General features: G+C 36.5%; 2 protein-coding genes across 3 annotated transcripts in view; one reads left to right on the top strand and one right to left on the bottom strand.

Moving 5' to 3' along the window:
• The window catches only part of LOC128990538 (uncharacterized), a 9,812-nt gene extending 6,711 nt beyond the window's left edge, over positions 1–3,101 (bottom strand). For both annotated transcript variants that reach the window (XM_054412943.1, XM_054412944.1), the window contains exon 1: positions 2,983–3,101. In XM_054412943.1, coding sequence (XP_054268918.1) covers positions 2,983–3,000 — 18 coding nt within the window. In that variant the 5' untranslated portion in view covers positions 3,001–3,101. The remainder of the gene's footprint in view (positions 1–2,982) is intronic.
• Positions 3,102–31,761: 28,660 nt separating this feature from the next.
• LOC128990140 (uncharacterized) lies at positions 31,762–68,594 on the top strand. The gene is made up of 2 exons (XM_054412403.1): positions 31,762–31,870; positions 65,716–68,594. Exons 1-2 carry the CDS (start codon positions 31,847–31,849, stop codon positions 67,525–67,527), a joined length of 1,836 nt encoding a protein of 611 aa, XP_054268378.1. The 5' UTR covers positions 31,762–31,846; the 3' UTR covers positions 67,528–68,594.
• The last annotated feature ends 3,495 nt before the right edge of the window (positions 68,595–72,089 follow it).

Here is a 72,089-nt window from a genome sequence, read left to right as displayed (position 1 = left end):
AATTTTACTAATTCTAAATAGGCATACTGCATGTGAAATATAATATACAATTAAGCAACATGGAAAACGTGATTCTAAAATGATTACGACAAAAATCAACACGACATAAATTAAAACATAGATAGAGCACAGTGTGAAACATTTATTGACATTTTATTCACAGCAAGTCACTCCTTTGGTATAAACAAAAAAAGTACAAAAAATCAATTTAATCTATTTATATACGAGAACTTTGTATGAGCTATTATGGACACTTATGCACTTTTATAAATTATAAAAACTTAAAACTCTCTCCTGTAAAAAGTTGATCTTTTACTTGTGTCGTTTTTTTCTGCATTATAACAAAATAATAACGAAATATGAACAGAAAAAAAAACTAGTTTGGCGGCACAAATGGTCAAAATTGGCCGATTTACATCAAATTTACTATCAAAAAGATCGACATTTTACAACAAAACATTATATGATAATCAATATTAATATTTTTTGTAAATAAATTAACTTAAGTTTATGGTATTGGGTATCTAGTTGTTGTTTTCGTTGAGCGCAGCCAAGCGACATTAATTAGGGTCGGTTGGTCGGGCGACTCTACAATAGCCGAGGCAGGTAGGTCTCCTTTTCCTGGTCCGGAGTTACCCTGTCCACAACTATAACACTAATTTGTTTTCAATGATTGTGCGTTGTTTTAGCTCTTAACATATCAGAGCTTGCAATGGATGGGGATTTATTAATGTTTAACTATTATTTAGAAGGTAAAATAACTTTAGAAAAAGACTAATTTACGGATATTTGTGTAATTAAAGACACAATTACGAAGTTTCAGTTCAGCCAGTGCAAGGTTAGGGTCTTGGTGAATATTTGACAGTTTATTTCAACTCAATAAACACTTTAATAATGCCACGAGGTTTTTTTTGTAGGACCATTTTTACGTGGTAACCAGCCGGCGGGTGGAACACTCTTTAATCACAGAAGAAAGCCGTTAGACAAAGGAATAGCAAACTAATGAATTTTACCAAGCGATAATGATCTCCTCGACTGCAGGCGATTTTTCACTCTTTGGATATAATGTCTATTAAAGCTCCGTGACACAAGTATTGAACTAATCCGTTTTCGCTGGAAGATACGATTTGAACGATTTAGTTATCACAAAAAAAGAAAATAATGCTATCGTCAAAAAGTGTTAAACTTTCTTTTCAATCCGTGCAGATTGGCAGTTTGATGCCAACTTTACATAACGTAACTACCTCTTGCTGTTTATCCAATAGCTTACGTGATGCATAACCGATTATAGCTCACCTGATCATAATGATAACTAAGGAGCTAAGGAGAGTAAGGAGAGAGAGGGTTGGGTAAGAACGAGATGGAAAGTAGGAACATGATCTATAATTACTCACACGCAACTGACGGTATTGTGTCCAAATTACCAAATAATACCTGCGTCTAGCTCCAGTATCCCATGGTGGGTCGGAAAGTTGCATAATGTATAGTTTACAATACAATCTTTATATCAATTATAACTACTTTTAGTTAATTATATCAAATATTTAAAATGGGGACACCACTATGTGCATATTTTAACCCAAATATGAGTGAAGAAACAGTGAAGGATGAGTGGTGCGATCTTGTAGTCTTGTTAGTGACTTAGGCCATAGACAAAAAAAGGCCGACATGTTTCCTGGACACAGCGTTAATTAATAGACCATACGGTCAATGGTAACTAAGGGATCTACAGTTCATAGTGGAATTTAAACCACATTTTCCTTGTTATTAACGCATTGGTCTAATTATCAGGATAGTACTCCGGATAGTTGTCGTACTCACTAGTGCGGACGTTAATCCACACCAGTGAGCATCGCATTGTGTATGCTATAAATATACACAATTCGTGACCTCCAGCTGGATTACAGACTTTTACTTTTACAATCGAGTTTACACGGTTGCAGACTACATTGTAAATAAAACTTCAAAAGTGAACAAAATGGAGTACAAATTTTAAGTTTTTTGAATTTGTCTTTTCTGTAATTTTTTGCTAAACTGACTGTTTAAAGGACAAATTATTAGCATTAAAAAAATGAGGATTATATTTGGCAAAATAATATGAGGTAAATAGTTTAAATTAATATTGAACTTTAAAAAAAAAAAAAACTTGAATGTTATTGCGTATTGTACAATTAACTAACATTCGTAAAGCAAAAACCTATACTGTACAAAATAATAATAGAATAAAGTTATTTACATCACCTTAAAGTTATTTTAAGTTTACATAGTTCAATTCTTTAGGCTAGATTTTTGATTAAAGTAAAGGCGATCGAATATTACTTTTATTATTATTACTTAAGAAAGTAATAAAACTTTCAGAAGAGACTTTAACGTGCGGTTCACATGAAGTGAGATTAAACTGCATTTAAATACATACAGAAGAATCCCATAAAGACATCATAGTTTTTAGATTAGATTAAAAAACTTAAAAATTAATAAATTAAAAAATGAACTCTAAAAAGTATTTAATGTAAATTTGACATTGTTTTTATTTTTAGGAACCAAAACAAAAGTTATTAATGTCCTAATAGAAATAAAAAATTTTAGTTGTTTTAACTTACCATAAATTATTTAAAACCAAATGTGGTGTTATATTCTATATTAACGAGACTAATAAAAAAAATCATATTTATACTATTAGATAAACAAAAGTAAAATATAAATAAAAGTCATTACTTCTAAAAATAAAAGACAAACATGTAGTTATAATTAAAATGTATTTAATAAATCCAAAAAATAATCGCATAAGCTAAACTGCTGTCCAGGAAAAAATATATCAAACTTATCGTTATTAAACGTGAATGTAAATACAATAATTATTGAACAAAAACTAACATCTTTTGGACATCTTTAAAACATTATAAATGATATTGTTATTATATTTTTTTATGAGCGTAGTTTATTTTGTAAACAAACAGTTGATGTCTAAGAGGAGGTACTCACCAGTCGTGTTGCGGTCATGATGTGTGTGGAGAAACAGAGAGAGGCTAGCTTATATAGCCTCCCCCCTCCACCATCTGATAACAGGCCTTATCACTCTTTATATCAGTGATAAGATATAAGTTATACCCCCGCCACAGCCACCTGCAGACTAAGCGAATTTCCATTTACCTGGCTGGATTTATAATATAATATTCCCTTAAAAAAAGCCAGATTTATTTCCTATTTAAATAACATTAATTTTAATGAGTAGGTTTGCTGCAAAAGGGAATGTATTGAGGTGTGTTTTTTATTGAAATGTTGATAGCTTAGTATGAAATAAATATAATGGCAAACTTCATTAAATAGATCCATTAACAAGTAAACTACAACAGTTGATTTATTCTCCATGAGAATAACGTGGGAATTTTAATTTAATTTTTTTTTACCATCTCCTTAACCGTAAGGCATACAACAACGCTCCAATGTACAATATTATTTCTTTTTTAAGCTCTACAGATTGGTTTGAAAGGAAATAGTGAAATTTTGTGTTTTTAGGGTAAAAAAAATGAGAAAACCAATTTTTGCCCTATAAAACCCCCCAAAACCCCTGTCCCATAGTCCAATCATTCTGGTTCGCGAACTCGTTTGAATAAACGTAGGTTTACATGTTTGTACCAAATTTTATCAAAATCGGATCATTTTGCTCGAGCTATCGCGCTAACGGACTCATATAAATAAATATATATAATTATTTGAACAGAGGGTGTTTTTGGCCTATGGGGACCTCAAAATGAAAAAGCAAAGCGGTCTCGGGTCTAGGTCTTACCATGAGACCTACGGTAATAGCTTATTTCCTTTATGGGAAATTAGCTAAAAACCTATAGCAATCTTACTAGAGTAGTCCTCAGGTGCTTTAAAGAAGAAATTAGAAGGTTTACGTGCGTTGGTTAGTCAGTGTGTGGGATAGATTCAAAGAAGCACAATTGAATGAAAAATTGGATTTGTAAAGTTTATAAGTCTTTGTGTAGCTCTGTTTTTGTACACAATCCAAAGATTCTTTGATGAAGTATAAGTAGCATGTTAAGTGGTGATAACATCAGGTTGTATTGAAACATATATATATATATATATAGCAAAAGATGTAATTCTTTTAATGCACTTTGATTATAAAAGATTTAAAATTTTGAAAATTGTCTTTAAAGTAATTAGCCTTATGGGTTTTAAACTTTTACTGTTATAACAACTAAGTTACGGCAATTAAATTAAATTAAAAAATACATTGATCTTAATACTCCATCGAGGAATATTTACCGTATTTACTTAATTAACACCGTATATACATCATGACACAATTGAATTATTAGATCCTTGTTTTTATATTAGAGTATGTTTTTTGTCTTGCACTTTATCCAACGACCACTTTTCCAAATTATGGTGAATTAAGGTAATCGAAAGGATTAAAAAAAAATTACAATACCAAAGCAATGCTTAGGCGTTAGTTTTAAAATGGTGTAGATGGTTTCTAATTGCACTTACTTTAAGAGAAGTATTTGTATGTTTTTGTTTCTAAACATTCCATCTTATAATTCCCCCAAACTGTTTTTAATATGGGATGAAATCATTTTGTTTTTAAATTGGCAATGTTATCATACTACTCATGTGCTAATAATTTAAAGTACATCTGAATGAATATGCCATTTAATGAGTGATTGTAGGCGTATTCCTCCACATCAATGAATATTATAAAATATTTAGGAATAAATTAGGTTTAAGATAAAAATTTAAAAAATATGCAAGTCGTAGGATTGTTAAATAATCGCACCACAAAAAACCACAGACTAAAGAATTTCAATTTGCCTGATTGGATTTTTCCAATAACCCAAATATTTCCATGAAGAAGTCATATTTACTACCCATTTAGGAAACTGTTTTCGTTTACTTAGGTGGGACCGTGTATATGAACGGTTATCATATGTTGTGATGTTTAAATCTTTGCCCATTGTTGCACCACGCCACGGTGCGTTGGTGAGATATGGCGCGGCGGACTGTACCATACAAAAAAAATATTTTATTCATTTATTCATTTTTTTATATCTTGGTTGTTTATTAACCATTCTTTACAACCTATGTACCGTTGGATTAGTCATTAAATTTCTAAAAATGCTTATCCCTGATATTTTTTGTATACACTTATTTTTAAGGTATTTAAGATAGAAGATTTGAAATTTCTTAACATACTGTTTACTACTTACGTACCAAGTTTCAAGTAAATTGCTTAAGGAATTGGAGAGTTATGGATTCATTTTTGAAAATCACACATAGACAGAAAACCAGACATTTTAGGCCCATGTTTATTTGATGTTTTTGCATTGTTTTGATATAAGAAATAAATTTACAAAAGGGTTCCGGAGAGTTCTCGGACACCTGTATACGGACATTATGTGATTGTAAAACAAATGGTTTTGACATGCTAAAGATCTGAGCATGAATTCAATCCTTACCATAATTGAACCAGTAATTTGGTAATAATAAATATTGTATGATTGTTCTTGTTTGTTTTTGTTTTTTATGGTTAATTCAGACTATTATTTATGAAATTTAAATTAGTCTGAAACACATATTTTCACAAAATTACATTTTCTTTGAATTTTCAATATTTCTATCTTTGTTCAACATATCGAAATTATTCAACTATTGTATTCAGTCAAAACCCTGTTGTTGACTAAAATTGTATTAGGAGTATTTACAGTCATAAACAATATTAGTAGGCTAATTTGATAATTTTATAATTTGTGTACACAGACAAAAATCTTCATTTAAAGTGTTATGACACTGACGTTTTCGCTTGAAGTATTAGGGCTTGAGCTAGTTTATCACAAAACTGATTTTTTAAGGCATAATCAATATTTATATAGAGATTGTTGCACTTCCTCAGTATCAGCCGCGGCCCACGAACGACCTTGTCAAGGTCACCGAGCCGACTTTATAGAGCCATCGTCCTTGATATCTTCAAGATTGGCGATTAGAAAATGAAGAGCAATGACGTCAACGGGCTGCGAATTCAGATGCAAAACCACGTCTTCCCTTCGTCACTATTTTAACACAGTTTGTCCTTTTTATGAAGTTTTATAAGCAAACAGATGGTTTGGCAATGGGAAGCCCACTTTCGACAATTTTATCAGAAGTATTTTTACAACATCGCAAAAAAGGAATGTTAAAAAAGCTTAAACTCAGTCATGATGTTATATCAGCTTTATGTTAGATATGTAGAAGGTATTATTGTTATTTTCAGGCAAACCCAGGAGAAAGAGATACAATGATGCAGATATTCAACAGCCAACACCCGAACCTCATGTTTACCAACAAATTCGCATTGTTATTGTCAATATTAATGTTATTTTTAAATTAATGTGCGGTCGATGTAACAGAATAGGTATTTAAAACTTGGTAACAATGTGCGAACACAACACATCAATCTACAGATAGATGGATCAATGCTACCATAAAACGCTTTAAAATAAATGATAAAATAACAAATAAATTAAATAGTAAAAAGCAAAACGTTCTCTACAAACACCGGAGAATAAACATGTCTATAAACTGTTTTAGACTGAGCCTATACGGGTTATAAATATACATAGGAGTATTGATTAATAAATTCAATACAGAAAAACATCCAAATTGTTGTATCGTACTCTACTTTTGAGGCAGCAATGTATCCAAAAACTATTCTAATCTTAACATGAATGCAAAGTGTAGAATTGCGTGGACGATCTATGATGCTTTCTTACTGACTTCAATAAGCCGAATGAGCCGATGTCATTATGATAATATTGTTCAATGAGCAAGGGCTGTCTAGTTTAGAAATGTTAAAAAACCACCTACTTTTTTGGGATGGGACTGGAGACCGGTGACCTTGGGCAAGTATTAATTGCGCCAACTGGCCTGAGTCAGGTTGTTAGGGTAATCCTGAATTGCGCCAACTACTCTAGGGAGCCACCCGATACGTTCCTTAACCAAGTGGCGGCCCTCTGAATGTATAATTGAGTAGGTTAGGTTAGGATAGGTTAGGTAAGTAAAGTTAGGTTAGGATAGGATAGGTTTGGTAAGTTGAGTTAGGTTAGGATAGGTTAGGTTAGATTAGGATGATAGGAAATCCAGGACATTCCTTCTGCCGGCAACTCACCCCTACATTAAAGGGACTTTTTGGGGCCCTTTGAGGGCTTGGCCCAATTAAGGAACTCTTTGGCGCAATTAATGCACGACGAAACACTGAGCTACATACTAGATGAACATTCTACAGTAGCAGTTACATAAGACATTCTCTAGACAGAAGGCACAGGAGGTTGTGTGTTCAGCACATCTCAGCATCAGCAGATCCAGTTTCTAAGGACTATGCAGATCCACAGTTTCCTGGTGGCGGAGGTCGACCTTGCTCTTATACTTCCGTCGCCTCCTCCACCTCCACAAGACAAACATGACCACAACGGTGGCGTCATTATCATCTAATTATGGTGCAAATTGATCTGTTTCAATCAGGAAATCAAATTTCCTGCTTTCGTGTTTGGAACATAAAGGTTTTGTGAGTGAATGACATGTTTATTTAACAGTTAGGGAGTTCTACTATGACTACTTTATTAGTTTCTGTTTACTAATGGTTTCCCTAAAGACTCACCACTGTTTAAATAACAAATAAAATAGATATTTTTCGCTTAGCCGTCACCAATTTTGTGGGGTAGACCGGGATTACGCCAGTTATGTGAGGGTTAAAAAGGTCAGCCTGGAACGCACCGGGATTGCGCCAACGCTACCACAGGTAGCCGGGTAATCGAGCGGAAGATGGAATGTAACCTAACCTAACCTTACCTAGCCTAATCTAACTTAACCAAACCTAACCTAACCTAACCTTACCCGATAATGAAGAGAGAAACTAAAGTTGAACTTTAAGTATTTTCTAAACTTGAAGAAATGCCGCATTGGCGCAATGACAGTGCGTTTGTTTTTTTTTTTTTTTGGGGGGGGGGGGTAGATTTGGCAGTGGCGCTTTGCCGGTGTCTACCTGGCCCTAGTGGCGCAATCCCGGTGGACTGACTTTTGGAAGTAGAAGAAGTATGAATTTATTATGAGTTTACAACGATTACAGATAATTTTTAGATAAAAAACACGAAATAAAAAAATATTCCTCAGAAATTTTAATTAATTTTACTCAGACATTACAAAGGACATTGTGTTTAATTTATAGTTTGTTTTGGCATATTTTAAGTTTTTGTGTCAGGGATAGTTCAATGCCAGGTTTTTTCTATATAATATCCGTCCCTTATTAACAACCATCATTAAGTAATATGTTGTAGTCGGTAATATTCTAATGCTGCAAATACATCATCGATCAATAAACCAAGTGCAACGGAATTCGAAAGCCAGTGCCATTTCTTCTCAGCTAACTAGACAATATTGAAGGGAGTTTGAGATACATTACCAGAAGGTTTGTTTTAAAAAGAATTTCACTGTGAAAATCTGCTGCATCGTTAAACTATAAAAAAAAAAAACAGGTGTTTTGCCATTCAAGAAGTGTTAATATAGGAAGCAAAAGCGCACATTTTCCAAGTCTTCCCAGCGTAAGGTAGGCTACACTATTCCAACGTTTTGTTGGGAAAGGAGGTGATGTTTTTCGCTTGGCTGAAGCTAAAGTTCAAAGACCAAACATGAGGATTAACTTAATTGAGCTAAAAATATTTCATTGTTGTGAATGGCCGAGGTGGTTCCATTCACCCGCGATGAACTTGAGAAATTACCCAATCGTTAGAAAGTGTTTTACACAAAGTAGCCTCGGTTGCAATTGCCAATCATTTCATGAAGGATTTTATTTTCGATGAGCGTTTTCTAATACCAAAATGCACTTCTATGACCAATATTTCTCTACTAGGATTTCTTTCGTAGCAATGAAAGCCAGTTGAGTGGAGCGATTACTTTGTCTCAGAACTATCAATATAACAAGTTTTATAAGTAAAGATGTGGACATTACATACATATCCTTTGTATCGGAATTTTTTCTATGTTTGCTTGGTAATGTCATTTGGAGAACCAAAAGTTCTGGTTAAACGCAACCAATCGTCATTTTGTCATTCTTGGTCAGATTTTGCAATCCAGGAATAAATAATCCTTCATGGATCCATGATTAGCAGATGTATTTTGTTTTAAGATTTGCCTGCTGTAAAACGAATTCTTACGAATAGTTTAAACCATCTTAAATTTTGTACATTTAATACTCTACTATACACTATTTGTACTGTGTTTAGGTGGTATTTTGGCTAGATTTTAAACATCTGCTTTGTGCTAAGATTCTTTGTTTTGTTTTACATTTACGTCGTTAGCTTGTAACCATCATGGACACCCATAAGGCCAATGTTAAACTTTAAAACTTTTAGTAAATTTTAAAAATTATTGCTTTCTGAACCTTTCAAACATTTGTCGAAACAACCTTGGTAATTTGGCTAAACTATGTTCAGTCGTTATTGAGTGATAGTGCTAGAAAGTTTGCATTGAAGTCGATCTTAATGAAAATCTCTTCTCTCCGCTCAATTACAGAGGTGCCCATCCCCCCTAAACCCAGAGGCGCAATCCCCCCCCCAAGCCAAAGGAGTAGTCCCCCCAATTTATGTTGTCGTCTATTTAAACCTACCCTCCCCCCACCAATTTATCTGACAATTTCCCTTTACCTCATAAAACGAGTATTTAAAGTATTTAGTAAACTTGAGGTACAAAAAACAAACTTGCTGATTGAGAATCAAAATTAAATGTTTAATAGGAAACGTCATTTAACAATACATATCTAAGTAATGGTTGAATTAGAAGTTTTTCAATTTACAAAATTCCGAATTTGTATTGTCAGCCAACATGTGCTCAGTATTGCTATAGACAACGTCTTCAACACGTTTAACAATAGGCCTATACTCGGTGAATTACTCTACTCCAACACAGTACTGTAACTGTACAATATATTAGGTGGATTTAATGTTTAGAGGGTATTAAGAATTCAAACAGCTTTAAGTGTATTAATAATACTTTGGCAAAAAGTATCTTAATTGTTTCAAAGTCTTTTGTTGGCAGAGTCACAAAATAAGTCAGACTTGATGCTCGCCACTTCCAGGCTGCCTTCTACAAAAACCGCCGGGCAAAATACTATGTTACCAGAACAAAAGGGTTTTGTGACGAAGTAATCTTATAATTCATTTTGATAGCCCCAGGATTGCCTTTTATGACTAAAATGGTAGGAACGTATTTTGTCAGACAATCCGTTTGTACACAAAACACGAAACGATAACAGATAGGCCTATCAATCCACGCGTGTATATTGCCGCGGGAAGGACTGGAAGTAAACTGAATCAGGTTATGACGGAAAGACGTGGTCTCTGGATTGTCGTCTGCTTTATCAAAAGCTGATATTGGACTAATTGTAGTGACGGAGTATGTTGAAAATATAACGGGATTCATAATTGAGTTTTCCATTCAAAACTATTGACAATAATAACCAATTTATATGCTGGATATAAATGATGGTCTCGAAATTCTATAGTACTGCACGAAAGGAAATTTTTAAATACTTTGAGGAGTTTGAAATATATGAATACATAAAATTGGGGACAGCACAACATTTTTGAGTGAAAACACTCAATTAATTATGAAAGCCATTATATTTTCAATACTCTTCTCAGTCACTATAACAATAGTCCAATATCAGCTGTTGAAAACGCAGACGACAATTCAGAGACCACGTCGGTCCGTCATAACCTGAACCCGATTCAGTTTACTTCCAGTCTTGCCGACGGCAATGTACGCGCGTGAATTGATAAGCCTATCTGTAATCGTTTCGTGTTTTGTGTTAAATGTTTGTAACGTATACTGACGACACCTCCAGAAGGGGATCTTTTGTAAATCCTGACTATGGTGGAGTTAAAGAACCAACAAAACATATGTAGCATGTAAAATTCTACACTGGTATGTTAAGGGTTGTCTGACAAGGTGCTTTACCATTCTTAGAAGCAATCTTAATTACGAACGGCAAAATGTTGGTGTTGATAGTGAGCTACTTTTAGTGAGAAACACTTTTTCGGACTGCTTGTACAAAATTATACAGCCATTATGACAGCTAGCAAAAATTAAATATCCCCCCCCCAAAATCCCTTAAAAATAGTCCCCCCCAAAAATTCCTGTGGCGCAAACGCGCCACAGTACCCCCCTCTGGGCACCCCTGCTCAATTAAGCAGAACCAATTCTTTCAAATTCCTTGCTCTACAGTTGGATCACTTCACAAGATGGGTTATTCCAAACATATTTCCATAAGTGATGTATATTTTTATTTCAGCTGAAATCGATGGAACGTGGTAGAAAAGTTGCTACCTTACTGGATAAGATTAACATTACATTAGGACTGTACAAAAAAAATCATTCTATATCACATTTTTTGATATTTGGTGTCTATCATGTGGTTATAAATAATTTATAGACAATATATTTCGTGTGCTTGGTGTGTATATTCTATAATCAATATTTTTTTCTATTCCCCCCCCCTCTAACTTATAAACTATCTATTCTATTTATAATTCAGTTTTAAAAATCTTTGTACAACTAAATCTAGAGTTCTACTGGATCGATTTTATTAATTAATGGGTCGTTGGAAAGCTTAGATTTGCAAATAATTGTGAAAGTTTGTTTTTGTTATGATTTATGGTGAAAAATAAAAAAAAACATGTTTTCCATAAAAAATACATTGAAAACTGTGTTTTTCACTTTTTTTCTTTGGGTGCGACTGTTGGCTACCTTTTTGAGTATTTCCAAGAAGTGCATGGTATCAATTTGTAGGAAATTTTATTCTCTTTCAGAATATCACCATCCACTTTGGTCGATTTCCTCACCATTTAAAAGTTATTTGCAAAAAAGCTAAGCAACCTCCGAATGTATAGTAATGAGAAAATATTGAGTTTGGGATATTTTTGTTAAACTTTGTACAACTAAATCTAGACTTCTACTGGACCGATTTTGTTAATTAATGGGTCATTGGAAAGCCTAAGTCATGTAGATTTGCAAATAATTATAAAATTGTGATTTTATTAAATATTTGTGGCGAAAAAGTAAAAATAAGAAAAATACATCAAAAACTGCTTTTTCAAGTATCTGTTCTTATGATTCTATCTGTAGGCAACTTTTGGCTGCCTTTATTAAGTATTTGCAAGAAATACATAGTAGTTATTTGTAGTAAATTTTATTCTCTTTCAGAATATCATATTCAGTTTGGTCGATTTCCCCTCCATTTAAATGATATTGGCAATAAACTATGTGATCTCCAAATTTATAGTGGTGAGAAAATACTAAATTAGATATATTTTTGTTAAACTTTGTACAACTAAATCTAGACTTCTACCGGACCGATTTTGTTACTTAGTGGGTCGTTGGAAAGCTTAATTTGTGTAGATTTGCAAATAATTATGAAAGTTTGATTTTTATTAGATAATTGAGGTGAAAAAATAAAAATAAACAATAAGTCATTTAAAACTATTTTTTTCCAAGTTTATATTTCCAAATTTAAATTTGTAGCCAACTTTAGGCTGCCTTTATTGAGTATTTTCAAGAAATGCTTAAATGTAATTTGTAGGAAATTTTATTCTTTATCAGAATATCGCCTTCCACTTTGGTCGATTTCCTCACCGTTTTAGAGTTATTTGCAAAAACGTTAGCAACCTCCCAATTTATAGTGGTGAGAAAATACTGAATTGACGTTGTTGTTAAACTTTGTACAATTAAATCTACAGTTCTACTGAACCGATTTTATTAATTAATAGGTCATTGAAAACCTCATTTGTGTATATTTGCGAATCTATAATATTAAAACGAAACAGTGTTTTTTTTATTTCACGATTCTAAATCAACCACTCGACGGATTTTCATGATTTTTGTGTTGAAATAAAGATAATTTTGAGAACTAGGGAATGTCGAAGCCATAATTTTAGTTTAGGGTCCCAGTTTTTTAGAAATTAAGTTTTAATTTTTAAAAAGTCTAGCAGCCGACGCTAAGATTCTAAACTAGCTTTTGGTATAAAATAATTTGCTTAACATAACAGCTGTAAACATTCAGCTTTTTGTCACAAATTCAGCATTTGGATAAAAATGTAAAGACATATAGGGTTGACTTATTTATAATATGTGTAATGCCAATCATTGATACGTTCAATTCTTCTGTAAGAGGATGACAGATTAATTAAATATACATAGTAAAATACTAGGATGTTCAAATTATTTTTTAAAGCAATCTTTGTAATCTTCGATTTGTCTTAGAGCAATATAATTTGTTTTAACTAACAGCTGGTTAAATATAAACTATGGAACTATGAGGTTATTTTATTTACTCTTATTTTGTCATTGATTATAGGAAATAAGTAAGATTAGTAGAGATAATTGGACCACAGTTTAAAATAGTTTAGACCAAAATTAATTAAACCACAGTACAAATCGAGGCTCTGTACACGAGTCTTACTCTTAATAAAAAAAGATAAATGCAAATTATTTTACTGCTCCACTTTTCAAGGAAAGAATAGAAAAATAACAATGTTTACATGTTTTAATTCTTCATGGTAGCTTTTTGTTTACAATTAATGTTTGTCTGCTTTAACTTTGTTTGGATTAGGCCCGGAAATATTGATGTCATAAACAGAAGATCAAGAATAATCAGGAATCACGATTTTAAATTACCACCACAACCTCAGCCGGCTTTTATACACAGATAAATAGATGGATGATATAGATTGAACACAACGTCAACATTGACCTAGGATACTGCAATTAGACAAACCATCCTTTTATGAAATCGTGTTCTTTTATGGTTACGTTTGGGGGTGCCTATATCAGCGCCCCAAACGTGAAAATATCACTTTTATTTCAACTATGAATATATTGTAGTTTAAATTAACTAATATGGGAAATTACGATGTACATTTATTAAATGAGGGTGGGTAATTATCAAGGATAGAACTGATAACGGTATGGATAATAAACATTGACAATTACGTCATTAGCTTTACTAGCGTGTTTACTTTTTATATTCCTGCTACATGTGACCAGTTTTTTTTTCAAATGAATGTTATTTGAACCAAACAGCTGTTTCAAAACAAACTGTTATTGTTTTTACTTTTCTTTGTTTACACTTATTTATTTAGCAATTAATGCAGTGAAATTGATATAAAGGATAGGTGTGACGATTAGTTTTGATGTTAGAACACCAAAGTTAAATTATGTGTACTGTGAATTTTATTGGATATTATCGTTTTATTTTAGGTCGTTTCTATTCAGAAATTGTGTATAGTAGTTGTATTGTGGTGATAATAATAATGGAAGAAGCAGGTATGCTATGGAAGGTGGAATCGTTGACTAAGTCTATACACTTCTCAATTGACTATTACTATCTCTACTGTAGGCTACTTATAATCAGTGTGCGTATGTGCGAATCGACTGCAAATCTCACTTCAATGCTTTTCACATCGTAAAAATTGCAGAATTGCTGTTTTATTGTAAAATTATTGGATTTAAAATGCATATCGTATAGGCCTATGATGGAATAAAAACATATTTGTTCACACAACATTTGTTTACAAGATGATTTTTTCACATTAAAACTGCAAGAAACTTTGTCTTTATATGTGTAAACTATAGCTGATCTGAATTGTACACGGTTTTAAATTCCCGTACGTAGGACGGGCTAACACCTCGTAATTATTAAAGTTTATTTTTTTTTATTTACCAGGCGAAACCCGTCAAAATTGACAGTTACTGTTGAGGTTGCAAGCAAGATCGTTTGACTATAAATCGATGATAAATAACTCCATTTTTTGAACAATTTGTGTTGTTCGTGATTTAGCTTAGTGCTTTAGGTACGTCCGATTAGAATTAAGTAAATCTATCTAAAACTAAATTCCATATCAAAGATAAAATCAAATTTATATTTTCTGTTTGAGCGATACAGTATCTTGAACTTTACTGGTTAAACTATCAATATCTCAAGTGAAAGCCTTTGAAGTATTTTAAGACCAAGACACATGAAATAACTTAAATAAAAATAGTGTTACGTATAATTGATTGCAGATAAGTAGCTAAATAAAACGATTGTAATTATTGTTGATTCGTGATTCAGCAGTGTGCTAAAATAAATATTAGGTAGTCCCATCTTAACAATCAATAGCTCAAATTTTGGAAACCTGGTATTTTCCTAAAGGTGTTTAGACCAAAACATACAGGGTAATGTAATTAGAACTGCAGGAATACATCTTTAATTGAAGTGAAAAAATAAAATAAAATTTAAATCCTTTCGTCCTGTAATATATTAGATAAATTAATGATGATGCTTGAAGACACATATGTGCTTGCATAGCTTTATTTTAAAACCAAAATTATGAAAGTCGGGCGGGTAGAAGAGCCAAACGATCTAAAAAAAAACCAAATTTAACTCCCATAAGAAATGTACAGGGAGGCAGTTTGTGCATAACCCGAAATATACGTCAAAATGAATGCCGATACTTGATGGCAAATCTGTGGTCCCGTCTATACCTTTAGTTCCCAAAATTATGAAAATCGGTCGGGTAGAAGATCTGCCCCCACTCGGAAAAGAAAAACCAATAATTTTTATAGATGGCAATAATTGGTTTACCAGTATGCATAATCTAATCATACGAAACATGTGTTAATAATTCAACAGCTTATTGTTATATTGTTATCTAATTAGTTTTTTCTTTAAATAAATGTTGTCTTTAACAATTTGCTTTTGTTTAAAGTGTGTTCCTTATGTTAAGTGTGTTATTCTAATGTTATGTGCTTAATCTGTACCATTATCATCAGTGAGTAAATTGGTGTATGGATTTCATAACCATTATTTTACTAGAGACCGTTGTATTTAACCACAACGGGCACTGTTGCTAGTTCAACATAATTTACTTTTCTTCAATTTGAGTTTCAATAGTTTTCCACATTCTAATAAAAGATCGTAAAATTGAAAATAACAAAAGTGAATAGTGATAGAAATCTCGTTTCAGGATAGTTAATAAGAATCTCCTAAAGGTATACGCTATTATTTTTTATACTTTAATACAGAGTCTGGCAATAAGCAATTCCTTTTAGTTTCAATTTACTTCAGGCTGCTATCAAGAAATAGACATTCTAGTGTAATTACAAACGGTTATACAATATTTGGGGTCCATGTAAAAAGGATAATGAAATGCTAAACTATAAAGAGCAGAGGGCCTAATTAAGACTAAGCTATCAACCAAATGAAGGAAAATAAAAACAATAAAAACAACATTTTAATAGACCAATGATTTTTCTAGTGAAGAAAATAATGTGTTTATTTTAAATCCGAGTAGGGGAACGGATTGATAAGGGAGGTAAACTTCTTGGGGATGCGGAATACTACACCCCGGAAAACCACCCCCAGGTGAAACGTGACGTCACGAAATCTGCCAACTAACCAATATGGGAGCCGTGTCCGCGACCGGAATACTACCCCCCTAGCAAAGTGTGATGCTATGTAATTGTAATTTTAATTCGAGTACAGTAATTCCGTTTGATAACAGAAAAGGCATGTGGGGATGGGGAATATACAGAATTTTGAAATGTTACAGCAAGTGTGGTTGGTTAGGTTAGTTTAGAACAGCGTGACAACGAAACTCGAGTGTCCATGACTGGAAAACTGCCCCCGATCTCTGACGTCAAAATGACGTAGGGGACTGCATGGGGAGGAGGGTAGTTGTCCGGGGGGGGGGCATTACTATTCTATTCTTATGGAGTGTAAAGTTTGCTTGTTTACGGATTTATTTTGATCAAACTGGCAAATTAACTTATTTTATACAAAGCTATTAATCTTAAAAAACCCCTATTTTATTACCCTCCTGAAGCAGCAAACCTAGGTACTTGTTGAACATGATGTTATTTCAATATATTTAATTGCAATCGGGCAAATGAAAATTCGCTTAGTCCGCAGGTTAGCTGCGGCGGGGCATCTTTCACTCGTCCTCCTTTACGTTTGTTCCTGTTATCAACGCACCAGGAAGCGACGGAAGTTAGATCAGCAGGTGAGAGATGTGCTACTTGAGCCAGAACTAATGCTGAGGAATCAGAGTGTGAGTGAGTATTGGCCAATAGTGTGGGTGAGATGGTTAAGCTAACTGGTGTATACTCACATACTCACACGACTGCAGTGTGAGCTCAGGTGTTACTATGCTTATGTACATACCGTCCATTCCATACTATCACTGATCACTCCATACCATCCATTTTATCCGCACCAGCGTGACCAGTCCAGTTGCTAGAACGGTCGGGCATTAATTGCGCCAACTGACCTGAATCAGATACTGTAGTCGGGTATTTCTGAATTGCGCCAACTAGTCTTGGGAGCCACCCAATACGTTCATAACCTGCACCAAGTGGCGGCCCTCTTTGACTGTATAATTGAGTAGGTTAGATTATGTTAGACTAGGTTAGGTTAGGTTAGGATAGGATAGGTTAGGATGACACGTAAACAAGGTTATTCCTTCCGCCAGCAACTCATCCCCTACCAGGCTTGGGCTTGGCGCAATTAAGGAACTCTTTGGCGCACCTAGCACGACCGTTAGAACAGGGGCCTTGAGAGCCTGGTTGGAATCCAATCAACCTTTTAAAAGCAGTTCTTTTTATGATTAACAAGCACCATTTTTAGTTAATAGTAGTTATTTTATTTTTTTATGTTAGCTAATTTTAAAGAACTATAAGGTGAAATTAGTAATCAGAAAGAATCTGTTTGGTAAAATAATATTGGTGTAAATTAACATAAATGCGATAAGTCAAGGGTAACCCAATACATCTAGTAAGGTGTAACTTTAAGTAAAACCAACTTTATATGTTAAACAATCGTTAACACCTTCGATTCTAATAAAGGACGCGGTTTTATAAATTAATGAGAAGAGCCATAGAATACTGCAGTCAGACCAAGAATAATATCATTTTATAACGGTTGACGTGTAAAAAGCCAGGGGTTTAAGGCAATAATTCTACCAAAAATTTGACAAAAGTCATTATACTTCAAGACTACTCGTTTGAAATTGGAAACAGACCTTTAATAAGGTGTTAATTTTCTGATGCATTATGCAATGAAAATGGCCTCTGCAACGTCATTACAAGTAAAGATTCCAGTTGCGTTTGTTACCCCCAGAGTGGTCCATTGCAGTGTTAGGTACATCTGCGTGCTGGGTACAGAAACGATGATTTTAGCAAACTGTATACTCAAAACAACCTTTTAATATCACCCGGTTTATACTTTTGTTTCGCTAATAAATAATTACACTTAATTGTTACAGATATTTCAATGTTGTTACGCTCAGTTACGGGATAAATAAAATACAATTTAAGTGTATTTAATGTCAATGTTTTCAACTTTATGAATGCAATACTAGTCAGATAATATGATAACAGGTATTGAAGTAAGCGCCTTCGCAAGACTACGCAGGCAACATCTGTATATAAATGTGTAGAAAGCAACGGCCTAGCAAAATGCAGGCTTTCAAGATGTTTTCCTTAGTCTCTCGCAAAATGTCTTGCCAATCAAAATTGTTCTCTTAATTTATTTTTAATAGATTTGACTCAGATTGTAATCTCTAATATTTTTCTTCAGACTTCGTTTATAAAGCTTAAATAAAATCATCATGCATTTACCAAGTAGTAACCCAAGAAGTTGATCTAGAAGTTTTGATTTAACTTGATTTTTGTAATAGTGCAGCAAAAACAGCTGTTTTCAATGCATGCATTGCGGGTCAAAAGTAGCACTTTTACTCTGTTGGGAGTAAAACGCGTTTTTAAGCCCTAGGGAGTAAAAATCAGCTGTTGTCAACGATTGTAAACAACCGCATGTATCGAAAGTATGTATCGTTTGCAATCGATTGTATCTTATTGATGCCTTATTGTGATTAGTTCGACATATCGATGAGTGGTTATCAAGTTAAAATAATGATGCAATTTGGCAATAGTTATTTGTGCAACTAGTGAGAAAAGTGAGCAATTGACTCACTGGAGAGAAATCCTTACTCACGAGCCGTAGGCGAGTGAGGAATGGTTTCTCGAGTGAGGCAATTGCACTTTGAACTCGAGTTGCACATTATACTTTTCCTACAGTTACCTAACAATGTACATGTTCTCTCACTGATTTGAGAAAGCAAAGTGGCCAATTCGCTCATCAGTGAGACAATGTTAACATTGTCTCACTCTAATTACTTTGTCTCACTCCAGATTTGCAACGTGAAGGCACGAAATAGTGAGCGCGTAACCTGCAGGCAACGTCGTATGCGCCCGAAATACGTTGGCAGCACTGGCTGTAAATCAGCTGGTCAGCTGTTGTACTGTTGTATTTGTCACTTCACATTAAATGTTATATTAAAAGTTCACTTTTGTGTAAAAATAGGTTATGTTTCTTCACAAATTTATTTGCTTTATGGTAACTGTAGGAAAAGTATAATGTGCAACTCGAGTTCAAAGTACAATTGCCTCACTCGAGAAACCATTCCTCACTCGCCTACGGCTCGTGAGTAAGGCAGGGTGCACACTGGAGAAACCCGTTTCAGGAAACTGGTTTCATTAAATTGGTTTCAAGGATACTATTTCTTTAACAAATGCACACAGAAGAAACGGGATTCCATCAGTTTCGTGATATGAATTCGGATGATGATTATGTGACTATATTGGTGGTGGCTAAAGGAAACTAAAAGAAGGAAGTATTGGGTTCACCTGTTGATTAGGGATGGTCAACACAGTACTTATATTGTAGCTCATTAATTATGCAGTGATCCTGTCAAATTTTTTGATATTTTAGAATGCCAAAGTCTCTTTTTGAACGTCTGGTGGAATTACTTAGCCCACTAATAACAAAGAAGGACACCAACCGGAGGTTAGCTCTGAGTGCTGAGGAAAAATAACAATACATTGAGGAAGTCAATAAAACCAATAGAAACGTGAAACTGAAGCCTATACGAAATCTGTTTTTTGGATTTCATGTATACCAGTTGCAAGAAACAAATGAAATTACAGTTTCATGCAACGCAATGTGCACTGCCCTGTGTTAAACTAATCTATCTGTTGCGAGCAACTAAAGTTTCTCATTTCATGAAATCGGTTTCCTGAAACGGGTTTCTCCAGTGTGCACCCTGCCTAAGGATTTCTCTCGAGTGAGTCAATTGCTCACTTTTCTCACTAGTTGCACAAATAACTATTTCCTACAGTTACCATAAAACATAAAACAAATAAATTGGTTAAAAAACATAACCGATTTTTACACAGAAGTAAACTTTTAATATAACATTTAAGAAGTGACAAATACAACAGTACAACAGCTGACCAGCTGATTTACAGCCAGTGCTGCCAACGTGAACGTATTTCGCGCGCATACGACGTTGCCTGCATGTTACGCGCTCACTATTTCGTGCCTTCACGTTGCAAATCTGGAGTGAGACAAAGTAATTAGAGTGAGACAATGTTAACATTGTCTCACTGATGAGTGAATTGGTCACTTTGCTTTCTCAAATCAGTGAGAGAACATGTGCATTGTTAGGTAACTGTAGGAAAATGATATAGTTCATCACATGGGCAAAGATTTTCTTTAAAACCCTTGTTCATTTTCCGACCACGGCTTATATCACGGCCTCCTATAACTGATGATGTAGTCATTAATTTATTCACATGTTTATTCGATTATTTGTTCATTCTTCAATTCACAAGTTCGCTCGTTAGTTAATTTATTTGATAGTTTCCTTGTGTCCAAAACAGCATCAGACTTTATGGTGTGATAATTTTTTTCTTGGAGTAGCATTTACCATCTAAATGTTTTACATTTCCCATAGCTAATTATTGTTGTAAGACAAAATTAGCTATATGAATCAACACGTTAACAACATTCTTCTCCAAAGATACCAACGTCGAATTACCTTATGTAAACTACAATTTACAACAAAGTCGGCAACTTATTTTATAATCTACTTGTAACACAGTAATTCGTAACCACTGATGGAATGTGGGGGCGACCTTGGCTATCTGACATGACAGGAGACCCCGTGAGGCTGTGGAGCCAGTGGGGCGGAGCGGGCAGCCCATGTCCTGCCAGGGGACATCAGTGTCAGTGGTCAAATGGAGGGTGAACGGCCAAGTTGTGTGCATGGGCTTTATAAAGATCAGAGTGAAGCCTAACAGGCTTAACAGAAACGAGGTTAGGAAAGAGTTGTGCTTTAGTTTTTCGTTTTTTTACCAGTATGTAGACTATTTATCTATATATTAATAGGCACGCATGTTTCTTAACGTTTATTCTCAGCTCGTGTGCATCGCAGAGAAAATCTTCACCTACTGTTAGAGAGATATTTTTCTGTAGATGTGTATAATCCCTTTATAAATTATAATAGGCTCAAAAATAAGCACAATAATTGACTTTGAAATAATAAAATAAAAATAAAAACATGGGCCTTATGGATTGCCATGCTGGTGACGAAATAGCAACGAAATATAAACAAATGGAAGAAATTCCAATCACATATTTTATTTACAGCATAAGATGAAAATAGAGAAGCCTGTACATTAGCCTACATATTTTGGTCAAGTTTTTGACCACTACCGTACCAAGTTTTTGACCTCTAGTTTTAATAATTCTACTCAAAACATATTATTAATGTGTTAATAAAACAAAATATTTGTGTTATTGCTGGTTTTAGGTACATCAGATATCTCAAAACGAAAACTTTTACCTATTGGAGAAATGTTGACGATTTTAGCCGTGCGTTAAATATTTTATTTTGATATTCTACAAAAGGATTTGTATTCGTTTTAGCTTACCCGATAACAGTAACGCAGTTTTTGCAATTTTGACAACCCTGAGTATCTTCGTGGAATTTTCACTTACACCATCAATCAGCCTGTCACTGTGAGAATGCTAGCCGCAGTGGTTATATGAAACCAAACTTAACTTCTAGTATTTGAAGGAGTTGTCGAAAACTGCGTTAATGTTCTCCATTGGTTGTTACTTTTTGGGGCTGACAGTAATATTTATAGCTGGGTCTTAAAATAGTCCTTTCAGTAAAAAAGACTGTAAAAAATAAAAGTGTAAAATTAAATAAAAAACTACGGCACCTCCGGACACCAAGAATTATATAGTACTCCCAAACTGGAAGAAAATATCTTAATGTGCATACATTGATTGTTTTGCATATTTGTCTGGTGCATTCCCCCAAATCTAAAACTTAATACATAAATTAATGAGAGTAATAATTGTCTACTTTAGTAAATATTTAAAACATTTATTATAGACCTACATTTGTTATACTATTCGCTATTAAAAATATCCAGGAGCCTTAAATATTAACTGTTTTCACTAATTGATTTTAAGCTACAATTTTATTGGATTACAATATTTCTGGAATATTTTACAATATTTTTGGATTACAATATTTGTAGAATTAATGCGATAAGATCGTGAATCATTGAACATATTCGAACTGGTTTTGAAGTATTTTTTTTGTATTTTATCTATTATACAGTGTTAGAAAAAGTGGAAGTCATTAATATTTATTAAGTAATCCAATTAAATATTCTACTTTTTAAAACAGTTGGGGATTAAAATATAATATTTGATATTATAAAAGAACAGAATAAAAATACCTGGCTAAAATGTTAGCGCTGAATTATGTCGTAATTATTAATATAAATATGAAATCAGTTTGAACTGTGTAAAAGAGTGGTTTTAACAGTCTTATTTGAGAAATAATATGTTCCAGTTGATTTGAACAAATGTGGAATGCCATTCAGTTTATTTGGAACGTGATCAGTACGAACGACATATATAAACTTGATTTGTTATTACTAGAAGTACTTAAATGATTCTTTGCCACTACTTAAGGAAACATCTAAAACATACTTTATCCAAAATAATATAATTAGAAGATGGGAGGAGTGAGATGTGTGTGGCTTTGGTTATTGACTAAGGCTAGGTTTTTTGCCAGGAACATTTATTAAGAATCAAGTACTGCTTAATCCGGTTTTTAACCCCAAAAAGCGACTGACTTTTCATCAGGATCGAAATGGCGAACTCCAGATTGTTAGATAGACATTTAAACTAACCTAATACCCAGATGTGTGTTATGGGGACAGAGCCAAAGCAATATTCATATTTAAATCATAATGTCTAAGTTAAGTCACTTACTAAATGAGTCTGCAGTAGACAAACATTTGACCAGCTTATAGTTCGACACTTGTGTGCGAGTTTCTGGCTGAGTCAGCACGACATACACTGGAGGAGGTAGTGCATTATTGCGCCAAAGGGTTCCTCAATTGCGCTTAAGCCCTCAAAGGGTCTCAACAAATGTTCCTTAGTTGCGCCAAGCCCAAGCCGGGTTGGGGTGAGTTGCCAACAGAAGGAATGTCCTTGTTTACGTGTCATCCTAACATAACCTAAACTAACCTAACCTAACCTTACCCAAACTGAACCTTACCTAACCTAACCTATTCAATTATACAGTCAAAGAGGACCACAACTTGGCGCAGTTAACGTGGCTCCACAGAACTACAACAAGTTTATAGTTCTATGGGTGGCTCCCTGGAGTAGTTGGCGCAATTCAGTAAACCCGACTACCTGACTCAGGTCAGTTGGAGCAATTTAATGTCCGCCCTTTGTGTTGTGTCTTGATGACGTAACTAAATATTTAACGACACAGTTCATTCTAATACTTATCCCTTTAATTGATACTTTCCGGGTACAGCCCCAGAGAACAGGTAACATCGAAAAAAAAATCGGCCAAGTGCATGTTCACTATATTCAAAACATTGCAAAAAAGTCAGAACCTTCCTCACGAATCTTTACCCAACAAAACCCCAAACTTGTGCGAAACAGGCAATCATCCGACCTTGAAATACAGGACGCGCAAATAATTTTATAGATCATTATAACAACAGAGATTAAGTAGCGAGATAATAATGCTGTGGGATGATTAACTAGCAGGCGTGTACCTCAGCCGCTCCGCTCAGCGTCACTGGCGCCAACAACAACTGGGTTTGAGGGACTGGACTGGACTGGTTTGACTTGCTGAAGCCACTTAATCAATTCAAGACGACTTTATTTAATTGCTACATCTATTTAATCAGCATTTGTCACGCGTCTAATTGGTTGGCTTCTGCACGCGATATGATTTGCTGATGAATTGAAAGTGTTAATATATGACTTTATACACTAGGATGGCTTCTTTAAATACTGGGCTTAACATTTGGGTTGAACAGTTGAAATTGGATGGATTTTTCATAAGTTGAATGCAAAAATATATTTACCTGCTTTGAAATTACACGGCTGCGTTTAACAAACTTTACGGACCAGGGTACATAAGACCTTGTGGTTAAATCTTGATATATTTAAAGAGCTGTAACTTCAAGTCAATTCAGTCAGCGACAGTGGATGAAGTAACTATACAAAAATTATAGGCCTACAAAATAAAAAAGTAAACTATTTAAACTATAATCGTCAACAAGAACAGAGTTATATTCAACTGTACAAAGTCGTTTGAACATCCTGTATTTATATTTACTGTATTCGTACTCTATCATGGCTTTACGGTAAAAGAAATTTCAAGAGAGGTGATTTACTTATTGCTAAAATAGCACAAGGGGTTTACAGTTAGTTGTTGCTAATGAAGAAATAAACTTGAAACCATAGTAGCCATTCGGAATTATTTCTTAGTTTAGCAACACAAATAAAAAATTACTAAAACTTTGTTCAAGACAATCGTATGAACGATTGTCATGCAAGAATTGATGGTCAATTTTGAAGCAGTTTCGTGTACAGTAACTAGATAGTCACGCTAATCATCACATTTCAATAGTACGTTTTTGTTAACTCAGACTGTGACACTTATTTAATCTATCTAGGATATAAAATCAATTATAGATTTTAAGGTGTATAATTAAAATAACATTCTTTGTTTGAAGTTCATTGTTGGTGATGGTGAGTTAATGTTGTTCAAAGGTTTATTGCGGACATTTTCCATCACGAAAGTAAAAAACAATACACAACGTTTCGGGATCTGGAATCTGATCCCGTCTTCAGGTGAAAAAACTTAACTAACACATTACAACTAACAATACACAAACGACCAACCTAAGTTGGAATACACTACCGAGGGTAGTACATATTTTTGAGGGGGGCATATTTTTTGACTACTACCCTCGGTAGTGTATTCCAACTTAGGTTGGTCGTTTGTGTATTGTTAGTTGTAATGTGTTAGTTAAGTTTTTTCACCTGAAGACGGGATCAGATTCCAGATCCCGAAACGTTGTGTATTGTTTTTTACTTTCGTGATAAAATAACATGTTGAATGGTTTGTATTATAAACGAAAATCACAATCACAAAATCACAATAGTTCCAAACCTGTTCGTAGCATATTTTTATAAGCATTTTTGTGAAATTATAATTAGGCTAATGGGAATTCGCTTGGTCTGCAGGTTTGCTGCGGCAGGGTTATTTTATTACTGTTTACACAATAATATATATAAAAAATAATTCTTTTAAAACTCAGGATAAGAGCCTAGGTTGATGCGGCAATGATTATAGAATGTTAATATTATTTCCTATATCCATGAATAATTGAACGGCGAAGCTCAATCTCGCTCGATTTCGCTTGATCTGAGCGAAGCTAAGCTCTTATACTACACTCCTGCTTTTGTTTTTCAAATACTCTCCTCCTGGTCGGCTGAAGCAATCCTCACGAAATTGAAATCAAAATTATGTCATTTGACAGTCTGCTTGTTTTTTTTTAAACTTTGTGAGATTGTACTTTGTTACCATGGAGACCAGTCAATATTATTACTTTAAAATCTCTCACCTCAGAATTTTGAAAGCGCCCGGGGCAGAGGCCTAGTTCAATACCAAAGGGGAAATAGTTCTATATGTATCCTCGGAGTGGTAGCTTTATTTTTGTCCAATTTCAGCCCAACCGGTTCAGTAGTTTTTGAGTTTATCCCTTACAAACACACAGACACACAGACAGACACCTATAGTATAGATAGATAGATAACGGTCGGGTTTATTGGATGACAACTAACGTCTCTACACGTTTTCTACTATGCATAAACTGCATAAATTCTCTGATTGAATAGTTTGGCACGAACCTTCACATACTTGCCTACAATATACACAGTGTGTGATTTGCGGTATGTAGTGAAGTCACGGCCAACGCATAAATATCAGCTGTGCAGATTGTTGCAATGTTCACTGAGGGATCTCATGCGTGAAAGCTGAACTATGCGTCGACTCGATAGAATGACCAACCTGGACCGCGGGAAAAATTCTCTTGGGTAGAAAAATTTTTTCCAAATTGACAAAACCTCGTCAAAAAGGTTCGCAAATTTGCAAGGAAAAATTATTAGAGTTGATAAGGGTTAAATAACTTGTTAGGAAAACTTACATGGTTAGAAGATGAAGATTAGATTATATAGATATCAATCTTATCATAATTATAGTTCATTAGCTATAATTATGATATGATTGATATCCATATAATTTAATTTTTATCTTCTAACCATGTAAGTTTTCCTAACGAGTTATTTAACCTTTATCAACTCCTCCTGTAAGTTTTCCTTGCAAATTTGACAAACCTTTGTAGATGAGGTTTTGTCAATTTGGAATGAGTTTTTCTACCCAAGAGAATTATTCCAGCGATCCTGGTGGGTTATTCTGCTGAGTGGTTATACCACTTGGTCGACGGTTCGATCCTGAGAAATGTTAGTAGATTTTTTTCGAAACTAAACCAACCTAATGTCCTTGATCATTGGGGTTTTAATCAATGGTCCTAGCGAAACAGCTGATCTAAGTCAACACAAGGGATCTCACTTCTTTCTACACTCATCCTTAATTCATATTTGGGTTGAAAACACACCTAATTGGTGTCACAACGTAATTGGCAATGGTAATATAATCAAATGCTCCCCAAAAATCTCTCCCATAATAACTAAACTAAAATGCAGACATATAAACGCGATTGCAGCTAGGACAGTTAAACTGCATTACCGAAACGTTACATTAGGGAAGTAGAACAGCAGAATCATGTAGTGGTGCAGTAGGGGGAGTTATCTGTGTCAGCTGATAGTGGTGATAGCAAGGTCACAGCTGTTAGCCAAGGTCACCTGTAGCAACCGAGAGAGCCGTGCATACCGCCTGGCCGGAACTACGCCACCCGCACCCTCCAACTACCGAAATACAGTGTAGGCTTCCTAAATGTCTTGATGTTGGATAATTGGCTGAACATTAACTGGACAACATTTGTGTTTAGAGCCCAAAAACTCTGTCAATCCCCGAGCACGAAGGCGACAACTTTCATCATTCACTGAAAGAAGAATCATGAAACTATATTTAGGAAATTAGGAATGTGTGTGGTTGTTATATTTTAGTCAAGTAAGGACAAATAAATGATGGGTTAATCGCGTAAATAATTAGCCCAGGGCCATAAATGGGGAGGTTAGTTGCGCCCGCGAATCTGGTGGACCCTTTCAGAAGGTAGGTTAGTTGCGCCCACGAATATGGTGGTCCCTTAAGAAGATAGGTTAGTTGCGCCCATACGTTATCAAAGGTGGGTACCCCTTCACAAGCGTAATGAGCCTCACTAACAGCTGGCCTAGAATGAATATTGAGCATATAGATATATCCAAAGACTGATTAATCTTGTATCATATATTTTTTTTTGTTTTAATGTCCCCTAAATAACACTGGTTTATTGTGTCAGTGTTGCATTAGCTTTGGTGCAAAAATAGATAAATCACTTTTCACCTTTAACTCATTCAGAAGCCCCATCTTTGTAAGGACTATTTCGTTGACTGGCTACTGGCTTTTCGAATACTTTATTGTTCTTTACCATTTTGAGAGATCCATTGTACAAGCCGTCTTGGCGCAACTAACCTACCGGATTACATCCCACCCTAAGGGATTAGTGCATGTCACATGGGCACAATTTCCCTACCCCCGAAAATATATTGAATCTTCCGACCCTAAAGTGGAAAAATAAAAAATATAGTAACGTCTGGGATGGAATGTATTATTCAACAAGAATGAACTGTATAGCTTTTATAATGTTGAGGAATGTTCAGTAAAGAGTTTATAAATCCTCAAGTACGCTGGAACCATTCTCAGTTTTAACCAAATTGGGACTCCATTCATAGTCCGACTCCAAAGGCTTGTCCTTCGCCAAGATTCCTAGTTTGAAGTTATTTCTGGCAATCTTTCAATACCTCAAGCATGAATTTCTCAAGCATACTACTTTGGAATAATGGAAACTTAAACCATTTCTTTGTATTAGTCTAATTCAGGAACGACAAGAAACAAACTCACTTGGCCAATCGAGTTCGTCACCGTGTCTGCATAGACACTCTACTAGATTAAATCAAGTACAGGATTCACCAGTAAATACTTTTCTGTCTTAAAAAAAAGGAAAATAAGAATTTCTTGTTAGTCAAGCTAAATTATGTCCACTTTGCTACCCTTAGAAGGAAATACCTCCCACAAATGCATTATGCAATCGGATTCAATATTCGGTCTATCCACTTTACTAAGCTTCATTTAGCAGAATCATATTTATTGGAACAGTCAAACAGTCTGTCTTGTGAGAAGTGGTTTGGTCTCGATTGAAATAAATAAGACCTCAACTATGCACAATTAGCATATCTATGTTTCACAATTCCTGAATGATGGGGTGAATTGATCTGGTTGTGTCAGTCAGAGAATGCTAAAGACATGCTGATGAGGTGATAATGTAACTTATGAGGGGAACTTATTGTTCCAGAAATGGGATTCCATGAAACTGGTTTCACAAAACTTTTTGTCATGGTAACCTTGCAAGGTGAGCAAAATAAATTTAAGGTGGACTAAATGACTTCAACCACCTACAGAATTTCAAATAGACATGCCAAGATTCTTTTTCATGAAAAGCAACAAAATATCAAAGAACACCTGATCGTACACAAGATCGTGAAACGTGGAAGAATTACATGTTATTTGTTGTAAAAGATGTTTTAAAATCATATTTAGTTGTGTGTAAATTATCCAGAAATGCATGAATTCTCATTGGAATTATCGTGTTCAATTTGGATTGATAAAGCTATGTGCATGTGTATTGTTGGTAGGGAAAATGTGAAACACTACATTTATGCACACATTTACAAAAGTTTCAATTATATCCAGGTAATCACTGAGTTCTTGGTCTTCCGTTGAGAGCCACGTCAAGTTGGTTTATAAACTATGTACAGCACCATTCATGGCTTACGAATGAAGATATCCATATTATGTGTAATCTTAATTTAGTAAAACGAGGGGAACCATACGTAATTACGCATTTTAATAAGGTTCGAAACTTAATTCCAAGAAATTTTAATATTATATTATGCATAACAACAAAAAATATGACAATTGCAGAGTCCAAAGACAATGGTAGTTCACAACACGAGGTCGTGCATTAATTGTGCCAAGCCCTCAAAGGATCCAAAAATGTTCCTTAGTTGCGCCATGTTCAAGCTAGGTAGGGGTGAGTTGCCGGCAGAAGGAATGTCCTTGTTTACGCATCATCCTAACCCAACCCATCCAACCTAATCTAACTAACCTAACCTAACCAAACCAAACCTACCTGTCACATGAATAAAGTAAGTTAGCTATGAACAAATAAAAGTGTAACATTACTTTGGGGGACACACGGTATGTATATAGAATATTTTATATTAAACACATCATATCTCATACGAAAGCACAACAAGGTAGCGTAGAGATTAGAAGTCTAGCGGCCACCGCGCGGAGTTGGACTAGACCCTTCGGGGGCCATAAAACTGTTCCTCGGCTTAAATTTGACCACCGCGCGGAGTTGGGCTATCCCCCAACTATCTGACTCAGGTTAGTTGGCGCAATTAATGCCCGCCCAAACACGATGCGCAGTACAGTACAGTGCACCCAACTGTACATTAACGGCGAGTAACGGCCGGGCTTTACCCATCAATGATTGTTTATGGGCCGTATATCGACCATTGTCCATCCTCCACTCATCTGTAGTACGTTGTAGTCGTTAATGTGAGAGTCATAAATGTATATGGCCATCACTAAACCCACGAATCAGCACTACTACGACTGTTTTGTTGTCTGTCTTATCTTTGCCTTTGCAGATGTCCTATGTTTAAGTAGTACCAATCCAGTTTTAGAGTGAAAATTTGTTTGACTTACCGACAGAGCATTCTGTTGACAATAAATTATACAATTAATTACTGACCAAGCCAAACTAAAAGGATAACTTACTGAAAATTATACAATATTTTAAACAACATTAGTTTCATGATATCGTAAACTAAACAATAAATTCGAATTTTACAAAAAGATTGAAGTTTTTTAAGTAGCTTTTATATTTGAATAAAGATTGGATATTGATAGACCATACAGATGATTATGTCAGCTTGTACTGTATATTCAAAGTCAATAGCCAGTTTCAGAAAAAGAATGAACATAGTAGAAAACCATAGACTAATAGAATTAAAAAAGACTGTTAAAGGAAGGTTCCGGCGCCCACCGCTAGGAGTGCCGTGTAGTTACGGCACACACCGCTGCAGAGCATACGGCTCCTGCGCTCCTCGCCTGCAGCGGAGTGTGCCGTAACTACACGGCACTCCTAGCGGTGGGCGCCGGTACCTTCCTTTGACAGTCTATACTTTTTCTAGAACCATAAGCAAAAGGCGATTACACCAAAAATAGTTCACAAATTTGTTTGCTTAATATGGTAATTATTTACCCAAAATGTTTCTTGAAAATCTAACTGTACATAATAATCTGGGTTTTAAAATTGATATAGGGAGCAACATTTTCTTGTAGACTGTAAATTTACTTTGTACCTGGCAAAAATAAACAAATATAAGCCAAATTATTTAAATATCAGTTTATATATATTATATATTAGTTATTCGTCTCATTTACATGTTAAACTTTTAGCTAGTTTACGATAAAAATAAACCTAATTAAATTATTGAGCTTCCAACTAATTATTGTACGACTATTACTATTACTGATTTCTGTTGTGTAAACGACATTTTTAACCAAGCAAAAATTGAGGACAACTTGATGCACTGTACTGTATACCATAGTAGGTGTTAAGTTTTTAACTTGTTTTAGTATTGTAAAATATGGAAGAAAATAAAACAATAGAAACCTTTGTGAAAAGTATATTCAACTTTTCTTTAGCTACTGCTGTTCCATAATACACGTTTACTTCATTATCCAATGTATTAGCTTTTGGAGTTGTATGCCCAAAAATAGGCCTATATCACACATCATATCCTATATACCAAATGATGCCATTAAAAATTATAAACATCTGTTGAATGAGCCCACAGAGCCTACCACTGTCTAAAATTATATCCCTCGAGAAATAAGTTTTACAACCATAGTACAACGATAAATTGTCTTTACAGGTTAGCTTTTTCAACCGGTTGCCGTTTTTTTTTACAGAAAACAGTGATTAACACACTTTGCAGGTGACCCAATTAAATTTCTTCATTTTCATTCTAAATATGGCTATAACTTTAAAATTGGTATGTAATGTGTCTACTTTGATAGTCAAAGCCACTAGTCAAAGAATTTAACAGTATTTTTTTGCAAAATCAAGTATTATTGCTCAGCTTTGCACCCCCGGGGTGGGTCAGGCTCGCGCGGGTTCCCCGGTAGTCCGTGACCTTGCGGGCGGTGGTGGCCAGCAGGGCGGAGTCCCCAGCCCAGGCCCAGTACACTGTGACCCGCGTTGTGCCGCGGTACTAAGTGCTCAGCATGAAGCCTAGCGAGTGATAGTCATGACTACGGTGGCCTGCACTTTGGTCAGTATTTGTTTATCTTACTTAGCCTTCACTTAAGGTGTTGAAGGAGGCATCCAATAAGGATCTGTCGCCAGTTTTTTTTTTTTACTCATAGATAGCTTAAAGAGCCTAAAGTCAAGTGCTACTGTGGAAGTTAATTCTATTTCAGTTTTTCAATATATAGTTGATGGGGATATACAAAGTGCTACAGACAACAATGAATTACACTTTTAGTTTGACAAGACAAAAAAATGTGTTTTATACGAAATAAAATGGACCTTTACAACCAATTTTCTGAGGTTTAATTGAAATAAGTAATTATTACTCTAAATTGGCTATAACTTTATAAAAGGTTAAGGTAATGTCTACTTCACTGTGTCAAAGGCTTTAGTAATTCAATCCTTTTAATTATTTATTTTTATTAATTTGTGAAGTGTTTTAAATTGGGGTCACGGTTGATTGTGTTTTCCTTTGTACTGCTGGTTAAATATATTTGGTTATGTCTTAGTGTTCTATGTATTGCTAAACAAACTAGGGAAATTTATTCCTGAGTTTTCATCGTGTTAATTGAAAGGAGGGCTCATTTCTGTAAGTCATCCAATTTAATGTTTCTGGCCACGATTTCAACCCCATCATTTCAGTATCATTGAATGCTATTTTAAGCTTTAAAATAAATACTGAAAACTGTAACATAAAATATTTGTAGGCCTACAACAAATAATTGTACGAAACAAATCTTCAATATTTCAAATACATGCACTATCTACGTCATTGAAATAACAAGTGAATCAGCTGTAGTTCAATCCAACATTCCCTTGAACCTTTGAACCTTTGTTCATTTTTATTTCAATTAATGCAATAATATTTTTAACAATGGCCTAATAGTTAAGTTATACATTATTTCTGATAATATTAAATGATTAGAGTTCAAACGCTTATAGTTATTTTAAACGTAATTAATCCACAAATGAAGTTAGCTTAAAGAAATAGAGTACCGTTATTCTACCTTAAATTTGTATTTTATCCACCATCTTAATGTTGTCATGCTGATAATTCAACTTAAAAGATCTTACCATACGATGAACTTTACATAACAGAAAACAATTAATGGCTTTCAAAATTAGCGTTTTCAAATAGTCACCACTGACAAAAAAAAACGTCGAGCGGAGCTTTTGGAAAAGACATAAACAAAATCAGTCCATTACACGTCATAAAGGTGGTGCCTAAACGATTTTCTATATTTATGAGCCCGGCCAGTATGTAAATGACAAGACTGTCCTCGTATGCCTGTCATAAAGCCATTCAATTAACTTAAGTTTGCTTCCTTGGTGCCGGCGTCACCTCGTCGCGTCACTGTAAACGTCAAATTATACAATTAACATGTCTCTTTAATGGCCAAAACAATCTGAACACTTTTTGTCTCCATTAGGGTGCGTTCACAAAGAAAGCTGGTTACAAGCGCTTGTTGGCAAGCGCTTACAAGCTCGAACCGGCGTGAGAAAAGTTAACATAGTATCAAGCGTGTGTGTTCACAGACAAAGCTTGTGCCGGCTAGCAAGCGCTTGTTACAAGCTCTGACAAGCACGCAAGAACGTTTCGTACTTGTTTTCCGGCGCTTATTGAGCGGACCAGTCAGTTAACAAACTACAGTGCAGTGTGGATGTCGATGAGTTGATAGCTCAAGTATTTAGAGCTTTCAATTTCCAAAAAAAATATTTCCCTCATATTGTGGGTTTTTCCTAGAATGTTCAATAACGTAACCAATAGGACAACTATAACATATATATATATAAGATAGTATACAAACATATTTAACTCAATATTAATTAAGTGTTGTGTTGGATTTTTTTTTTTATGAAACTTGTATACTTTTACTTTATTTACCTAGAAAATTAAAACATTTGAATATATCTCACAATATTATTTTTGCATCATAATTAATCAGCTACATAGGGTGTTTAAAACTCCCTTCAAGTATTTTTTAGGTTTTATTATTGGTCCAAAATTCGTTCTGGTGCATGGATAGGTAGCTCATGCCAATCCCCCCAAAATTTCACTAAAACACTTTCAATTTTCTTGAGGATGTAATTAAACGTGATTAACTTCCACGGTTAATTGCATGAACACCTTCCTAATTCTACACCCTTTTAATTCTACATTTTCAATAAAAAAATAACTCTTCATCACTTGAGGAAGATATTGTCTCAACCAGAGCTGAGACTACACTGAGCTTGAAATGCAAGCGTTTGTTGTGAACACACAACAGCATTCTCAAGCGCTTGGAACAAGCGCTGAAAGTAAGTTACTTGTAACCAGCTTTCTTTGTGAACGCACCCTTAGTTAGGCTTAAGCTTTAAAAGGCTTTTCTACGCGGCTTCCTTTGTACAATTAATAGCATTTACAATTTGTAATTTATTTTGAGTTTTTGTAATTCTTACATGCATAAACAACTTGGGAAATAGTTATTGTTATCTTTGTTCCTAAAATGCATTGTTTTCTTTTATTCTTTGTTGCCTTTTCAACAATTATTTGATTCTTCGTTTAACTTTGTTCAAATTCTTTGGGCCTCGAGCACAAATTTATTGATGAAAGTTTTTTCTTACGTTTCTTTTATTTTTATGTACAGTTTTCTACATTGTGTTAACAAAGCTATGAAAAGTCTTTCATATTAACTTACGAAATTTTGACAAATCTTTTAAACCTCTACTACTAGAAAAGCACATTAATTTTTATCAGTGTCTTGCAATAGTGCTAAAATTACACAAACCTTATACAAATAAATGACATGCTCTTCGACCATGAATATTTTTTTCGCCTAGCCCGGAACTGTTTTTCACGTTACTTCAGGCTAGACCTAGGGGTTGCGGCATCATCACTTAGAAGAAATCCACTGGTGATTTGGCGGGATTTGAACCCGGGACCTCAGAGACCGAAGGCCCGCGCTCTAACACACCAGCTCGCTACCGTCGACTATGAATATAATTACTTTCTGTCAAAGCGGATAAGGTCAATTTGTACTATGTTATACATTTTTTCCACCAAGTATGTAGGGGCATAGACAAAAATCATTAAATATATACTGTCAGCCGTGCTGTGGTTACCATAGGTTCTGGTGCACACCGCTGGGAGCACCATGTAGTTACGTAGTACGTGGGCCGTAAGTACATAGCGCTCCCAGCGGTGTGCGCCAGAACCTATGGTAACCATGGTAACCACAGCAAAGCTGACAGTCTATATTTAATTCTTCTTGTCTATACTTGAGGGAACTCTACCGAGAAATACTGCATACGATCACCACTTTTCTGTAGAAACAACATTCTTGCGGTTTTACTCCGATCTGCTCTAAATGTGAAGCGATCTTACGTAACCTTTCTTTCCATACTGACTATTTGCGCTACAGACAAAGCCCACGTAACACACTAATGTTACCTGAATGAACAATTCACATTGTAACTGTGACCTTGAAAGCAAGCCCTTGTTATCAGTAACTCCTTGGACTTCCCCAGCCAGAGCCAACCGCCGTCAGCTACGACCAAATTACCGTTCACGTGATCGGGATTTCGATCGGTCTATTTTTAGCGAACGTGTTTTCAGATTTGTTTATGGGTGTTGTTTCTACCACGCCCCCTGAATTGCTAAGGAACGCTGAATATCTTCATCTTATAGCGTGAATAAAAATGGAGAACACTACTACAACAGTGTATCCTATAATCATTTATTGAACCTATATCAAGTTTTAATATTGCGTTATGAAAGGAATCTGTTACAGCTTACGAGAATTGTTATGTAAAAACCTTTTTAATGAGTGGTCTAGAAAGAAGTTTTGCACATATAAATGCTAATATAAAATTATATGTTTTATACTTTTACTTTAGGATCGTAACTCTTGGTTGGCGTCAGTTTATTTAATATGCACCCACAACAATGTATTATTTAATAAATCATTTTTAAATATTATTCAACCTTAAAAAAGGTCAGATAATCTGTTTTGTTTAAAATTTGAAATGAAAACATACCAAGATAAAAGTGACACATAAGATCTGCATAAATACATTATCGATGTTTTATAGAATAAATCACACATTGTAGGCTATAACACATTTCGTAACACCATTCAATTAGCGATACAAGAAATAGTAGTACAAAAAATAAATTGCAAATATCTAACCCGTCGATTTTGTTACAAAAACTGTAACACTATTATAGAACCGGTTTTGTAGATTATCTTTTTCTGTTCCCTTGCTATAAATAAAGCGATTTTACAACAGCTACAAACACAAACTCTACTTTATCGTTGAACGCGGAGGCTGAAACCGTGATTATATCATAATGCCTTCGTTAGGAAAGGCCACTCGTTAGTTGAATATCATTCACGTAATCTTAAATATTTGACCGCGCTGAGGTTTTGACCTTGATAATTACTCTACATTAGGAATATAATGACCAATTTATAGAGACTGACTCATCTATTTCCTTTGGTGGTCTCGAATCTTATTCAGGGTGTCCATAAAAAACGTTTCAGGACTTTGGGAAATGAATCCTCATACTAAAAGGAAGAAAAAGGTTTATGTGAAGGAATGTCCGAAAATGCATATTTACTTATCCGCCAATTTTTGTGAAGTTTTTCATTCGATGATTATGAAATTTGGTACCCATGTTTACATACACAAGACCTATAATAGAAAAAATAATAAAGTTGTTCCAATAGTAAATTTCAAACGGCGGCAGTTTGGATTTTTATAGCTTAAATAACTCATTAACGGCTAGTTCAAAAAAATATTTCAGGGCTACTTTTTTAGCATTTTTAATTCCTTATCAAACGATACCAAGATCAAAAGGATCGGACAGAAGATAACTGAAATCTAACGTTTTTTGTGTACAAATAAGGCAAAGTTAGTCGGGGAGACCTTATTAATTTTGCCTGGTCTTACAGCTAAAAAACGTTATATTTCAGTTATTAAAATGGTTTATTTAAAAATTAACTACAACTTAAACGTTGGAAATATGACCAAGCCGTCGAGCCTCAACCATACCTTTTTCATCTCTCCAAAAAGAAAGAGTTAAACATATCGATGAACTTAGAAGACATAAAAAGTCAAAACTGAGTTGAACTTTTCAAAATAGCCGCATCACCTCGTCACCCGGGGCTCCGCCCAGTTCAACGGTCTCTAACAACACCGGGGACCGTTGATCCCTGCGGAATCCCATCTCGTCACCTCCGACCTGGGCCCTGGGCAACCTGCCAGGGTCCTCCCCATTGGAAACGCTATGATAGGGTAAGATCGTGTTTAAAAATTTGTCCATACGAATTACCCTCCACAGGCCTCAACATAATTTTTGAAGATTTTAGAGACTAAGTGGATATTTCACCAAACCCGTGTGAAAAATCCAAAAGCATGTACAAGTATTTTGAAATTTAAAATTTAAAGAATTTTGAAAATGAGCTCCATTAAAGGACGTATAAAGATATGTAGTAAATTTGAGGTATCCATAGCGGTAACACACACCAAGTATTTTCTATATTGAGCTTCTACAGCAATTCTGACCCAGGATAAATTCATTCCCAAATATTTTTTTCATACTAAACGTGTATTTGTTCATATTAAATTTATATACAGTTATGAATGAAAAGTCCTTTATTGAGGCGAACTTAGGACCTCACGGTTCTTTCTTACAGAACCGTGAGGTTCTAATTATTTGTGCAGTTATAGTGATGATCCTTCAGTATTAGGGGGTATATTCATTTTTTTTGGAAATTTCTCTTTTTAAGTTATATGTCAGTTGATGAGGTTCTATTTCAAATATGGTCAAACAATTTAATTTTTAAACTTAAATACAAATTATTGTTATTCAAAACTCAAGAGAACGGACGGTTGCATATTCCCTATAGTTTCAACCCACAAGATATATTCCCTTAGTACAATAGTTTCTTTCTGACTTGTTTGTGATGTATTCGTTTGGATATGTTTGACGAAGGAAACTACTTAGAATAACTGCACCAAAGAAAGAATACCCAAATTAGTCTTGTCAGGCCCAAAATTTCCACAGTCTTTAAGGTCAGGTTTATGACAATGTCTATTCCTTTTGAATCCCAAGATTTCAAATTTAAGTTGTTTTCAAACCAAAGTTCTGAGTTTTTACCACACAAGACAGGCCAGTTGCATATTCCTTATGCAGTTCCATGGTGGCGTCACATAGTTATTGTGAGCTCAGACCGGCGCGGCGCGGCCCGTTCACCATAAGCCTTGACCTTTCGCATTATAATCACTTTCACTGTTATTAGTCAGCCCAATCATATCTCCCCCCACACAAACATGCAGCCTAACTCCACATTCAACAGTTGGCAGCCCTGTTTACAGCTGTTTAATTGCTCGCCTACGCAAGGTGGACCACCGTCATTATCCAAATGCGCATGTTTGGTACTGAATTACAACCCGGCGCAGGTTGGGGAAGCTATGTATCAAGGTTAAAAGTTGTTTTCGGTAGAAATTTGCAAGAAGTATAATTTCCCGGTATTAAAAAAAAATGTTGCGGTTAAGTTTTATATAACGTTTCTACAAATCCTAATCCATTGTTCGATATTTTGGTGTACACTCTGTTAGATTTGTTTGTTTGTGACAATTAGGAGCATTCAGATATGGGCAAGCCTTTAAATGCAAAGATGGCTAGGCTTGAGAAACATCTGAAAATTCATGTTAAATTTAGGGCCGGTTGCTGAGTTCGGGATTTAGCTAAGTTCTAGACTTAAACCGGCTTTAGACTCAGGAGTCTAAATAAATGGCTTGCTGAGTCAGGGTGATAGTGAAGCCCAGATCTTAATAGACTCTGGAGTTTATTTGGCTGGTTGGACTCTGGAGTTTAAAATTTGACTTGCCGAGTCAAGGATCTATAAGTCCAGGACGAAGCGTTTTGAAGCTTCGTCTAACAACATATTTGATTGACTGATCTTGTGATTAAACATACAATCGTTTTGCAGTTTTGCAAAGGGATTTTATTAGTCTTAAATTAAGCAATGAACTAACAAGGTCTTTCACTGTTCCCCTTTTGGGTTTGGAATTCATTATTTACATAAAACACAGCAGAATACCAAAATCAGGAAAATACACACACCTCATAAGGTTCTTGTTCAACTTTAAACAAAATGGAAAAGTCAAGGTGTTCAATGTCGACTTAAAAATATTCCAAGTCAAGTTCAAGATGTCCAATGTTACTTAATGTGTAAGTTCAAGTGCTCAAACTCGAGTCCAAGCTGTTCAATGTTCATTCAACTATTTTATATCTGACCCAGCTTTAAGGTATGTGCACGTTTACCTTATAAATGAAACTCTTTTTATTGTCGGATTAGGTTTATTGGGAGTTAAAAGAAGACAAATCAGTCTTATTAGAGTCTCGAAGTATTCACATAGTAAATGAGAGCTGCTTCACTGTTTTCCATGATGGCGAATGGTTTTAATACCAGAAGTAAGCAGGGTTCAATTATTGGATACTGAATTAGACGTCCCATCTATATGGACCAAATAGTCGATGCTAATTAATAGTTAAAAAAAAAAACTTAGTTGTGTGAGCCAGACACAGAATGCGCTAGTGACTAAAATTATATTTTCTACTATTTTTGTTGCTGGCCAAGTTGATGTAGCTTTATATATACGATTTATCTCTGAAAAGGAAGATCATTTTTTCATTTTACGTTTTTAATCATAATTTATCTTTTTTCTACTTGGCTTAAATACACTACTGTGCCATTTCAATTCTTGGGTGACTATTAAATCCATACCCTAACAGCTATACTATACTAGTTGCAAAAATGTAAATAACTAAACCCAATAAATACACCTAACTACCACCACACAGAGTTCGTTTGCGTATTTCGTGAGTCCCGACTTGTACAACAAAACAACGAGAATTTCAGGAATTTCCTCGTGAGTGAGATCAGTGGTAAGGCACGCCGTACTTGCCACACACGCACATTAGTGGCTAGGTCAATAAATTACCACAAGTACACGGTGTGTAGTTAGCAGATAGGACGGTTGGATACACACTACATAACCTGGCTAGAGGCTAGAGGCAGTTACTGGAGACAAAGCACAGAGTCCAGAGTACAGGGATCACGGCCGCAGCAGCCTTCGAGTCTCACGTGCAATGTGGGTAATAACGGGGAATATGTCTATGCGGAAATGGAACGCCTCATTTGAGGTGCCCGCTGGGAGACAATAATTGGTATTTTAAAACACACAATGAACGAATTCTGGATATTTATAGGCATGCACTGTGGATGCGATTCCCTAGTGTCACAGAAAACATACTACTATATGTTTTCTGTGCTAATGTGGATTAACGTCCGCACCAATGAGTACTACGACTATCCGCAGTACTATCCTGAAAACAAGACCAATTCGTATATACCAAGGCAAAAATGTGGTTCGCATTCCACTATAAACTGTAGGTCCCTTGGTTGCCATTGACTGTATGGGCTATTACTAACAGCTGCGTCTAAGGAACATTGTTTAAAGTTATTTTTTCTAATTCACTGTTTCTAACAGCTGGTCTTATTTTATATCATGTTTACTTTTTGTTCAGTTTAAAGAAATACAGTCCACTAAAAACATCATCTAGTTTTTCTCTCTTAATTATCTATCTACATCTATCGTTCAATCTAAGTTTATCCATCAGTATCTAAATTCTTTAATCATTTGGTCCTTCGAGCCGGATTAAATAAGTAATTAACAGTTATTTTTTCAATTCAGTTATAAAAGTAATCAAGAAAATTTCCTGTTCTCAGTTGAAGTTATGTCCCTAGAATCCAAACTAGGTCTTCAAGCAACACGCTTAAAAGTCTTAGAAAAAGCCACAGACTATTTCAAGGAAAAGGATATAACAACTATATTGAAGCCTCAAGTACAAACCCGGATTGATGTTATCGAAGCAGAATGGAGGAAATTCGAGAGGGATCACGAGAAAATATGTGAGTCAAAAGCTGACATACTAAAAGACCTAGCCTACATAAATGAAGATCACTACAGTCAAGCACTTGAAGCATATATGGTAAGCAAATCTGCAATGCTTGTTCTCTTAGATGAGCTATCGGTAAATTCTCAACAAAATCAAAGCACATCTGATATCAATACATCTAGTTCTATGAGTAAATCAAATCAACCTATACTACCTAAAATATCTCTACCTCAATTCTCAGGAAGTTACCAGTCTTGGAAACCTTTCCATGATCTTTTTTCTTCACTGGTGATCCAAAATCCTAACTTAACTGATGTAGCTAAGTTACACTATCTCAAAACCAGTTTGTCAGGTGATGCTGCTCAATTGCTAACCAATTTCCAAATAACAGGAGAAAATTTCATGCCAGCTTGGGAAAAACTTGTGACTAGATATGAAAACAAACGTGTTTTAATCAAAAGGCATTTGGATGATATATTTAATTTAAAACCTCTAGAAAATAAATCTGCTAGTGGTCTCAATCACCTCATGTCTACTATCAATGAGTCTTTAGGTTCCCTCAAAGCGCTAGGATCTCCTACAGATAAATGGGATCACATCTTGGTGTACATGATTGTACAACGACTAGACCCAGAGACACACGAAGCATGGGAGATTCGTTACGGAGTCTCAACAGAACCCTCCACCCTAGAAGATCTTCAGACCTTCATCGAAGGTCGTATTCGAGCCCTGGAAAGTATTGAGTCACGAACAACACCACCAAGCGATGTAACGGTAACTACACTACAATGTAAAGGTAAACCTCATCAAAATCTTAAAGTACATTCAGCACAAATTGTAGCAAAATCTCAGTCCAATATAGGAAATGATTGTCAACTGTGTAGTAAAGATCACTATTTAGCATTTTGCAAGGAGTTTCGTGAAAAAGTACCTAGTCAACGAAAAGAGGTTCTTGTGAACAAAAGATTATGTTTCAACTGTCTTGGTTCACATTTGTTAAAGGACTGTCGCTCAAATAAATCTTGTTTACAATGTAAGAAAAGACATCACACTCTAATTCATGACGCTGTTAGCCAGACTACAAATATACCTCATATAAAAAAGTCAAGTTCTCTCATCCCTAACAAATTCATCTCATCTACAGATAACACATCATCAAGCTCACACGTCTCCTCTAATCACATGCTTCCATTTAAGGAAATTAATCGACAATCTGTGCTCCTAGCAACCGCTCAAGTTAAGGTAATTGGTCCTGAGGGAAATAGTGTTATTGCCAGAGCTTTAATCGACCAAGGATCTGAAATCTCTTTCATCAGTGAATACTTAGTACAAACTCTCAATCTGAAGCGTTCATACTCCTCAGTATCTCTTGTTGGTATCGGTGGACATCAAGCCCCAACCACTCGTGGTATAGTTTCAATCAATCTTAGTTCTCTGTATGATACCAAAGTTAGCTGCTCTTTATCTTGTCACATCCTTTCAAATCTCACATCAAATTTGCCATCGATAACACCAAATCATTCATCGTGGAATCATATAAAGGGACTTCAACTAGCTGATCCTGCCTTCATGAAGTCTGAATCTGTAGATTTAGTCCTAGGAGCAGGCATCTACACGTCTATTATCCTTCCTGGTCTAATTAAAGGTCCACCCCTCTCCCCAGTAGCACAAGCAACAATTTTCGGTTGGATCTTGTCTGGACCTACTGGAATGACGGAAAATAAATCTACCTCATCAATGTTTCATTGCTTGATTGAAAACAAACTTGATGATTTTCTTCAAAAATTTTGGGTACAGGAAGAAATTCCTCAAATTAAAGAATCAGTCAAGTCTCCTGATGATCAAGTATGTGAGGAACATTATCAATCAACCTTTTCTAGAGAACCTTCCGGTCGCTATCAAGTCCGACTTCCCCTGAAGGAAACAGTCAATCAGCTCGGAAAATCTCAATCGTCAGCCTTTCAAATTTTAACAAAGCTAAATACTCGTCTCTCAAACGATCTTGAGTACAAAAACTTGTATACTAATTTCATAGAAGAATACAAGGACCTTGGTCACATGTCTGAAACTATTGAAGAAATAGATTCTACCATTCCCATATATTACCTACCTCATCATGGTGTTTTGCGTCCTTCTAGCACGACGACTAAATTAAGAGTAGTTTTCAATGCCTCATTCCCAACTAGTTCAGGATTATCTTTGAATGACGTACTCTACAGTGGTCCAAAACTCCAAACAGAACTACCTGATATTCTCACTTGGTTTAGGCGCTATAAATTCGTATTTGCCACTGATATCGAGAAAATGTATCGCCAGATTCTAGTACATCCCAGTGATCGAGATCTTCAAAGAATTCTCTGGATGGAAAATGGTCATCTTAGAAAATTTCAACTACAGACTGTTACATATGGGTTATCATGCGCTCCTTTTCTCGCCCTAAGAACAATGAATCAGCTTATCGTCGATCACGGTGATGCATATCCCCAAGCTAGTGAAATGTTGACAAAAGGGAGATATATGGATGACATTTTTGGTGGTGCAAACTCGATTGAAGAGTGCAGAGAAGTAGTAAAACAGACTGACGAGCTTTGCAAATTAGGTTGTTTTCCTTTACAGAAGTGGATCAGCAATGATCAAAATGTACTATCATACATATCGGAAAGTAATTGCGAAAAAGGCAATTCCTTATTGATAAACAAATCCTCCAGTATACGTACTCTTGGACTTACATGGAATCGATTCAGCGACGATTTTCAGTTTCTTCCTACTCTAAGTCCAAAAGACAAATGCACGAAAAGAAACGTTCTTTCTCAAATAGGTCAGTTATTAGATCCCTTGGGTTTTGTCTCTCCTATTATCATAAGGTTCAAACACTTCATGCAACAACTTTGGCTAGTAAAAATTCATTGGGACCAACTTTTACCTAATCACTTGCAAGACCAATGGAAACTCCTTGAAGCTGACCTACAATATTTGCCATTAGTTAAAGTACCTCGTTATCTTGGTCTTACCCAACTATCTTCGGTAGAAATTCATGGATTTTCAGATGCTTCTAAGCTTGCAATGAGTGCTGTAGTCTACCTAAGAATTGTTAATCGTGAAAATATCACTGTTAGTTTAGTTATTTCTAAAACTAAAGTAGCTCCTCTCAAGACAATGTCGATTCCTCGACTGGAACTCACTGCTGCTACACTACTAGTAAAACTTGTAAAGTATGTTCGGAAAATGCTCAACTTAGAATCTACCCAAGCATGGTTATGGACTGACTCTATGGTTTCCCTAACCTGGATCACAAATCAACCTTCAAAATGGAAAGACTTTGTGCGTAACAGAGTAAGTGTTATACAAGAGACAGAACCGCTCGCTAAGTGGAGGTATGTAGCAGGAAATGAAAATCCAGCCGACTGTGCTTCACGAGGTGTTACTGCTAAAATCCTTAGCAACCATAAGCTTTGGTGGACGGGTCCTCCGTGGCTGAATAAAGATGTTTATGAATGGCCATCCACGACGTTTGATCCAGCTCAAGCAGCGAAATCTGAACTGCGAATCCCTCAATCAACTTGCCACATTTTAAACTTTGAACCAGAACCAGAAATGCTAGAGCGCTTCTCAACACTGTCAAAACTATTACGTGTTACTGCCTGGTGTCAAAAGTTCATTGCCAAAACAAAAAAATCCATCCCTACTAATTGTCAATCTTTTTTAACTCCTCAAGATCTCAACTCATCCCTTTTGTTGTGGGTAAAACTCATTCAAAAACATGCCTTCAAAAATGAGCTTGCGCGGTTACAAAACAACAGACCTTTAGAAAAATCTAATCTTATAAGTCTTAACCCCTTTGTCGATAACACTGGTTTAATGAGAGTTGGAGGCAGACTTGAACAATCTTCATTAGAATATGATTCAAAGCATTCTTATATCCTTCCGAAGAATTCTAAGTTCTCAAAACTAGTGATAGATGATGCTCATCTCAGGACTCTGCATAGTGGCACCCGTTGTACACTTGCAACCGTTCGTCAGAAGTTCTGGGTTGTTGGAGGTAGACCTATCGTCAAACGAGAACTGTTAAAGTGTGTTACTTGTGCTCGTTATCGCTCTCAAAGAGCTCAACAATTAATGGGGCAGCTTCCTCCTACAAGAACATCACCATCACGTCCCTTTTTGCACTCTGGTGTAGATTACGCAGGCCCTTTTGTAATCAAAACATGGCATGGAAAGAGAGCAAAAACCTACAAAGGTTATATTGCGGTGTTCATCTGCTCGGCGACCTCAGCTATTCATCTAGAGTTGGTTTCCAACTACTCAGCAGAAGCCTTCATAGCGGCTTACAAACGATTCACCAGCCGTCGAGGCATCTGTGCTACTTTAACGAGTGACTGCGGGACAACATTTGTAGGAGCTGACAAAGAACTGAAAAGGTTGTTTTCATCGTCTTCAGCAGAATCAGGTCAACTCAAATCTCTGCTTGCTAATGATGGAACTGAATGGAAATTCAACCCTCCTGCTGCTCCACATTTTGGAGGTCATTGGGAAGCTGGTGTTAAATCAGTTAAATACCATCTCAAAAGAGTTATGAAGACCCACCTACTAACTTACGAAGAATTTTCGACAGTGCTGGTACAAATAGAAGCTGTACTCAATTCTCGCCCTCTCTGCCAGCTTACAGAAGATCCAGACGATCTAGCAATCCTAACCCCTGCGCACTTTTTAGTTGGCGAATCTTTAACTACTATCCCAGAACCTAATCAAGAAAACCAACCCACATCAAGACTTACTCGATGGAAATTAACTCGCCAAACGTTGGAATCATTTTGGAAGAAGTGGTCTCGGGAGTACCTTCAACAACTTCAAGCAATACAAATGGAGATTTCCTTCCTGTTCAATAAAACTCGGATCAGTTGTTCTTGTTGTTGATGAGCAATTACCACCATCAAAGTGGCCGCTAGCAAGAGTGACTGAACTTCATCCAGGTCGTGATGGACTTACCCGAGTAGCCACTCTGAGAACATCAAGTACCTCATTGAAAAGACCAATAGTCAAGCTTTGTCCTCTTCCAATTGAAGTCAGTGATTAATATTTATTGCTCCTTCGGTGCAATGGGGGGGAGAATGTTTAAAGTTATTTTTTCTAATTCACTGTTTCTAACAGCTGGTCTTATTTTATATCATGTTTACTTTTTGTTCAGTTTAAAGAAATACAGTCCACTAAAAACATCATCTAGTTTTTCTCTCTTAATTATCTATCTACATCTATCGTTCAATCTAAGTTTATCCATCAGTATCTAAATTCTTTAATCAAACATGTAGGCCTTTGGTGACTAACAAGACAACAAGATCGCACCACTCATCCCACACTCATCTCCATTCATACGGCTTAAAATACCTACTTTGTCTGGTTGCCATTTCATTGGAAAGTATTAAATAAGAACAAAATCAATGTTAACAGTTGTTCTAGGTAAACCAGTTTGTCTCGTGGTAGACCTCGGGACTTAGATACGGGAGGTTACGTTTATAAATCATGAACTCCAAGCTTAGCATGAAATAATGTGTAAAGCATTTCCGAGCTGGATGCGTTCTAAGACCAAGTGTGCGTAAAATAATATATTTCGTACCTAGGGCTGAAAATGAGGTTTTGCCGGATCAGTTTTTAAGTTCGAGACGAAGTCGAGAACTTAAATCGATCGAGAACTGCAAAACCATTTCGGTCCGTAGTACGAACGCTATTTTTCACCACACTATACCCTATTACCACTATTCACCACAATAATAATGCACACTGATAGTCAACACAACTACAACTTTACAATGCTATGGATACTGGTTGTGTATTTAATATGCATTAATGTTTTAAGAAAGTAAGCGGACAGCTGATTTTGCGGCCCTAGGGATGTAAAAACCTGCTCGGCCCCCAAATGACGATGATAGCTGGCATGGCCAGCAAAACGTAACTTTCAGCCACCAATTAACGTATGTAAAACAGCTAAAAAACATCATTGTGTGGTAAAAAAAAGAATAAAGTCAATGTTAACAGTTGTTCTAGTGAAGCGAGTTGGTCTAGTGGTAGACATCGGGAACGATATCAAAAATGAAAGCTGTCAACAGTTTATTTAAAAACTGCGCCAGATAGTTGCTTTACAGAGCATTTGTTTAACACTGAACCATAAAGCTAGACACTTAATAACGAAACCTCAAAAAATCGGTAAGAGATTTCCAACTATTTTGGCTGTCAAACCCGTCAAAGAAGTTACCGAAAGTTCCTGGTAACTTTGAAATAAATAGGAAATACGATATATTGTGGACCATTGTCCTGTGAAAATATGAATATTAATAATAGATTTTATTTAAATGTACTCTCAAAACGCTATAAGGTCATTAAATTAAACTTACGGTCCCCCACCATTTTACCCTGCGAAGCATACGAATACCTCACTTTTCCATTACTATATAGTTGCAAACCATTAATTTTTGGTCTCTCGCTCCTTGTTCAAACGTTTGAATATCTTGAAATGGCGTTCCAAGATATTGATTACTTTTTCAAACATTCTTAGAATTCAAAGGCTGGCACTATTGCAAGAAGGTGCAAATAGTAATGAAGTGGTGTAACTTGGCTTTACTGCAGGTCATTGCAGTCGAGCTGTTCCCTTTCTTGGAAGTATAAATGATGCCTTGCGGACCAGAGTCCACTTTTGGTTCCTTTTGGGACAGCGCTAAATTAAAACAAGATTGCAGGTCTTTTACTGTCGTAAATTATAGACATTCTTCGGGTTTATTCCAACCTTTTATTTGTGTTGTCGCGTTTCAAAGGTTCTTCGAGATTCTATAGTTTAGTACCACTCAGAGAAAAACTCAAACAGTGACGAAATCTTAGATCACTTAAAAACCATAAAACGTGTATAAAATCCTAAAACATACCAGTCATGAAAATAAGATTGACAAAAGAGGCATTGACGAGGGCGTGTTCAAATACATATAAAGTTCTCTTAGAACGAGAACCCTATCCTCTAGGAATCTGTACTTACATCTTGGACTCCAAAAACACTCAGCATTCACGACATTAAAATCCATTAATAAAATTCCCGTATGTTAAAACTTAAACAGTATCGTGACAGTGCGTGATAAAATCCATTCCGTCTGCAAGTTTAGAATCACGACAGAAGCCATTCGCTTTAATCACTAAGACCAGCCACGCTGTGAAAAAATAAACCATAACATTTATGATAACAGTCGAGATTTCTCCTCATAATGTTCTTTTGAGAAGTGCATATAAAAGACTAGTTCTTTCTATCTCTCAATGCTTATAGGTAAGCTGATCTTTATTGAAACAAGCCAATCTGTACAGACCTATAAAACCACTGCCAAAGCCGAGGCAGTCGTCAAAGAAACACGAACTGACCGTAAAACGAATCATTGACTATCTACGATCGATCTATTCAAATGAGTGTTTCACAAACCTGGTCAGTCATGTTGATAGACTCGGTTTCTTGAAGGATACTGTCGACACTGTGACTCACCAAGACTTTTCTGTTTCTTGTCAAATATCTCAAACGCTTGTGACTATAGACTACTGACTTTTGCGGTGATACAGGTGGTCTTTACGGTTAGGTCACAAAGGCAAACTGATGGTCACTAAGTAAGACCATGACTAGTAACACTGCAGTAAGCACTCACGACATTGAAGTAATCCGATTAACGTCTTTTGCAGCAGAAAATAAATTGGCTTACTCCGACCACACAACGGTGAATATGAAAAGGGCGACTCTGACTACTGATACTAAATGACCATATCGCTTGTGGTATTAGGTTGGTGGAAACCCTGGCATTTATCTGTTATCAACATTATCCAGTGTCACTGGTTTTGTAGAGTCCTTGGCCGTGACGTTGTCCTGTTATCAACATTATCCAGTGTCACTGGGTTTGTAGAGTCTTTGGACGTGACACTGACCTGTTATCAACATTATCCAGTGTCACTAGGTTTCTAGAGTCCTTGGCCGTGACGTTAGTCTGTTATCAGCATTATCCAGTGTCACTGGTTTTGTAGAGTCCCTGGCCGTGACACTGACCTGTTATCAGCATTATCCAGTGTCACTGGTTTTGTAGAGTCCTTGGCCGTGACGTTGTCCTGTTATCAACATTATCCAGTGTCACTGGATTTGTAGAGTCTTTGGACGTGACGTTGGCCTGTTATCAACATTATCCAGTGTCACTGGGTTTGTAGAGTCCCTGGCCGTGACACTGACCTGTTATCAACATTATCCAGTGTCACTGGTTTTTTAGAGTCCCTGGCCGTGACACTGACCTGTTATCAACATTATCCAGTGTCACTAGGTTTGTAGAGTCCCTGGCCGTTACATTGGCCTGTTATCAACATTATCCAGTGTCACTGGTTTTGTAGAGTCCCTGGCCGTGACACTGACCTGTTATCAACATTATCCAGTGTCACTAGGTTTCTAGAGTCCCTGGCCGTTAAGTTGACCTGTTATCAACATTATCCAGTGTCTCTAGGTTTCTAGAGTCCCTGGCCGTTAAGTTGACCTGTTATCATCATTATCCAGTGTCACTGGGTTTGTAGAGTCTTTGGACTTGACGTTGGCCTGTTATCAACATTATCTAGTGTCACTGGTTTTGTAGAGTCCTTGGCCGTGACGTTAGTCTGTTATCAACATTATCCAGTGTCACTGGTTTTTTAGAGTCCCTGGCCGTGACACTGACCTGTTATCAACATTATCCAGTGTCAATGGGGTTGTAGAGTCCCTGGCCGTGACACTGACCTGTTATCAACATTATCCAGTGTCACTGGGTTTGTAGAGTCCCTGGCCGTGACACTGACCTGTTATCAACATTATCCAGTGTCAATGGGGTTGTAGAGTCCCTGGCCGTGACACTGACCTGTTATCAACATTATCCAGTGTCACTGGGTTTGTAGAGTCCCTGGCCGTGACACTGACCTGTTATCAACATTATCCAGTGTCACTGGGTTTGTAGAGTCCCTGGCCGTGACACTGACCTGTTATCAACATTATCCAGTGTCACTGGTTTTGTAGAGTCCCTGGCCGCGACACTGACCTGTTATCAACATTATCCAGTGTCACTGGGTTTGTAGAGTCCCTGGCCGTGACACTGACCTGTTATCTTCGTCGTCCAGTGTCCACAGACCGGTCATCACTGATGACTCTATAAAAAGCCGATGTCTGAACCGGTTTCTGTTTCCGAGACCGCAAGGCCATCTGGACGTCGCCGCTGTTCGCACTCACTTCATCATTATTCACTTTACATTTGAGTTTTATTCCTCGGACCTCTCAGCTAGTCTCTACTCAGTTTGATTCGGTTTGACAGGGTCGTCAGGAAATGACAAAAAACCTGCTACGCCGTTTCAATAATTTTTAATTACCTAAACGAGTTTCCTCCTCGATTAACTGTCAAAACAAGATTAGTGTGGTTTTTACGATGTCTGGACAAGTTTTTACATAAAGGTTGAATGTTAACTTCACTGAGGAAATTAGTAGCGACATTAAATTGGCTGAAGCTTAACCAGTCTTGACATGTTGAGTACGTCTCATTAATACAACGAACACTCAAAGACACCCTTCAACAATAACATCTCTTTGTGAATTTTTGTTTAGTAATAAAAATTAAATTATTAGATTGAGATGACATGAATATGAATGCCTACATGCCTACATAATAAGTGCGTAATTCCTCTAAATAGACCAATTCTATTTTCAGAGCGGGTATTAATTGCGCCAACTTACCTGAGTCAGGTAGTTGGGTACTCCTGAATTGCGCCAGCTACTCCAGGGAGCCACTAATACGTTCCGTAACCAAGCCAAGTGGTGGTCCTTTTTTACAGTACAATTGAGTAGGTTTGGTTAGGCTATGCTAGGTTAGGTTAGATTAGGTTAGGTTAGGATGGGTTAGGATAGGATTGGTTAGTAGCCTATGCCACGTATAATTCCTTCTGCCGGCAACTCACCCCTGCCTGGCTTGGGCTTGGCGCAACTATGGAACATTTTTGGGACAATTTGAGGGCTTGGCGCAACAATTAAGGAACTCTTTGGCGCAATTAATGCACGACCAACAGTCACTACCAACCATAATTGCAGAGGGAACCAGCCAGTGACTAATGGCAAGTCATGTGGTTGAGTGTACGGTCATTGAATCATAAAACACAGTTAACAGTCACTCTGGCTACTTATGCTACCAGTATTAACTCGTTTATAGAGTGCATGCGATACTACTGGCAGTGATATTACTGTCAGAACAACCACAAAAGGACAGAATTGTTAGTGTTGTGCAAACTGAATGTCAGGTAATGATTTGTGATGATTGACAGCTTTCACCATCTACCCATCTCTTTGCTAGGTCAAATATGTAGATTCACTAGACCAGTGCAAATCTGTATAATACTTTTGAATGCGCAAAGATAATTACAGAGATGAACTTTTATAACCTATCTGGTTAACATGAATAAAACAGAAACAGAAACGTCACTGGTCCAAAATAAAACATGTTTGAATTATTGAATGGAATTGTCAAAAAGACCAAACCTGTTACGGCTATTAGTATATCTATGCGGTATGTGATTCGGGCCAGTGACGTCATTTTCTTATGTTAATGATTCGTACCGTTTCGGTTTCATGCTGGTCGCTATGCCTTTAGAATCGGGTAAACTAATTTTCAGCTACGGTGAAAACGTATTTTGACTCAGCTAGCTAAATGTACCAAGAAACCTGGTATCCAATGCACTTGAGGCTCAAGGATATAGCTTTGCATACCACACTTCGCAACCATGATGGTTTAATTAACGTGTTTGCTATACTATTAAGACTTTGAAGGAGCATTTCCATGGAAAGTGGGCATAGTTCGATAGAAAGTTAGCCATAGCTAAAGTCCTGTCCCATCTTTATTTGTTTATATGATTAATCATTGGGTTAGATATTCACCAGTCAAGCCAAGTACAAATTGACCAGTGTTGTGTGGCAGGGCTAGAGATACATATGTATATCTCTAGCCCTGGTTGTGAGGAGTGTCTCAATCTTCAGGAAGAAATAGTTGTTCAGAGACTGGGTGTGTTTGTATCACACGGCGCGTGATCGCGGCCTTGTCTGTTAAGTGTTATAATCGCCTCTGGTAACTAATTGTTGCCTGTTACGAAACATTGCTTTAACGCATTCAATACATTTTAACACCGACCTACGATCCAACAGACAGCTCTGCACGCAGTATCATAAAGATAGTAATGAGAAGCCAACTGTTTGATGTAATTTTTGTCATAAAATTTTGGTTGTATGTTTTAGCATTAGCTATTTTAAATGTGTTATTTTTGAGTGGAGCGAAGCGAAGCTCTTTGGTATCGACATCTGTGCCAAATAAGTAACAATATCACGCAAAATCAGCTGAACGTATTAGCCACATTTACCAAGAATATTTAAACATACATTGAGAAGGTTCGTAAAGAAACAAATTTATATTTCATAACACCTATAACAATCAAAAGCAAATTAAGATTTTTAACATTCGTCTTATTGTCATCCACTATTGCAACAGAAAGAAACAGACGCCCGAAATTTACGGAGATAAACTACTTTATGTTTTAAGGGTAAATGTTTTTGGAATACAACCCTTTCCATCAGTTATTTTCCACGAATACAATAAACTCATCGTTTTTCAACGCCATGCTTAAAGCAACGATGATAATCCATTAATTTACGAGAATACCAATAAGAACATATCTTGACAGCTGGAAGGAATGACTCCATAACAGAATAAGACAGATGAGACAGAAGCCGCGAGGTATGCAAATGAGATGTAGGAATGTGACAATCTCCGTGTATCGTGTAGAAACATGGCTTCCGAGTGTAATGGTCTGGCTACCTAACTACCGTGTGTGGAAAATAAAACATAATTGGGACTAAATAGTTAAATAAAATAAGTTCTAGGGTACAATAAGCCACTAACTTTTTAGATGCATTTAATTCATTTTCTTTCCAATTATAAATTGCTGACAAACTTGCCATTTTATTCGTTTGACTTTTCTCTAAACGCCCAGATATTGAACAATCACTCAATGGTAACTTATAGACATTGTGATAGCAACTGAATATTTTACCTTTAATTTCCTGTAGCCTATATCTACGTTTGTTCGATCCAGTTTGTTTGTATTTTTTTTCAATCTTATTTAATATTTGTCTTTTTGCTACCCTGTGATTTTAAAAACCTGAAAATCCTCTTTCAAGAATATTTAATCAAGGTGGCATAGTAATAGTTGTATCAGAGCCTTATACTTACTTACTGCTGTGGCCACTGGTACCCTAAATGGTACTTGGCATTTCCAACACACTGCCTCCGAACATCTCTGAATCTTGTGTCCTCCTTCCTTTTACCCAGTTTTCGTATGTCCTTTTGTACTTGGTCCCACCATCTCAATTTAGGCCTACCAAAGGGTCTCCTTCCTGCTGGGTTGTTCTCCAGTACTTTCTTTGGTAACAAGTTGTCTTCTTTTCTTACGATATGTCATGCCCGTCCCTTCTACCCAGTGACAATATCCGGATCTTTAAATAGTTCTTTCAGTTCCCAATCTCAAAATCAATTCTGTAGTAATCAATAGTAAAAGAAAATCTAGAAAGTCTTTGAGGTTCAGGATTGGTTTGCAGGAGCAACACTTCAACTCGAGTATAGCAAAGTGTTACTTGTATCCTACCGACTCAACTGGGTCGTTTATTTCCTACAGATTGGAAGGCTGTTGCCTCAGTGTTGATAAATTCCACCTGAACACAATCTCGAGATATTTATCGAGTAAATAATCTGTATCTCAGATAAACTGGGTCACACAGTGCTGGGCGTTTGGATTTCGTGTGGAGAAAACAAGGACACAATTCATCGGCTGTTAAACATGTGGCACAGAGCACAGTGAAAGGAAATATGTAACCGAGAAATCCTCGCGATTGAGATCTCAGAAACACCTTGTATGGCATGCAGTAGTTACATATTTATTTCCGCATATTTAAATAAATTAGAAGACAGAGTGGTTGGTTATCAATCAATACTTGAAAATCCAAGTAATGTAAAATTGTTTGCTTCTAAAAACAACATTCATATTGATAATAAGTGATACTGATATTTTCCCCGGTACGAAAACCCAAATTTGGCTGAACTTTGTAAATAAAGATAAAAAACGATATAATTTGTTTTACTAAAATGTATAATGATGTTATAATGAGTTTTCAAAAGGTATGTAACTTTAAAAGATAACACACCTATTCACATTTTTATTTTCCTAGAGTTGTAGATTTTAATAAATAATCAAACAAGTAATAATCATAGATAAAACAGTATACGGTATAATATAGTAATGTTTGATAAGTTTACCATGCCATTGTCAGATTTAAGTAAACCTCGAGCAAAGCTTGGTCCCTAGATACTGCATATTAAATTAATACACAATCAGTATCCATAGCATTTACAACTGGAATTTGTTTTATTGTCACCGCTGCCTAGCAACTATTTATTATTATTTTTGCTAACTCCTCAAATTATTTCTTTACATAACCTTAAAGTTCTAGTTGTGTTGACTATCAGTGTTCATTATTATTGTGGTGATTAGTGGTAATAGGGTAAGTGTGGTGAAAAATAGTGTTCGTACCACGGACCGGAAAGGTTTTGCAGCTCTCGATCGTTTTAAGTTCGAGGCGAGCCGGCAAAACCTCATTTTCGGACCTAGGTAAGAAATATACCATTTCACCAGCTGCAGATTTAGCGTTACAAATAAATATGATTGGTTTCCACGTCAAAGTTATAAGATATTCAAACACACACTATTAGTGATCAAATTAAAGGGTTGTAATGAACCTTGGACAAACTAACCAAAATGTATATCTAAAGTTTTGTTTCAAGAGAAGATTCTTATATTACCGAGACTCTCTGTCCCAAATTGTCAAAAGGTAACCATTTATACATTTCGACCTGGAACCTTGGGTCGACAATGGAGGAACTATTTCATTCTTCATCATCTCATCATGAAGGTATTTTTTTCACTCACCAATCGATACGCAATAGATTTTTGTGACATGGATTTGTAGACTCGTCATTGGAAGCCAATCTTAGTGTACAAAGGCAGCTGTGAGATTACTCGACGGACACAATCACAACGCAGTCTCTGGATGATTCTTGGACTCTGGACCTGCAATGACTTGCTAGCTCCAAGGTCTAGGTACGTCCTTGCCCCAGCCTTTCACTCCACCACTGGAATGTGCACTTCTCACACATACCCTCCATCTCTGATTCATCCGAGTTATTTCTCATTCATGAATGTATTCGTGGGTGTTGGAATTTCCGTGGTAACGCATGGTTAATTCTCTATGGCATCCTTGCACGCTAGGGCAGGCGTGATATCCTTATGGGACTTTTGGAAGAGAAGGATGTGGACGTTGTAGGTTTTGAGATGGGATTCTTGCAAGTAGTAGGCTCAGGTCGTTTGGAGACTCTATCGTCTACCTCTTGACGTGTAGGGACATCAATTTTATCTTTTCCTCTTCTCAAAGTTGGTCAGTTCATGCAGCCATAGTAAACCAACAATGGTATATATAATTCTTTACCCTGCATTCCGTATTTTCAGGTTATTAGTGGTTTGGCTCGATTCTTATATTCAGTTACTCAAAGAGGATAAAGATATAACTTTCGGCTGGGACGGTGGTGTCGTCCTGTAATCCAGCTACTAGGAGGTCAGAATTGTGCATATAGGCATGCACTGTGGATGCGATACTCCCTGGTGTGGATTAACAATACTAAATACTAACAATACGCAATACTAAGTACTACGACTATCCACAGTACTATCCTGATAATTAGACCAATTCGTTAATTACAAGGCAAAGAAGTGGTTCGGATTCCACTATAAACTGTAGGGTCCATTAATTGCTGTATGGGCTATTAAACAGCTGTGTCTAAGGAATGTGTCGGCCTTAGTCACTTACAAGACTACAAGATCGCGCCACTCATCCTACACTCATCTCCATTCATCGCTTAAAATACCAACATTTGTATGGCCGCCATTTCAAAGTTAAGTATTAATAAGAATAGGCCATGCAGCTAAATAATTCCAATTCACTGCCCAAAGGTATAATCAGGTAATGACAACAGTTACCAAATATTCAATTTAAAATGTATATTTCTAAAAGCAAGTCAAACCAACCATTCCCAACATGGAGAGCAATCGTTTATGATATGGCTAGCTAAAGAAAACAAACGAAATCAAACGTAAACATCAGAATCTACATATTATACAAAATAGACACATTTCTCAACGTTTCCTTCATCTGATCGATAAAGATGATATATCTAAAATGTAATTTGATTAATCTATGGTTTCCAGTTTCTGGCGATCAATTTAACTAGAATAACAAGAACGATTTAAAACGCCCAACTTAGTTATTGGATTTTTTTAAAGAAGAACAGCGTTCTTTACTCTTCCTAACCCCTATTCATTAATCTTTTGCAGACGTAACTACATCGCATTCCACTCACAAACATCTTGGTTCAGTAATATATCAAATACCTTGTGTGAACTATTGATATGCATTCCCATGGCAGATTTAAACATATATTTAAACTATTGTAGATAGCATACAATTTATTGTGTACCCATTATAATAATAGCTATATGTTTTGTATGTATAAGAAATGTAAATTTTGGAAAATCCGGGTCTCCATGAAAAGCACCCTGGTGCATTTAGGGAAAGTTGGCTAAAACGGCCATTATATTATTAAATTAAATCTTCTGTTTTAGTTTTTCATACTGTGAAAGCTAGTAGAGACGTAAATATCATATAGTTTGGGATTCTTTGTATTACGTCGATTTTCTCGATTGAAATATTTGTTGTGTAAAAAAATAAACTGGACTGCACAATTTTTGCAGCACAGAATTTCCCAGACGATTCCAAACAGTTCACATACAGTTCGTTATAAGGTTACCACATCCTTTGAAGCGTTGGTAAATTCGTAGTTTTTTGGTAAAGAATTTCTGAAACAATTCGGTTTGGTGCAAATATGTCCCATAAAACGTATGTAGATAAAATCCCAAAATAGAGTGTTTTTAGCGAATTTCCCAAATAAGCTATTTTATCTTACAAAATCCTTGGCTACAGCAATCAATTGTATAAATACATATTTTTCATTTCTTTAAACAATTTGACATCATATTTGAGGAGACTAACTTTTGTATCCAGGATTCTATTATGTAAAAGCAAATGCGTTTTTGAATCCGCTGGCATGTTAATTTACATTTTTTGAACGAACGACAGATTTTCTACCGTCTAAAGAAACGATTTTTTAGAGCAAGATGTTAAGATAGGCATACTCTATGTGTTACTAACTATTCTTTTTATGTTGAGGTCTTGATTCTATTGCACCGTACTTAACAGTAAAATTTTGTAGTAACACGAAATCTCACAGCTTCCAGCTATCAAAAATCAGTAAACTAAAAGCTATAAAATTCCATCAGCATTACACATTTTCCGGAGCATCGTATTGCTTGGAATTTCAAGTTACAGTTTAAACCAGTATGCAAATGTGTTTGCCGAACAAAGTCCTCCAAACTAGAGCTGATGACGATGTAGTGACTCAGGTCTCCGCCCGAGACCTCATGGTCGTTCTGATTTACTATCTGGAGGTTCAGCCTAGCAGGGAAGCTTGTCCTGGACACCTTCCCCAGAAAGGATCACAATGGAAATGTTTCTGTGACGCTTGTGAAGAACAACATGGAATTCCACAGCTTTGGCGGCTTCTGTGACAAGAGTCGTGATATTTCATGGCAAAAATGTTCCTCGCTATGCTCTTGACACAGCGTTTGGAGATAAATCAAAAACATATTGTAAGAAAACGGATTGTTCTGTCTTTCTTGTTCACTGGCCTTCTAAGGTCATATGTTTACTTTGAAGGCACAGGTTGGATTGCTATGACTTGGATTATAACATTAGAAACTTGGTCTTCAGGGTCTGACACTGACAGACATTTACTTATAACTGTGACGTGGCTAGACCCTGAAGATCGACTTTGTGGTTAGAGCTAGTGAATGTGGAAGTCTTTGTTCCTATAACTTAGAGAATGACATAGTTTATCTTTGTACTAATTGAGAAATTTCTTTTCTACCAAGAAGGGAAGAGATTCATTGCATGCATATGGACAATCTTAGTATAAAACCTAAGTATACTATACTATTCGAAACAAAGTCTAATATAGTAAAGTCTTCCTGCAATACACTATGCAGATAAATAAAAATTAAAACCAATCAGCGTGTATAGCACATTAATAGCAAAATTTAGCCTATTTAGGAGAGTCGGTGGCTCAGTTGATAGCGTCACGGACTTCGGGCCCAAGGCAGCGATGTCGTGGGTTCGGATCCTGGTCACTGCCTCAATCATTTTATCAGTACAGTTCACCTTTGAACTGTACCGGCTCACCCCTTGCTTTGCTGGATACGTTCCACGCACAGATCTGTAGTCTATTTAGACGGGCAAGGTTAAAGAGGCAGCCAGCCTCTTAAAAAAAATATCGATTGCGATATACAAAATAAACTATTAGAGAGGATCTGCTGCTTAAGACGAAAAAAGGTTTTTTAAATCCCTTCTAAATATTTTGCTTATGTTACTTCTGGCAAATTTGGAATTAGTGATCTTGAAGAATGTTTTAATTGGTTTTATAGTTTGTTAACTTCTACAACATAGCCTATATAGGTTTAATGGCTTACAATTCACACAAATAGAATGGCTATAGGTAGGCCACCTGACAAACCATGACGAAACGCGAATTCATGTGTTAAATTTCTAAATGTTAATTATTATTTCAACATAAGGAAGGAAATTAATGTAAATATGATTCTTTCAAAAGTTTTATGGCTACAAGCAGAAGATTTAAAAAATGTTCCATCAAGTGATTTCTCAGCGAACCTCAGAGCCCCAAAATACATGCGAAACAAAAATAATAAAAACTGAGCCAAAATTCGCTTTTTGATGACAATACTACCGGACCATAACTGGGCAGTTAGATAGACAGAGTGGGCAGTATATCAGGCAGTAAAGGTCGCGGGGCAAGGTCGTGCTGTAGCTGCTGCCGTCGCTGAGCACAGTTTCCCAAGCATGCATTGTGCAAAGCGAAGTTCAAGGACGTACCAAGGTCGTTGGGTGTGGCACCTGCTCCCCCCTCACCCCTCCACCCCTGGGGGTGGATGTACTCACTACTCACCGGATTGAAATTTCACAGTAGACATCATAAATGTCGCTTAAACAGCTGTAACTCTGGTCACAATCGCGGTGATTGGCTAAGATGTGTGTAAAGTCGCGATACGGCCTCGACTGCCCACTGCCTAGGTGTGAGGAAATAGATAGAGGACTGTATTGAAGTACTCTGAGTGATATACGAAACCCGTAAAGTACGGTACTTACATCTGATCAGAGCGGATTGTAAATTAGAGCTTTATTGGCTTTGAAATGTAGTGTCAGATAACCTATACACCACTTATATCACTTTACAGAGATTGGGACGCAATTAAAGAGTATTTTAACACAAATATGAATGCAAGACGAGTGTGAGATAAGTGAAACGTCTTGAACTTTAATACTTAAATTTGAAATGGTGACCAAACTAATGAAGGTATTTTAAGCCAAGTATATGAATGGAGATGAGTGTAGGATCGATCTTGTAGTCTTGTTAGTGACAAAGGCTGACATTTTCCCTACACAGCTGTTAATTAATAGCCCATACAGCCAAAGGCAACTAGGGACCTACAATTTTTAGTGGAATCCGAACCACATTTATCCTTGTAATTAACGAATTGGTCTAATTTTTAGGATAGTACTGCGGATAGTCGTAGTACTTACTATCCGACATTGAAATGACGAACATTAGCTGTATCTATAGCTAGGACCAAACAACCCCAATGCATGATGATCAACATTGATCATCATGATGATGACAGCGATTCCCAGTTTCGAACCATCGTTATACTACTTAATTTTTACGCGATTGAACCGGAGACACAGGGGAGACATTATTATTTCTCATTACTACTTTAGCTACAAGGCTGATATATTTTAAAGCAAATTTAATCAAGACGAGGTCTTTTGGAGGCTTGGGCTAAGATCAGGCATTTGGCAAAGTTTTGCACTTTATGTGAGCTTAAAACAAAAGTAGTCTAGCGGATCTGCAACGAGGTGACGTCATACCAACAAGGTCTGCAGCATGTGTCTATTCAAAGGCGTTTACGACTGCATTCAGTTTACAACCTCCATAAACTTGACCTTTGACCTTTGACCCTGCAGTCGTACAGTGACGAGTTGTGAAGTGACCTCTGATGGTCAGTGGTAGTTCAAGGTCATCCTGAAGGACGTTTTCAAGTTCTCGTTACGTTCATGGTTTATTCTTTACGCCTTGATCATTGCGAGCAACAGGTTCTTCGTGCTCCAGGTGCTTCAGCGAGACATTTTATGTAGTCTTTAGATAGCTGTAGTCTAGACAATGTTGAAGTCGTGGAAGACAGCAAGTTTTGTTTAAGGCGTGGCTGCTGTTTATGTCTACATCTTGCATCGAAGGCTGATTATAGTAATCTTGTTGATATATCTGCATAAGAGGTGTCGTTATGACTGAGGAAAGGTCGAGGAACTTTTAGCTGACAAGTTCGGAAGAAACCATTTTAAACCTAATGACGTTTTAAAGAATGCTTTCTTGATAATATAATGGCTGTTTAAATATATACATATCGTAGTTCCATAATTGATGTGGTCATTAAGTTAATTAATCGACAACAGGTGAATTTGATTTTTGCTTTACTTTCTTAAATCATATACTGATGGACTTAGATTCTGGTATACTGTATTGAAAAATAATTAACAACAGATGCAATTTCATTATAATGAATTTTAATTTTTAAACCGAACAAAAATAGCTTATAGAGACACATTTATACTAAATATACATACTAAAAATTTTGCATTTATTTGACTACCTGACGAACATAAGGTACAAAATACCCCCGCCGCAGCAAACCTGCCGACTAAGCGAATTTCCATTTGTCTGAATTGATTTTCAGTTAAATATATTTTAATAACATTAGGTTTAACGAGTACCTAGGTTTGCTGCTACAAGGAAACTAATAAAGTGCGTTTTTGAGTAAAATATTGATAGCTTAGTACAAAATAAATAAATTTGCCAAGTTTGATCAAAATATATCCATAAACAAGCAAACTACAACATTTGACAATATTCTCCATAAGAATAACATGGGAATTTTAAATTTACAATTTCTTTAATTTTCTCCGTTACCAATAATCGAACAAAAATACTTTTATATACTAAATTATTTGTTTTTTTAAGCTCTTTAAAAAGGTCTAAAGAGAAATCGGAAAATTTTGTGTTTTGAGGGTCAAAAGTGAGAAAACCCAATTTTTACCCCATAAAACCCCCCGTAAAGCCCCGTTCCCATGGTCCGATCGTGCTGGTTCGCGAACTCATTCAAGTTTATCCCGCTTTACACCTTTAAACCAAATTTCATCAAAATCGGACAAAAATTACTCAAGTTATCGCGTTCACGGACGTATATATATATATATATATATATATAAGTCTATATATATATATATATATATATATACATATATACAAATTTGAACGGATGGTGTTTTTGGCCTCTGGGGACATCAAAATGAAAAAGTAAATCGGTCCCGGGTCTAGGTCTTACCGTGCCACCTACGGTAATAGCTACTTCCCTATATGGAAATTCGCTAACAGGATTTATACTGGTAAAACACTCTAAAAAAATTATTTCTAAATTAAAAGTTCGCATTTTGGTTACAACAAAGAAATTTGCTTCGTACCGTTAGTCAAATTCCCTTTCAATAATATTTGACAAAACAGTCTCAAACTTAATTTTCTTTTTCAATTTAAAGACTCAGTTTACTATAAATCTTTTTCAGCTATTATACTCACATTGTGTGTACCAAATTTATGTTTTGATAATTTGGGTGGTAGAATCCTAAAGGGAACATATACAAAATGAGCACAAATTAATAAGCCAATGAAAAATCCCTAGAGAGCTTTTATTAGTTGTTGAATATCATTTAGTTTTCAAACAGAACAAAGGCGTTCAACATTTTCAAATTTCACTTGTTCAACGGTCCTACTAAGTTCCCAAACACGCCTTACCCATTACGACCGACAGAGGCAACTCTGAAGGTCGTTTCATCACCCGCCGGACACTTCTATATTTACACCTTCCGGTCATCGTCCGCTAAAGTCTACTGTAGTAATCTTCCTATCTAACACCATCATCCATTAATGAGCCGATGTAATACCGACATAGTGGAGCGGTTTGCGCGATCCCACCCGTAACCTTTAAGCTGAATCCGGTTCTGAACGTATACAGCCTGAGCCGCCTACCAGCGCCAAGGACTCAGGGCGTGGAGCGAACTACTGATAATTGTCAAACAATAGCTGGCCGTTTACAGCTCATAATTATTGTTAATAACAAACGGTCTCCTGACGAGGGATATGAGTGTAGTGTATTCAGGTGGTGGGCGTAAAGTTGTGTGTGGGGATGAAAAGTCTGCCAAAGAGCAGAGTTCGACATGGTCACTGTTCTGTATAGCAATAACCGCTGCATAATTATTTTTGATGCTTTACACCATACGTTTGTCACAATATATTGAGGTGGTGAGGTGATATAAGGCACTGTTACAGTAAAGGTCAAACAGAAGAACTAGTGGTGACTAAATAGTGTTAGATGAAACACTCGGTTTTGAAAAAGCTAGTCGTACAATAAAGAGGATTGCTGTTTAAATAAAGGAGCCTCCGGTGGAGAATTCATATGGCGTGTGTGTGAAATTTGTATGTCCCGGGATTTAAAAGGATGCAGGGTATGGTCAGAGAGTTGTGTAGTCAGTACTGCAGTATTATCAGATACCGTGGTCAGTGTCCTGATGGAGGATGTAGCGGATGCAGGGTCTGGGGTCAGAGAGTTGTGTAGTCAGTACCGCAGTATCATCAGATACCGTGGTCAGTGTCCGGGTGGAGGATGTAGAGGATGCAGGGTCTGGGGTCAGACTGTTGTGTAGTCAGTACTCCAGTATCATCAGATACCGTGGTCAGTGTCCGGGTGGAGGATGTAGAGGATGCAGGGTCTGGGGTCAGAGAGTTGTGTAGTCAGTACTGCAGTATCATCAGATACCGTGGTCAGTGTCCGGGTGGAGGATGTAGAGGATGCAGGGTCTGGGGTCAGAGAGTTGTGTAGTCAGTACTGCAGTATCATCAGATACCGTGGTCAGTGTCCTGATGGAGGATGTAGAGGATGCAGGGTCTGGGTCAGAGAGTTGTGTAGTCAGTACTGCAGTATCATCAGATACCGTGGTCAGTGTCCGGGTGGAGGATGTAGAGGATGCATGGTCTGGGGTCAGACTGTTGTGTAGTCAGTACTCCAGTATTATCAGATACCGTGGTCAGTGTCTGGGTGGAGGATGTAGAGGATGCAGGGTCTGGGGTCAGACTGTTGTGTAGTCAGTACTGCAGTATTATCAGATACCGTGGTCAGTGTCTGGGTGGAGGATGTAGAGGATGCAGGGTCTGGGGTCAGACTGTTGTGTAGTCAGTACTGCAGTATCATCAGATACCGTGGTCAGTGTCCGGGTGGAGAATGTAGAGGATACAGGGTCTGGGGTCAGAGAGTTGTGTAGTCAGTACTGCAGTATCATCAGATACCGTGGTCAGTGTCCGGGTGGAAGATGTAGAGGATGCAGGGTCTGGGGTCAGAGAGTTGTGTAGTCAGTACTGCAGTATCATCAGATACCGTGGTCAGTGTCCGGGTGGAGGATGTAGAGGATGCAGGGTCTGGGGTCACGGCAGAGGCTAGTCTCTATTTGCATTCAATGGTTTCTCCTCGCCTCCACCATCTGTTCACTCACACCAGGAATCTGTCCGTGACCCTTCCCACCTGCTGTTAATCTAACGCCTTTTTCGCGGTTTCTGACACTTTATGTTGGCGCCAAATGTGTAACTATCTGTCACCATGTATCATGAACAAGCAATCTCGTGGGTTGTACCGAAGTAAATCTTTTACAGTTACAGTTAAATTCAGTAAATATGTACATCAAATGTTAACATTGCTAAAGGATTTTCTGGAATAATTAAGGCATTTGATCGTTTAATACTAATCCACCAATCTTTTCCGTTTCCTCAGTTCTACACTGTTATTTTAAATCCTAATTTTCCAGAAACTGTGTAAATAATCTGCAGCAGGGGATCAATAACGCGAACGTTTAGAATAATAAAATACATTCCTATTTAAATAAATACAATATCTTAAGCATTGCTTTGTAATCATATTCAAACGGTAAATTAGTACCAGACAAAGGTAGTTGCAGGTATTATACATTTAAATGAGTACTTGTAAATAAAATGTCCCTGATCTTTATTCAGCGCGACGGGAGTTCTGACGATATCGTTAAAACAAGACCGGAGCTGCCAGCTACCGCACCTTGATGACTAATTTGATAATTAATCCAAACAGATATTTAAATATGACATCATGCCTCCTGAACTTGACATTTGATGGAAATATAATGATGTCATTATTCGTGGCGGACGGCGAAAAATGTAATTATTTGTTAACGCTTCTACAGTATATATACGTAGAACCTGGTAGAACCTGACACCCAGAGGTATTTCGAGGCCAAGGTGCAAAGAGCCTTCTCTTCAGCCAACCATTGCATGAACATACTTACCCAACGTATCACAAAGAGCATAGAAAACTCATAGCGACCTTCCAGCATAAGACCAGAAAGAGAATCATCCATCAAACTGTTGTAAGCTCCTATTCATTTTATTTCCTTTTAACACCATTTGCTGGAATGCCATTGCGGTGGGCTTCTTTGTTACTCCAGCACCGACGAAACGTATCCAAAGACGATTAGAGGTGGAACGCTAAGATGTGTCTTATAGGTGTTTTCACAATTAATTTATGTTACCATTAACTTTTGTCACTTCGTATTCTGTCCTTCACAATGTCGATTAATGCTCTCCCTAATTCATTTCTTGTCCTAATTAATTATCTGGAAAACATTCATGTATATTTATGTCATGCATACGTCAATAGGTACACGCAGCGTACGTTTTTTTTACATTTATCGTTATTTGTTATCTGAACAAAGAACAAACAATAGTGTTGTTTGTTATTGCTTTCTGTGTTTTTCATAGCTTAACGTACACAATAACTGAGACTAACGACATAACATAGCTACTGTTTGAAGAGAAGTAAAGTAACTATCATCGAATTTGAAGTAATGGTGTAAAATTTAAACTAGATGGAAAGATGGAACACAAGGAACTGTAAATAAAATACTTGTGTGGTATTTAATTATTCATTCACATTTAGTACATAACACTCAAAATCTGTCCAGAGTGTTTTCATACACGTTGTATTTGATGGGTACTTTTGCCGTGATAGAAATGAAACTGATATGTGTGATCATTTTCAGTCTTGAAAATGAATTTTCATTCTCATTTTCAACTGAAATATAAACTGTGACTATGGCTGGTGAAGCATTTGTATTTGTGTATTAGCTGTAGTGCTTGTTATTGATTCATATGCGCGATTGCCGCGGCGCGCCGGAGACTTTGACGGTGGGGAAAGTAAAGTCCTTGACAGATTCCACGGCTCACGAACCTATTGAACACGCCACTTATACACAATGCCGAACGTATCAGATAATATTTTATCTGGTGCCACAATCCGGCCGATAACACTGATAGTTTTAAAACTAAACTGTGCAAGAACGGCCTATTCGTTACGATTAAATACAGATATTGTCTGCCGACTGTTGATAAGTAATTTCTTCAGGAAGATTATATACCCGAAGACTAATTTTCACGTGTTTGTTGCAGGTGTCGCTATGCGTATGTCTGACCCTCGCGACGGGGCTGCCCGCCGCCAAGAGACAACCTCCACCTCTGCCTCTGACGCTCACACACGACAACGATGATGTCCTAGCCGGAAGTGACTTCCTGTCCGTGTTCATGCCGCGGATGAGGGAGTCAGACCGGCCCTTCGAGCCTCACAGCCCTCAGTACGCGCTCAACTCCGTGGGACACCTCGCCAACCCCTTCCAGAGGATATCCGACAAGTACTCCCGATACAAGACGGCTAAGTACAGCTACAACACGCTGGAGATCGCTCCCACGATAGACACAGAGACTAAGACTACAACGCTCTTCACGGAACCGACTACCGTAGAAGACGCTCCTACTACGAGTAACTATGTTTACGAAAGAAATCCTGACTCCCCTAATGAAGTAGTACAAACTGACCCTCCAATTGAAGAGGAGACTACGAAATTAGAGACTACAACGGAGCAAATAGCTACAGAAAAAGTAGAAGAAAAGGTTATTTCGGTGAGGGTTTCGTCCTCTGTGGCACGACATTCGTTTAGGACTATAGAAACATCTACGGCGAAAAGCGTGTCTAGAGTGTGGACGAAGCACGATGATGAAAATCTTGTAAGTACTTTAGTGACTCAAGAACAGCCAACAATAACAGCGGTTCAACGAAGTGAATTCGGTGTCGAAGAAGCGCCTTTACCAAACTCAAGGAGAACCATTACAAACAAACAAAAAGATGAAACAAATTATGAGAAACAAGAGGAAATCGAAGGGAAGGTACAAGAAGTGTCTGTTTACGGCAATGACGAGCAACAATTACCTAAAGGAAAGTTACCGGTGTTCGAAATACATTTTCACAACCCACCAGCAGCTTTGATATCCAACTACGGTTCCAAACCGGATACTGAAAGAAACGAAGATGCTCATCAGTTCAGAAGGAAAGAATTCAGACAGCTTTCCCATCCAATAAGCTACCAATCCAGAATATCTTCTCCGACATCGGACAGTAGCGTTAATTTTTACAGAGAAAACCCAAGAAATAACTACCAAGCTGCACAAGACTCAATCAAAAACTACCAACCATCATCAGATCCTTTTAGTAACTATAAACCTACGTCAGATACAAAGAACTACCAACAAGCTGCAGAAAATCCGAGAAATTACCAAACTTCTGCAGAAGAAGTAAGGAACTACCAAGCTCTGGCAGAAACACGTAGAAACTACCAAACTACAGCAGAATCTTCAAGGAGCTTCCAATCTGCACCAGAAACACGGAAGAACTACCAAGCAACAGCTGAAGCTAAGAGAAACTATCAATCCACAGCAGAAACCGTAAACCAACCGGTTATTTCCCAGCCTTACCCACCCGCTGCTTACAGGAGCGATGGCAACTCTGATGATTCTGAATCAAGATACCAGGAAACACCAACTCGCAACGAAGAACCCAAGGAGCAGACTTATGGAGAGCCTGAGAAAGTTTACGGGCAACCAGAAGTCAACTACGAAGTGGACGAAGCCGTCAGTGTGATCACAAACGGCAAAGCCCACGGTGTCCAAGTACCCACACCTCCACCCATGCAGAGTCCGTCGAACCAGGACGATCCTTCGGGGCAGAACAAGTTTGGGTACGTCGTGGAGGGAAGGAACTTCAGGAAGTACCGAGTGGAGGAGCGGACGGCGGACGGGTTCATCGTCGGGGAGTACGGAGTAGTCAGCCACGACGACGGCAGTCTCCGAGGAGTGAGATACACCGCAGATAGTACCATCAACCCACGACTCATCTACGACACCCTCGTCAAGTTCCTATCCCTCAAGTAGTTCCTGCGGTCAAATCAAAACCAGTGAACGTCCACGCTGACAAGCTCACGTAAATTTAGCCAGAATAGATTAGTTTTCGGAACGTAATATAATCCTGTGATATTTATTCCTAGTTGAAACTGTTGCTGGTGCAGTGTTGTGTCCCGTTGGTTGCCTTCGTATGTGCGGCATATGTTAGAAAGCAACGTACTGTAGCTCGTGCTGGTGCGACGACCCGGGATCTGACGCCTCAGGCCCTACTGTGCACATCGCATTGCTGTGTTAAGTCTACTGTATGTTACACATTCCATTGCTGTCGTATCTACTGTACTTTACACGTTTAATTGCTTTGTTATATCGTGTAGGACTCGAGACATCTGACTCGGCTTGTTGCCTAGCTTCCTTGCATTTTTTTGTACGTCTTGTCTTAACCAGAAGTAGCTTTAGTTTTGCAACGTATTGATCTATTTATTTCGCTTCAGTAATTTTCTTTACAAGTTCAATTTTTAGATAGTTATGCCAAAATAATACGTAAAAAGTTGTGTATTATAAGATTAATTCAGTAATATTAGGCTTTATTAGTACACAGCCATTTGATGAGTGTTAGATGTACGTGACATATTATTGTATACTGTACTTGTACACCAATTTTTTACAATGCAAAAGTTAAGCTTTTGTACATACACGTTTCTTTACTCTTAAAGATAAAATAAAATTGTCTTGTTCTCTGTATAACGTTAAATAGTCAATGTATAGTTAATGTTTTGCTCAAAATATTTTCACATTTTCTCGGTATTGGTAACCATTACATTTTTTTACAGATTTAGGACACTCAATATAGCTGTAGAAAAGATATGTCTGCCATAGTTAATTTTAAGCTTTGCCACACGTCTTATTGTTTTTAAATTCATCAATTTAGCCTATTTGTAAGGATGTAATTATACGCTTCTTGTGACTTTTTAACATAATAAGACCTTTGTGAATATCGGCTCGAAAGCTCGATATTTTAGTATTTCGTTAAACGAATATTGTTAGTTTAGTGTGACTGAAGTGAACATGACTGTGCAATAAAATGTTGTACGAAATTATTATGTTCTTGTTTTTGTACTTTAAAAATATTTCCTACGTATTAACATTTTAGTTATTTCTATGAGGCTTGGATATAACTACTTAAAAAAATATACTTTCCGAACGATAAGTCACTAAGCCAGGCCTAAGTATTTAAGTGACAATGAGAACCTGAAAATGTGCAATATGAAATGATAATGAGACTAATGTTAGAATCTCACACTTAATGGCTTTCAATTTATAAATTTTGAATCAACTTATAAATATTTATTTACTAGAAAAAGTGATTTATCAACTTCTGCTTATCTCCTAGCAAAGGTGGATACTGTATAGTGTAAAAATGAGGGGTACACTATATTTAACATCAGCAAAGCAAAGTTAAGCTTTGTTAGGCATCAAGTAGAAAATAGGCTTTAGATTTTACATGATGAGCAACCTACTTGCACTACAAAGTATATTGCAAGGAAACATACAGTAAATTTAATCATAGGCAAATATAATAAATATAGACTGTAAAAGGAAGCTTCCGGTGCCCACCGCTAGGAGTGCCGAGTAGTTACGGCGTACACCGCTGCAGGCAAGGAGCCGTGTGCTACCAGCAGACGCTGCAGCGGTGTGCGCCGTAACTACACGACACTCCTAGCGGTGGGCACCGGAACATATGCTAACCGCAGCACTGCTGCCAGTCTACATTCATTCTATTTGTCTATGATTTAATACACTTGAAGATGAAATCATAACAAACATCGGAGCCTCATTTATCCAATTCAATCAAACACAGTTTGAAACAGACCCCGTTATGTAAGTGAATCAAATATTGTGTATAATTAAGGCTCAAGGCTTTCCGCATTCCGTTAGTAACATGACGCAGTAGGGCCAACCCACATAACCCGCTGAGAGATTGCCAGTTCTATTGTCAATGTATTTGTAAGGTTGGCAGCGCTATTGTTCGAATGTGTCTATGATGTTTGTTAGCCTATTTAAAACTGCCTGACCTCTCTATGAAGCATGATGATATCACGAAAATATTTGTTTTACAAATGGCCCAGGATGTGAACACCTCTTTTAACCCTACAATTGTAAACAGGTCCCTGCGAAATAGTAGTTTACGCAGCGATTGCGTAAAAATAGTGTTAACGACACGAGTAGAAAATTTAAGGTAAGTCACTACTTCTAAGAGAGGTTATGTTTTCGTTTATAACCTCTCATTGCCACTGACAGTGATGCAACGAAACAATGTACCAATCACTAATTGCACCACTCAACAATTAAATTGACGAGAACAGCTGATTAGTTGAAGTTCGAATCATTACTAATTTACTTCTTCCATAATAATGCTTTAACCTCAGTGGTCCGTTACTCGTGTTGTTATGAGTAAAACTATGCTGTTATGTGAAACTTTTCAGTTCTAACGACTGAACTGGAATTATTACTTAAAAAAACGATCGTAGGTAAAAATGTTGTAGGTTTCTAATTTAGATTAGAGTTTATTTTTATGTATGTTTTTATGAAAGTCATAATGCGTCTATCTATTAATACAAATCAATCAACGATGGTTGGCAACCAACTATGACTTGGTAACGATAAATATTAAAAGTAATAGAAAGTCCTAATAGAATGCCCGCCCATGCTTCAACAATCAACAGTATACAGCCACAAGAAAAAGTAAACAACAGTGTGTAAACAATTAGCAACTAGTATTACGATTGCAACACAACAGTCCAAATTAAATTCCAAATTAGATTTTTCTAAATCCACTTAATTTTCAGTTGCACAGAAAGCCAGGATACAATACAGATAAAATTATAGTATATTTCACTACTAGTGATAAATATTTATTTTTGAATCTAGTGAGCAAAAAGATTTTATCGAGTTTAGAAATGACCTTTCGAACTCGAGCTGCACATTGTATGTTGTCTACAGATTTTTGTCTGTGGCAATTAAATTATTATTTGTGTAACTGAGCCGCAGGCGAGTGGGAAAAGTTGGAACTTTGCACTCGTGTTACACATTTTATTTTCCCCACAGTTACTATAAAGCATAGAAATAATTAGTCTTTCAAACCACTAAGCAACACGTTTTAGGTTAGGTTAAATCCATGCGTTGAACTTAATGGGAAACGCATTTATATATATACATATATGTATATATATACATATATATACATTTATATATACATTTATATATACATTTATTTATTTATATGCCCGCTGATCGTGGACCTAGTATCTTTAAGTGTTTAAACCTTATTTTCAAGCGTACACGTAAAAGTCTTATAAAACCACACTATTTTGTGTTGTTTGGTTGGAATACAAGTAAGCGGCAATAAAAGAGTGAGGCAAAAGTAAATGCAGCAATTAGCAACTTTCTGTACTTCAATCAGTGCAAGGAAGCCCGCTTTGTCTGGTGACTGTAGGAAAAAATATTTGTGTATTTAACAAACTTACTTACAAAATTAAGGTAATGATTTTTGTGGATGAGCCTCATTATTGGAGATTCGGATCCAAATGTACCCAGGTGTATGTTTATTACTACAAAAGTATTTGTTTTTCAGCAAAAAAAAAATAAAAAAAAATTTAGTTTTTGACTTTTTTTGTTTTTGTTAGCTATATTAATTCTAGATCACGTGACAAGTCATTGACTGATACGTGATACGCGACCTTGATATGACCTTGGGGAGGTCGCCCTGAGTGACGTCATATAACCATAGATCTTGTCCTCCAGAGTCCGTAGCCTCATAAGTCTCCCGTAATAGACATTTTATACGAGCCGCCTACTATGACCACTACGATGTCTTTATCGCAAAAACAGTTTGAGAGTCATTCATTATACTCAGTGTGGTTTGTGGTTTGACAAATGGGAGCATTGACTTTACCAAATCATACATCATCATAAAACAAACGTTTATGGATATGTCATCTTTTTGGATCAGCTGGAGACAATTTAAAGATATGTTGCTGTCTAACCCGTGTTAATTATTGTATCTATTTCATAGGTTAATACTTGTCAAATATTAATATTTCGTTAGTTTTATTACAAAACAAAATGAAAAGCTATAATCGTTTTTCAACCCCTAAAACGAGAGGGGTGCGTCTAGGAACTACAAGAACGCCAAATTAGACACATCGTATTAGCTAAATTTATAAATAGCGTACGAATTTTACTTGCACCATACATCTTTTTGAGGTTACTTGTGATTCCACCATTAACACTTTTGAGGGAGGGAGGAGATGTGTAAAATGTGTTAGGATGTGGAGTAAAAAAGTACTTGAATAATTCTGACTTAATTTTGACAATCATTTTGACGTTAAACCAATGTTTAATTCGTTTGAAGTTTACTACAGAAAAAAGTCAATTAAATACTTAAAATTAAGTATTAAAATATAATTGAGTTTTAAAATCTAATTTTATATAAAGAGAAGGTTAATACTGGCCTCTAATAAGTCCTCTTAACTAATCACTCTAAATAATAATATTAAGTAAAATTTCCTTTACTGATCAATTGTTTCTTATTA

This window comes from Macrosteles quadrilineatus, unplaced genomic scaffold (genome assembly GCF_028750875.1).
Source record: "Macrosteles quadrilineatus isolate MER2022 unplaced genomic scaffold, UCM_ALF_1.0 Scaffold_3__2_contigs__length_128488019, whole genome shotgun sequence".
NCBI classification, from domain to species: Eukaryota; Metazoa; Arthropoda; class Insecta; order Hemiptera; family Cicadellidae; genus Macrosteles; species Macrosteles quadrilineatus.
Note: the sequence above shows the minus strand (reverse complement) of the source record. Positions and strands in the feature narration are given on the sequence as shown.

Bases quoted from the DNA above. Each gene is read 5' to 3' on its own strand.
- LOC128990140 (XM_054412403.1), top strand. From the start codon at position 31,847: ATGACTACGGTGGCCTGCACTTTG. The intron at 31,871-65,715 runs GTCAGTATTTGT...TGTTTGTTGCAG, and splicing joins CTACGGTGGCCTGCACTTTG to GTGTCGCTATGCGTATGTCT.